Raw genomic sequence first — 56819 nt, forward strand, 5'->3', positions numbered from 1 at the left:
CAGCAATCACTCACCGACCTCTTGGAGATTATAATTTTTTTTTTCTAGTGACTGGAGGTTTCCAGAGAATTGCCAGCTGGTTTCTAGGCCTGTATGACTGAGGCCTTAGGCAATGAAACCCATGCACCACAGAAAGATATGCAGTACCACTGCACAGCCAGTACAGGTTGCAGAGGGCCATAACAAATGCAAGAGACATAAAAATAATGGTAATACTGTCTGCACCAGTTTCAAAATCATAAATATATGAGAATGAAAGCATAGCAGATAACTGATGGGATTTCATCCTGCTGTGTATAATGCCATTCAAGTACGCTCTGATGGTAGATATGCCCTTTCCTTAGTGAGTTACTTATTGAGAGGATGAATCACAGATGCTGGGAGGAATCCTTGCATTTCCCTTTTTATTATTTATTCGGCAGCATGGCACAAGGAAAGCATGCGGTGCTGGAGCAACAGGGGGAAAAAAACTGCTTGGAGAGCGGGACTAATCATGCCAGTTTCACAGCATAACAAGACAACAGTTAGAATTGGATGACGACTGGAAACCTTAAAAGCAATGCTAGCTCTGGTCCCATTACTGCACAGCCTAACGAACACCAGCCGGGCTGTAGAGTGTATTTATGATCTGCAGGACATCTGCAAATACAGACTGATTGGTATAAAAGAAAAAGACCAAAAAAAAAAATCAATTTCACTGTCAGAGTGGACATTTAATTGCTGAGTTTCAGGAGGTCATGAATAAAGTGTGTGGCCCAGATTGTGCTGGCTGTATTCCACTCACGTTGCTCTTTGAGGGGTTGAGTGACTGCTCCCCTCTGCCAGAAGCGCCATCCTTGTCCCAGTGGCGTTCCACCTTAAAAAGAGGAATATGTGTGCCCAACTGGCTCCCTGACATTGACACACCGTGAGTCACGCTGCTGTGCTATTTCAGTATGGCTGCTGGCAAGCCAAGCCTTTCTGTAGCCTCTCCCCTCCCTGCTTTGGTCATTTGTTTGCCTCCCCTGCTATGCTGTTTTCTTGTAATTTGGACATCTGTCAAGGTGGTTTGTTTGCAACCCTGTGGTGTGATTAGGCTACCTGTGCCAAATCTGGTAAGAGAGATGTGGGTTGAAGCGAGCCTTGGCTCTAAAGACAGAGCCACAGCATGGCTGCTCCACATCTACCAAGTTTAGCGGGATAATTACAAAAGCACTGGGCGATCAAGATGCTGTGAAAGAGATGCAACAAGTCGAGAACATTCAGGTCAGTGATCACAAATGTATTCATCATGCTTGTCTACACGCTCTCCTGCAGTGTTAATGGTGGTCTTGTCAGTGTCCTAGTACTGTCTGTTCAGTCCCGCCTCGCCCTGTCACACAGCTTGCTCAACTCAGAGCCAGTGCCAGAACCTCCTCTTACACCAGGGGGAGGAAGTGGGGCAATTAACCACCTGCTGATAAAGGAGCCATACCGCACAGCCTCACACATACCCCGATATTTGGTGGATCACTCATGGACACATTCAAACCCAGACTTATGGGTGTGGTGTCACTCAGGCGCACTGCGTGAAGCTCTAGCAGAAAGCTTGCAAACATACAGTGAGCACCAAATGAGAACAGGGTTGTGCTGATTTCAGATTTGCTTTCTGATCATGTTTCATACTGAGCGTTACTAATTTGTTCATCTCTTTAATGAACATTATTGGCAGGATCACATTAACCCAGCACTTAAGTTTCCTAATGGTTAAGGTCACGCTCCGCGCTCACATCATACTGTACGATGTCATTCAGTCAGTACTGAATGATTCCAACGGCACATCTCACTTCATTGAAAAGATCTTTTTTTTTATTTTTACATCATTAGCCAGACAGATATATTGCATGTTAAAACAAAGTAAATAAACCATAATGAGCCTCCATTATGCTTTTTCCTTTTTTTCTGTGATATATTTGCTCTGTTACTCATCCATGCTCATACACTATATTGCCAGAAGTGTTCGCTCATCTGCCTTCACAGGAATGCTCATCTTAATCCATAGGGTTTAATGTGTCGTCGGACCACCCTTTGCAGCTATAATAGCTTCAACTCTCCTGTGGAGGCTGTCCTCAAGGTTTAGGAGTGTTTATGAGAATTTTTGACCATTCTTCCAGGTCAGACACTGACGTTGGATGAAAAGGTCTAGCTCACAGTCTCCACTCTAATTCATCCCAAAGCTGTTCTGTCAGGTTGAAATCAGGACTCTATGCATGCCAGTCTAGTTATTCCACATTGACCTCGCTCATCCATGTCTTTATGGACCTTCCTTTGTGCACTGGTGTGCAGTCAGTGACCCATTCTTTCACAAATTCTTGTAGAAGTAGTCTGCATGCCCCGGTTGATTTCCTACACTTGTGGGCAGGGAAGTGATTTGAACACCTGAATTCAATTATTTGAATAGGTGAGTGAATACTTTTGGTAATATAGTGTATTAAACACGTGCAAACTTTCAAATAATGAGATCAGCTTGTGTATAAGGAACTTAGTGTGAGCCAACAGCTCAAGCTTTAGTCTAGAACATTTGGTTTCAGAAGGATTTTTTCGGTCTTAGAAGTCACTGAGGGTGGAAATTCCTAATATGGTCATTGCAGGCTGTGAGCACAGGACTGTGTACCTGCTGCTCAAACTTTCTGTTTACTAAGAGCATGCAATCAGAAGTAAGATGGCTCAAAGAAATGGGGAAAAAGCTAAAATAGCATTTTTCAGATGGTGGATGAACTGAGGAGCACCAGGATAAGAAAAATAACACATTTATGAACTGAAAATCATAAAAGATGCCACAGTTGAGACAGAAAAATAAAAGGAATTGATTTCTGGCCTAAATCAAAACTTTGTGTTTTGGTAAATCATTCATAGCTGATAAGCCATTTCAACCTCACTAACAGCATGAACGGCAGTGGCAGCTGCCGCACTGCGCTTTGCCGCTCTGTCACGTTAAGTTGTCTTTTAGTCCCAAATCAGCATGGATCTCACTATGTGCCCTGTGTGGCAGAGCAACAAAAACCAGTCAGTGTATGTTCATGGGAGTGTCAGGAAGACGGGTTACACAAGGGCTGGCAACATTTTTTTCTGGCCCATTCGGTCTTAAACAAGTATCATAACTTTCCTCTTACCTTAAAAATAAGCATACCACAAAGAACTCTACAGCATGCAGCAGACTTATCATACCGTAGTTTTAGGAAGAGAGAGAATTTGCATTGTTATGAAATAACAGATGATAGATGTGATAAATAGATGATAGATAAAACTGTGAAAAAAGCAAGATGTAGGTGTTTATTAAACTGTTTTCAGCCAAGACACACACAGAGACTGGAAACCTAAACTAGCAAAAGTCTCTTTTCACATTTTTTGATTATCTTTTATTCAAACAAGAAAAAATAAAAACAAGTATGAAGGGGGCTTGGCGTGTTTCCAATTCTAGGAGTGGCCAACAGGTGCACTATGGACAGAGAGGGTGTGGCCATAGTTACTGCTCCTGAGTTTCACCCGAGGACAAAATAAGCCTGCTACACCTGTACTGTCACACCGGTTAGCCTTCAAGGACACACTTTTGTTGTGGATTGTGTCTTCACTTTAAGGTATGTCGGAGCTGTTATTTTTATTCTTCCCTTTATAGCGTTTATCGATCAACATTTGATTTTCTTGGTAGTTTGTACAGACAAACACACACACACACACACACACACAAAATAAACCGTCACGACTGAGTTCTCAGGTGATGTAAGTTTATAGATAAACAACTAAGCAAAAGTGATAAAGGCTCTGGGGGAGAGGTAAATGACGCCAGACATCTTTGCTTTTTGATGCCAAATACAAGCCTTTAGATTAAAACTCTTATTTTCCTGATAGTGTGTTTGCTCTCAGGTTGAAAATGGAGCCAGCATTCACGAGCGTCAGGCTAAAGGTGGCTGTGCTGTTTCTGGTGACAATTCAGCTGAGAACAGGTGAGTGTGGGGTTTTTCTTTCTTTTTGATTACATCTAAGGAGTTTGTTTCAGGTTTCTGAGCATGTTGAATCAGGGAACACAACGATCACCAGCAGAAGAGTTGTTTTTCTTAGGAATTCTGAACCTGAATCTGATTTGTGATCCACACAGCAGATACAGTTCACTGTAACTCAGCTGATGATCTGACCATTTCACGTACTCACTGAAGGGTGCGTTTGTAGTGGGGATGGCTGAGAAGTACCCTGCATATCATTCATACCTTAAATTATTGTGGCTGAGGGTCAAACAGCTATGTGCATTTGCAAAGCGCGACCCTGATGGATTTTATTGTGACCAGGGGAGTAATTAGCCTCGGGCCCCCATCCAAGCTGTCTGTATTAAATATAAGAGCAGCATAAAAATGCAAAAAAAAAAATTACATCAAATACGCCCAGAAAAAACCCTCAAACCTCAACGTCCCCTTCATTATTCAGATAATGCTTCCTAATTAGACCAAAAGTTCACCGCCTTATATAAAGAGCCACGACTGATTCTTTCGGCTCTATCGTGACTATTTGAGGAAAGCACCTGGGCGTGTGCATTTCCATTCACAGGAGAAATAAACAACATTAATGATGGCAGTATTCCAACCATCATTTTATTTACGATGAGCGACATCCAGGGTTTAGCATTGTACGTGGCAATTCCTTTAAATTCCTCTGCATCATTGATGTAAACACTTCTACGTCTGCTTCTGCTGTTATGACGAGTCAAAAAATTATTCCAGAGAAGAAGTAGGGGTGAGCAGGAGGAAACACACACAAAACAAAACAAAAACAAAAACTGTGAGGCACCTTTGTATTTGCCAATGAGGGGAGGGCACAGGGATGTGCATGTTTGTACTGAGCTCAGTGGCTGAACCTACTGGCAAGTTAGCTCAGTGGCCTCTTCACGTGGAAATCGCATCTTCTTTAGATCCCAGTGTTTTGCCCTTGGGGGGTGCTGGGAGTTGGGGAGGGCGGCTTTCACAGTGTAAACATTTGACTGACTAATTTGTTTTTTTCCACACTCACTTCATCACATCTGCCATTGTGTACGCTTTCATAAATACCCCTGACATCCTCTGCTTTGTTGTGGTGCCACTAAAGTGCATTCTGAGTGCTTTCAGAGGGTTATAGTGGATTTAATGATGAGCGATGTCAAAACAGAGGCTGATTTGATTTGAGCTCCATTTAGATATTTTCTGAAGGTTGGACACCCGAACGAAGGGGGAGGGATGGCGAGAAGATAGAGTCGAACATTATCGAGATAAATAACTCTGATCTGTTGAAATGTGTCACCACGCTATCAGTGTTGACTCTGGCAACAGTTGAATAAAAATCTAAGGCCAAAAAGAGTGAGTTAGCGGGGAGTGTGTGTCAACTCAGAGACGGCTCGTAACTAGCTCATGTGTTCAGCTTTCATCATTATTTGCCGATATATTTCAGACAATTAATAAGCCTCCAGAGTTTAATAAGTTAAATTGAATATGCAACCCCAACCCAAAAATCAAAATAAACTTTTACTTTAATTCATGTCCAAGCCCTCAAAATCTTCAGTTTGACTTAAAAGGCCTATTAGTCTCACATCAGCACTTCTTCTCCTCCCTGAGACAGCACAGGAGCGCAGGCCCAGAGCTTGAATGCCATTAAGTGGGAGAAATATTAATACGTTTGAGAGCGAAATTCATTTTATTCTGTCTTCTTTCTGTCTCTTAACTTGGGTACACGACTGTAAGAATCCAATGGAGAAAGAAAGCATTGTTCTAAGTTAGACGGAGCTTAATAGAATTTTTGGTTTCATCCCATGTTAACAGAGGCGATGCAGATAACATCCACGGGGCCGCAGACCATTCAGTATGCAACGGGAACGACTGTTAAACTGGGATGCACCTATACTCCAGCCGCAGCAGACACAGGACCGCTGGATATTGAGTGGTCCAACGTCAGTCCGGACATGACACAGAAGGACACAGTGGTATGTTGCATGTGTGATGACAGAGAGGAATTATAGAAAGACAGAGAAAATATTGCATTTAGGCTCAGTTAGCTGGAAAACCTGAATCAAAAAATAAGACATTACTCAGTGCAAATCTTGCCTCTCAGATCTTATCATATTCAGGTGGCCAGACCCACTACACGGACAACAGCGTCTCCAAAAGGTTCAGTTTCACAGGGAACCCCGACCAGGGAGATGCTTCGATCTCTATCACTGGTGTGACAGTCTCAGACACCGCCACATACCAGTGTAAAGTCAAGAAGCTCCCAGGCATTGACATGAGAAAAATCACACTGGTTGTGTTGGGTGAGGACAAATTGCTTTTTTTGTTTTGCTTCTTTTTTTTTTTAACCGGTCTAACTTGTTTCATTTCTCAGCCGTCTGCTTTTAAATGTGCTCATTCACATGGAATGCAAAGGCTCCTCCATTCTTTCTGTCTCAGTAGATTACCTCACTGCAGCCATACCCAGATGCTTCAGTGTTGAATCAGAGCATTGCACTAAAATAGTTTTTGTGCCATATGGGTTGTTTCTTTCTTTTTTTTCATTAGTTCCCCCATCAACGCCAAAGTGTTGGGTTGAAGGTGGTGAGGAGAAAGGAAGCACAGTCTCCCTCCGCTGCGTATCCCGTCAAGGATCCTCTCCCATCAGCTATGTGTGGACGAGAGAAAACGGAGCTGCAATTCCATCCACTGCTACTCAAAGTAAGCAACTTAGCACCAGGATGCCTTTTTCTAAGAATGCTCTTCTCTAAACACTAATGCGGCTGTGTTTGTGTAGGTAATGTGCTTGTACTCAGTGCTGTCTTCTTTCATTAAGACCAACAGAGTGGGGAGCTTCTGATAAAGAACCATACAGACAGCAACACTGGAACTTATGTCTGCGAGGCAGCAAACGCTGTGGGCAAAGGGCAGTGTAAATACGTACTGCGTGCATACAACCGTAAGTCTACAATATCATCATCTTATTTTCAGTTTAACAGCTCTGAACACTCATATCCTGAAGGTACCTTTTTTGACTTGCTTTTATGCAAAATCACATATAATCCTCTTGTTGGATTTGGAATTCAAGAAGGTGAGCTGCACACGTTTGATTTCTAAGCAATACATTGCCTCTTCCAGCTACCAATAAAGCAGGTGTGATAGCTGGCGCTGTGATAGGCGCTCTGCTGCTTCTGCTGCTCCTCCTGCTTCTCATCTGGCTTCTCATCTGCTGCTGCCACAAGCGTCGCTACCAGAAGGAGGTCGCGAATGAAATAAGGTATTTTATGGCCGTTTGAGGCATCTGTCAAACGATCTCAGATTGGTGCAGCAGCTTAACTGAGAACCTGCATGGCTCTACTTCCCAGGGAGGATGCGCAGGCCCCGGAGAGCAGGCCCCCGAGCAGGAACTCCAGTATGCACTCCAGCCGGCACTCCAGCCTCCGCTCAGTGATGGGATACCGCACTCACCACGGCGTCATCTACAGTTCCGTAAGGGGCAATCTGCCTACGGTCAATGAATCGGGCCCAATCTTCACAAATGGAAGCAATGGGTCGACCACAGGCGGGGAGATACCCGCTCACCTCACATATGACCCTAAATATGGATACGCCGTGTGACCACAAACCTCAAGCCTAACAGGCTCTTAATTTTATCTTTAGTGCTCAACTACACTTTATGATAAAAAAAAAAAGACTCAACACCTTTTAAATAATATTCTGTGTCTGAAGTATATAAGGGCCAAGAGTTGCAATAATATATACATGTTTTTTAAACCAGGGAACAATGGGAGTGTTTGCATAGCTACTGACTCATAAAATCCTACCCTCATGTGACATATTATATGTATCAGCTGACTTTCATGAAGCACTTTAGCACATCACTGCTAGTGTAAAGCAAACAGAAGAACAGGTTTTCATAATCACAAATAAGATTTGCTTTGTTTTTTTTTAAACTGTATGTAAAATGTATATAGCAAAGCAATTATTTTTTATTATGGTGCTTTTTTTCCTTCTTGTTATTTTTTTATTTTGTACAGTTTAATGTTTTAATTGGCAAGTCAAGGCGAACAACAAATGTAAATGGCATTCGGGTGTTTGTGTTGTCGGTCCACATGGGTCACATGTGTACAAATGTAACTTAATTAGAGAGATTAACGAATGAAGAATCCATTAAAATAAATATCTAGTGCAAAGTTCTTGTTTAAAAAAAAAAACTCAAAATCTTGGTCATTTAATATGCTCGATGTGTTCTCACAGCTTTCACAGTTGCTGCTATTTTCAGGGGTGTAAGTGGCTCGATAATTGGGGACACTTTAGAATAGTTAGCTTTACCTCTGACCCTCTTTATGGCAGTTTGCTTTCTGGTAAAAAAAAAAATATATAATAATTTGTAGAGCAAAACGAAGCAGAATTGCCTCGTTCATGTCCTGTGCAGGGATGCATGTCTGATCTTTTTGGGGAGGGGGTAGGAAGAAGGTAAACTAGCTCTTAAACTAGCGGTACTGACCTGCAGCTGACACCTTCAGTAAGCAGAGTCAGCACTGTGCCTGCAGCCCCACCTCTCTTCAAAAGATCCCATCTTCAAAAGGTGCGTATATTGAATGAATACGAGCTGCTGGTAGTGGTGTGGCTTGGTCAGTAATTCTGTTTCCAGTCCCCTTCAGGGCAAGGGGCACCCCATCCCAACCCACCACACAGCTACACCAACAGACTGGCATAACACAGTGTTTAATGTGCCTCTGCTGTGCTTGACTTTGTCGTTTGTTTGCTTCCCAAGAAGACAAACACATCCTCTGTGGGTCCGTGTTAATGTCTGTGACTTTCTGTTTGCTCTAACCAGTATTTTTTCCCCCTTTCTTTCCCAGTAAATGCACATCCGTCAAGCTTTCTCATGTGCTCACACGTTAGCCTGTCCTTTGATCCATGCAAGAAGCAGGAAAACGGATACAATAATTAATTACAAATACTGTTCTGGAAGCCTCGTTGGAAAATCGCAGTCTTGCTTTGGAGGGCAGAAGTTTTAACAGGGTTGGCATAGTAAAAGAAATTGTATTATTATTATTTTTAGAAAAAAGAAAAGGCTACCACCGCAGTCTGCTTTCAAAGAGCTTTTGTATGGAAAACTGCTTTTTAATGCTCTTGTGCAACAAAAAGGCAGAATCTGTCCCTGAAATTTGGCTTAAGGTGATTTTTTTTTTTTTTTTTTTTTATAAAGAAAAGTGTGACTGCAGACTGTTGGGAAAGCCATACTGTGTGCTTATGAAATCAGCATCTTGCTTGTTTTGACTGGATAAATGGAGTAAACAAGAAATCTAAATAGAGTTGAACTATAATTTTAAGTCAGCACCTCATTAAAAAGAAAGTTGGGGTGCTCCACAGCACAAGCTAAAGTGATAAGGTGCTGCATGAGCACGGCTTGTGAAGGTGACTTAAAGGTGATTTGCTGTTCTTATCAGGTAAATGGGCGTGTGGGCGGTTTGGTGTTTGTAAATATGTGGCGGACAGCAGGAATAAGTATTTGCATGCGGCGCGTGTTGGATTGTGGTTTGTGGATTGGCTGAGCTGCTGTGCTGCACTGACAGACGTACAGTAAAGTCATTGGATATCAATATGCACTGCTCAAAAAAAAATGGAAGGACTTTTTAATCAGAGTGCAGCCTCAAGTCAATTAAACTTGTGGGATATTGATCTGGTCAGTTAAGTCGCAGAGGGGGTTGTTAATCAGTTTCAGCTGCTTTGTTGGTCATGAAATGAAACAAGAGGGGCAACAATGAGACAATACCCAAAACAGGAATTTTTCCCAGAACCAGTTTTACAGGTGGAGGCCACTGACATTTTTCCTTCCTCGTCTTTTCTGACTGTTTTTTTCACTAGTTTTGAATTTGAAGTCAGTGTTATTATTGGCAGCATGAGGTGCCAAGGTTTGCTGTGTCTCCCAGCACAGTCTCAAGAGGAGACTCTTTGAGACAGCCAGTTACTTAAGGAGAGCTGGACAGGGTCATAAAAGGTTCTTCCCGTATCAGTAGGACTGGTATCTGGAGGAATAGCATGGGCACTGCCAGAGCTAAAAAAAAAATGGCCTCCAGCAGGCTGCTGGTGTGAATGTCTCTTACCAAACAACCAGAAATAGGCTTCATGATGCCCAGTACTGTGCAGCTCGATTAGAATTTCCCATAGAATCCCAGAATTGGCAGGTCCACCGCTGGCACCCTGTGCTTTTCACGAATGAAAGTAGGTTCACCCTGAGTACTTGTGACAGACGTGAAAAAGTCTTGATAAGCTGTGGAGAATGTTATGCTGCCTGTAACATCATTCAGCATCATAGGTTTAGTGATGGTTCAGTGATGGTTTGGGAAGGCATTTCAATCAGGGACACACAGACCTCTACAAGCTTGACAACAGCGCCCTAACTGCCTTTAGGTATCTGGATTAAAGTTCCTTCGGGTGATGTGATGACAGTATGCAGGCAGTTCTATGACAATGAAAGAATTGATACCCCTGAATGGATGCAAATCTCTGGGACATTGTGTTTTGGTCCATACAATGCTGCCAGGTTGCAGCTCAGACTGTCCAGAAGCTCATCGATTCCCATTGAGATCTGATGTTTTCAAATTGTCCCTTTATTTATTTATTTATTTTTTTGATCCGTGTATAATGAGCACATATCCTGTCCACCTCATGTCAATGCAAACCAGCTGTCGCCACTACCTGTGGTCAGGGATGATGCAAATCGTACCCAATGTGAAAATATAAATCCCCATGAAAAGAAAACTTAGATCCAAGACTTTCACCTTGCGTGTGCATCCTGCAGACAACTCCAGGCAAGGATTAATGCTTGAATAAACAAAACAAAACAAAGGATTCCTCAGCTGCTACCAAAGTTATTGAGCCAGACCGGGTATTGTCACGACTAACAGGCAAAGAGAACGTAAGCAGAAACCTTCAGTTGGATTCACGGCAATAAAAAACACAATATCTGACCCAGGTGAGCTTCGCTAGTGTAGGAATTTCCTACGCTAATTACTCTAACCTTCTTACCTCACTTGTTCGCTTTGCATGTGACCACCTTAAATTTCAGAATTGGCATAAAATTCGAACATTGACCAAAGATTTTAATTGGGCCTGTTTGTATCTGTTTAATGAATTTCAAATGCTAAATGTGTGAATCTTTTCCTCGGGCCCTTCTGACAAGCTATGACTGATTCAATTCTGTGACAGAAATGAAGAATCATCTGATTTTTGAGTGTGTGTGTATATAATTTATTATTCCTCTTCCCCCCCTTCTTGTCATCTCTTTGAACGCAGCAAAACCAAAGCACTTCAGAAGCCCACACAGACTGCTGAGTGTTGCACGGAGACTTAAAGACTACGGTATCCTTGTTAAAGTTTACGGCACAGAAGAGTTTGGGGTTATGCTTGTGTTAATTAAATATCCCCTCTGGGTAATGACGGGTGTGCTGGGCATCACCACTGTCTTTTTTAATTCCTATATCTCTTTGATGAGTGTGTTGAACTACAAGGAGAAAAAGCAGTGGACGCCTTGTGAAACTATCACCATGGCTCTGTCGGTGGCCAGTATTGCTCACCAGATGACTTGCTACTTCTGGATGACCATGGATGAGGTGGACAGTAACTGCCAGATTGCCCAGATAGGCTACGCTATCCTGCTGGTGCTTACCTTCAGCTTCAAGTTCATCATCATGTGGAACAGCAGCTTTCTCACTTTCTACTACAGCACCAAACTGGTTCACGAACCCAACCACTGCTACACACACGCCCAAGATGTCATCGTCAAGCACGTGACCATAGCTGTGATTCTCATCCCTCTGTTTGGTTTTGGCACCTGTTTGCCAATGCTTGTGTTGTTTAACGCTGGCAACCCAGCAGCTGCTGGAAACGCGGTTGGCAACATCACCTACAAAGCAAATGGAGACTGTGGACTTGTATTCTCTGACACCACTTCTGTGAAGGTTTATCAAGTCATGTACTTGCTCCTCTCTGATGTATTTCCAGGGGTGGTCATGGTGAAATGCTGCATCTCCATCTCTGTTCACCTGGCCATCCATCTCCAGCACATGAAAGCTAGCACCAATGGAACCCACCCTCCAAAGCTGGGCACTCAGATAAGGGTCATCGAAATGGCTCTTGGTCTAGTGGCCAACTTCCTTGTCCTGCTCGTGGTAGACCTGTATGTCAACTACAAAATTGTGGCGCACCAAGAGAGCACCCTCTCTCTCACAATCTTTTTCACATCGCTCTACACGACCGTTGCTGCCGTGGTGCTCATCTACGGCAAGAGGACTCTTTGGAAAACGCTGATACATGATTTTAACTTCTGGCTTAGTGAATAACTGTATTTGTCTTGTCTGAAGGTGCCCGAACAAAAGACTCAAGCCAGCCTTCCTTCAAAAGTTAAAAACTGGGGGACAAAAAAAAGCCAATTTGCTTTCTGCTGGAGGTCTTTGTGCTGAAATCAATTGGTCATTGTCTGAACTTATTAAAAAACTTTGAAGTATTCTTTTATCTTTTGTGCTAGCAATTTCAGTAATGACTACTGTCCTGCTGCATCACCATTAATTACAGTTTCTTGCATCAGAATGGGATTTTAGCTGTGCTGGCCACTTAGAGCTCTGCAAGTGAACGCACACCGGGGCCATATAACCAGCTGACCAGGCCAGTACCTATGAATATTAATATTTCAGTAGTACAAATAATAAGTTAGGCCTGTAAAACAGATCCCAAAGCATGCGTGCTTAGACGTGATGTAACTCGGGGCCCATCTGAAAACGTTAAAAAATACATGTGACTGAGGTAAGAGTACAGAGCATATTAATAAAACAGGAACGTATGCAGAACCTGGCTTTAAGAGTTTTTCCCCCCTCACTCAGGTTGCAGATAGTTTAAGCTGCACACAGGGACTGGAGTAACCTGCACGTTAGCTGGAAGGATGCCAGGCCAAATCCCTGCACCATATGAGGGGGAAAAAACACAAACCCGATGAAGAGAAGCCCCCCCCCCCCAACATCCTCCTTTTTAGTATATGTGTTCGCTGGCCCTCGACAGAATCGTGTATACCTGCACTCGACAGCTCCCAGGTGTGACTTTATGTAGCTGTTGCTGAGAGTGTGGATATGAAGCTGGTGTTCCTGAAAAGTGCACTCATGCCCAGCAAACCTACTCTGAGTAAATAGAGGGGCTTTTTTATAAAAAGGAAAAAATGAAAAAAAAAATGCAGCAGACCTCCTTGCAATGCTACATTAGTTCACACCCTCTGGCACCACCTAGTGAGGTTCAAAGCAGAGATACAATAGTGCAGCTAATCCCACTACACACAGAGACTCGGGATCCCTCCAGCTGTTAAACGGACAAAGTAAGAAAGGGCGTATTATCCTTTGATGCAGGGGAGTTAAGTCGTACCAAGGCCTCCGCTTCCATTCCTGTCGTCTTCCCCTCTCCCTGTTGGAGGGAGCTGGATTCAACATAACAGGGGCAAGTTAGGTTAAAGATGAGGCCAAGAACAGCTCAATACAATAAAAGGAACCAAAAAATAAAAGCGCTAATATGGCTACAAATGGCCATTTCTTCAGTGATTAACTGAAAGAAATGGCTACAGTTGTAGCTGCTCAAACTGGACCCAGTCTTAACTACCATATGCACATACGGTAGACTAAAGCTGTTTTATTGATCACTTTTGGACTTTTTCCTTTGACAGTTAAAGCAATAAATAAATAAATAAATAAATAAATAAATAAATACTTGTGTTTTTTAAAACTACACTGCATTTAGTGGAAGATAAAAAAAAGATGCAAATTAAGACTTAAAAGACAAAAGGCAATAAATGCGATAATTATCATTTTAAATGAGTGAAATTATAACAAACAGGGGTGGCATGGTGGTGCAGTGGCTAGCACAGAAGGTGCTGGGTTTGAATCCAGGCTGGGACCTTTCCATATGGAGTTTACATGATCCCTCTCTGCAGGTACTCAGTCTGCAGTCCAAACATATGCATGGGGTTGAGTTAACTGGTGATTCCTAAATTGGCCACAAGTGTGAATGTGTGCAACAGATCGATGACCTGTTCCAGGGTGTACCCTGTGTCCTGCCCTGTGGATAGGCTCCAGCAACCCCAAATCAGATGGATGGATGAAAAATAAATATTCCACCTGGAACTTATGTTGTCTACGAACTAAGGAGGACAGTATGTCTTATTTTGTATTCACAGCTTGTTTCTGCTGACCCCAAGTGACCAAAAAAATCCTGCAGGTTGAAAAATAAAATAAATTATTGAATTTTATATCGAATTTTATACCGGAAATTAATTTATAAAATTAATTAAAGGTTGAAAAATAAAATAAATTATTGAATTTTATATCGAATTTTATACCGGAAATTAATTTATAATGACTTGTAAATATTCTGAAAAGCAGCCGCCCAAGCTTCCGCAGTAAGATCTAAATTAAAATACAGTGGACTGGAATAAAAGAATTAAAGTAGCAGAAATATCTAAGAGAAGTATCTCAGAATTGTACTTAAGTACTTTGTTATGTCTGATAAATGAAGTGTAAGAGTTTGCAACTGTGTTGTGGAAAAAATGTTTCAAACTTCGACTGAGTGCTGTCTCAAGGAAATGGAAATTGTGTGTGTGACCTCAGACTGTGGAATGACTCAGACACTCCGATGTGCCACTGGCTTGTAAGTCAGCTGAGAGGAGACTGGAAAGACGTCTGCAACAGAAAGGAACAATGCTGTTGTGATTTCTGCCCTTGGAATTGTTACAGCATTAAGCCGCAAACCTCTTACACTATGAGGTTGTTTCCATGGAGATGTTCCCGAGTATCCAGCTAAAGTTGGCAGTTATTACGTTGCTTCCTTTGCATGAGTGAACATCCCTTTAAATGTCCACTGCCCATGAGACTTGAAGGGAGAAAGATACCCCCGCACCTCACTATCCAACAGGAAGGAAGAGGCCATTAACAATACAGATTAGCAACACCAGCACCATCCCACAATTCCTAGAAGAATTGCGTAAAGTCCTCCCTGCTTTCACACGAAAAGCCTCTCCAGCCTATGCACCAGTGAGCTAAAGCAAAGTATCGTTTACCTACACCAACTCTAATTGTGTTTGAAATGCATAGGTCACCACTTCTGTGTCTAGTTTGTTGATGTTTTGAGCTTGAGTGGGTAATTTTTTTTCACGCCATCAACAGCATCCCGATAACTGTCTGTGTGAGTGCTGCGTTTCCACCGAGGGTACAGAGGGTAATCTGTATTCTGTATGGAGGCAAGATTGCAGCTAAAAGGCTTTTTTTTTTTTTTTCAAATAATCATAGTCATCAAAAAAAGGGAAAAAAATAGGGAGTCTGCAGGCATTTCAGAAACTGCTTTATTTCTGTTAAGTCAACAACAGCTTGTTCATAAAAAAAGATCATCATATATCTCTTGAGGCATTGTTTGTATAAAATGTCTTTGATGCACGTTAAGGAATTTCCACTGTACAAAAGAAGTTAATCCCTTGTAAAAACAATGTAAATTTAATAAAACACTGGCAAATTAACAAAAGATTCAACTCTATCATTCTTAAAGCACTTTTACATGCAGAGATTTTGCACATACTGTTTCTTTTAGAACATTTTGACAGCGCACAGGAAAAAGTGTATATTGAAATCATACTAAAAATTACACTGCACTCAAAATAAACAATCTCTGTACACACTGGGTGTGCAAAACTAAGGAAATACTCAATTCAACGAATAGCAATAATTTACTTGAAAATTAATTGATAAAAAAGAAAATCTACCCACACCTGAAATATCAAACTAAAGTGAACTCCAGAGGTATTTATGCTTGTAGCACATAGCGTTTAGGGTTCTTTAAAGGACCAGTTAGAAAGTTTGGAAAATTTACTCTCTCGACAAGAGAAAGAGACTATACCACTTACATCATTGTCTAAATGATGACTCCATAACCTACAGTTAGCTTAGCATTAGGACTGAAAACAGCTGCCGACTGGAAACAATTCAGATCTCATGATTTCCTCTGGGATTAATAAAATATCCTAATTTGTTCACAAAAGAGGGAAACGTTGTGTTTTACATGTGGCAGAATGAGTATCTCTTGGCCAAGAGCAGTAACTTTCTGATCTTATTTCTGATTGCCACACAATGTCATCTTTAAACTAAAGGTTTCTTATAGTTTCGTGATTTGATTTATTAAGTGAGCTTTGCAGATGGCAGGTGTATTTTTGTGTCTTCTATGTCTAATGCTAAGCTAAGCTAACCTTTTGGCTTAAATTCAAGCAACAACCTGGAAGTGCAAAAAACACAGATCACCTGAAGCTGGCTCCAAAAGTGAGTCAGTCCCCATAGACTCTTGTGTAAAAATACCCAGAGATGAAGTGAATGTTTATAGCCAGGTACAATACTTGTTTTGGGATTGTATGTATAATTAGCTTCAGTCATGGTTCAAAGTTAAGGTCATTTGAACTGTTACAAAAATGAAACCATCTGATCCAAGAAGAGTTGGCCAAAACTGAAACAAACAAATCTGTTTATGTCAGCTGATCTATTAGAATATAAGATCACCAAATGTTGCCATTAGTCTATATCTGCTGGGCACCAATGCAAACATGGACCTGCTGTTGCTGTTTTTTTTGTTTTTTTTTACTGGAATTTCCTGGAATAGTTTCATCTTACCCATGGATGCAGCTTAGCTGAAAACTTAGCACTACACTCAGTGGCCTAAATATGGTCACTTCCTGTTCCAGAAATGCAAGCTGTCATGATTTTAGCTAAATTGGAGCCTTCAAAAATACAGAAATCACAAACCAATCAGTGATGTCATTCGTCTTTTATACACAGTCTGTGCTCCATGCTACATGCCCACTAAAAAGGTACAAGAGTGGCATCTATGATCTTGTCTCCTAACCAATGCAAATATGCAGATTTTCCAAAACGTCCTTTCACTGAACCTCACCATCAACATGATGTAGTTTAGTTTGGATGCACGGGTTACAGTATTCAGTTCATCATCAACATCAAAACAAACGCATAATCTGCAGCACATTCAATAATGCCATCCAGTGTCTCTGAAACATTGTGGTTTAGACACCGTCAACAAACAATAACTACATTCTGTACATTGTTTTCCCTGCTCTCAATCAAGTTCGAAATGAATCTAATGCAGCTTTTTACTGTTCAAAAATGGAATGCTGGTAAACAGCTAGAGGGGAAATGAGTCATCCAGTGTCACTCTATAAGCACACACACTGTTCAGCCACAACATTAAAACCACCAGCTCTGAGTAGGTTCCCCTCATGACACTCGGACACAGGCCACTGATAGGGGACCACACAGAATGTCTTGTGCTGTCTGGGACTGGGACATCGGGAGCAGATCCTTTGTCCCCTGAGGGTTTGGTGCATTTTGTGGAAGCATCATAGGACTGAAATCTGGGAAGTTTGGAGGCCAGGTCAATGCTTTGGGCTGTTTTGGATGCTTTCAAGTAGGTCTTGAGCAGTTTTTTATGGTGTAGGAAAAGAGCCCATTGCTACCAGCTGCTTTTCCCATGGGTAGCTGTGCTTGGTCTGCAGCAGCTTTAGCAGGTGTTTGTGGTTAAATTAACATCCACACGAAAGACCAAACTTCCCAGGACGATGCTGGATTATAATGAGATGATCAGTGTTCGTTTCTCCTGTGTGTGGTTTAAATGTTGTGGCTGATTAGTCTACAAATAAAATATAACATTACAACATTGATCATTCCTTGTTCACCACATTTGCTTTGTGTTAAGAAAAAAAAAAGTATCTTTTCTAAAAAGAGAATTAAAATCTGTACCTGAAAATCATATATCCATTTTTTGCACGTTAGTACCCTTATTGACAGTCTATTGACAGAAATCCCAAACCTAAACTTCCTCGCAGCTTAACAACAAAATTAAAAGGACTGCTTGGAACTATAATCAACTTGCATCAGAAATATGCTTCCCATTGAAAATCTGATGGTCCTGCAATCTGTACCTTGCTGTGGGGTTTCCACTCTGCCACAAATGAAGCTATGTTTATAAATCACAGCCAAATCATAGAATTAGGGGGGTAATAATCTTACTGGGGGGGGTGCTCATAGGACGGGAACATTGACTTCCGTGCCTTTGGAGGCGGTGGAGGAGGCTTGCTCTCAATTTTCATCGGGAGTGGAGGCGAAAACTTCAGGGAAAAAGAGAAGAGTGCTCGTGTTAGGACTTCAAATAAAAATAAAAACAGAATATTTTAGCGTTTACATGACATTAAATATGTATTTGTAAGGGGGTGTGTGAGATTTTCTCTGAGCAGACATACCTCTGTAGAAAATCTGGAGTTGTCAATCTCATGCGGGTGTTTCTTTGGTGGCATAGGTGGAGGAGTCCCTGGAGTGTCAATGGTTCTGACATCATTGTCAGTGAGAAGTGATGAATAACCTATGACAGGAGAGAGGAAATAAAAGCTTTTCAGGCCACATGTATCAGTGAATACGAGGTGTGTGTGTGACCTGATTAGGGCTTCAGACCAGAATGTGCTTACACAACGGAGCCCTCCTGTTTCTGCGTGTGTAAGGCATAACTTTAAGAGAAAATAAAACGATGACATGCAGTGTTTGACTTTTTTTGGAGGTGGGGGGGTAACATACTGGAGCTGCGTGGTGTTTGCGGTGTGTGTGGAGAGGCAGGTAGAGGGCTGAGCGGGTTAGACAAGCTGAGCTGAGATGAAACCCCCTGAAACAGGGAGAGGGTAAGCCGGCGATCTCCCAGCTGTAAACTCTTGGGCCTCTGCTGCTTCTCTGGAGGAGTCTAGAATGAAAGTGGAAAACACAACAATGCAAAACCATTTAAGCACAACGGGACTGCTCCCAATTCACAGTTAAAACACTTGACACAATAACAACACGGCCTTTTTAAGTACCTTTGTTTAGTGCATGTTACAGGGGAATAAGAATAACAGAAGAAATATGAAGTGTGTAAACAGTTCTTGGGCATAAGGCCTTACCTCATCTCCATCTGACTGCCTCTCAAGGAGGTTCTGGGATTTGCTCACACTCCACTCCTTTCTGTTCTTTCTAGCAATCCTATTGTCTTCATCTGAGCGGGACAGAACAGACGCCCTGCGATCTCTGGGACGGGACAACAAGGAACTGTTTGTGAATGAAGCAGATATAGAATCAGATGCATAGACGGTGCATTTTTTTTTTCCCAAACAAGGAAAACAAAAGTCTTTTTTTTAAAGTAAGCAATGTCTAGACAGGATGGAAAGGTAGATAAAATAAGCAGCACAAGGATGCTGGGACTAACTCTTGGGAGGAAAGGCAGGAGGGCCCGTCTGAGGAAGCAGAGCCGCTGGAGAGGCCCGAGGAGGCGTTGGAGATGGTTGAGATAGTGGACATGCGACGCAGGGTGGAGGGCAGGATGTAGGGCATCACCACCGAGCCCACGCGACTCTTCTTCTGCTCAGTGAGAGAGCAGGGCTGGGACACACAAATGGGATTAAGCGTCACTGGGGGGAGGAGAGGAGATCTTGGCAGGGGAGGAGCACAATGACAGGCAAAACACAGGTCGCAATAGATTGGTTAAAGGAAGATTTATGGTCCTGCACTAATATAATGTACACTCTGCTTTGAATGAGAACCATTTGATAGGAAGGCAAGTGGGCCAATAGCTTAAGTTGGCACCCTCTTACATTAAATTGAGTTTTTGAGCTGGCAACACACCAAAGTTATGACGCCATATTGCTTCTCCACTTTCTCCCGAAGGTCTTGGAAGCAAGTGACCAGGCGGTTGTGCAAGGGTTTCAGCTGCTCCGTTGTCCTCTCCTCGTGGACGCGAATTCCGTCTGCCAGGAGGGGGATCTGGAGGGGGGAGAGGAGTACCTAAGTGTTTTAGAAGGCTGCTGTCATGGATACCGTGGCAATGACAAGCGAAGGATTTACCTGCAGGGCGATGAGGCGTTTAAGTTCCTCAATGCGTTGACGGTCCTCTGGGTGTGCTTGGATGTAGGCGTTTGTGAAGAAAGCCTGCAGAGAATGGAACCAGAATGAAAATTGGACAACTTGGGGTCTTTTTGTGTTGTTAAAGCCTTGTCACTTAAAATACAGCTACTGGCTACATTGAATAGAGCTCCAAAGAGTGGCAAAGAGGCCACAGTGGTATACTTATGAATACAATCAAGTAGCTCATAACAAGCAACAGGCCAGCCAGAAGTTTTGAGTGGGGGAGAAAGAAAAAGGATTTAGAAATTATAATTCACCATTATTGTTTGGAGTTGAATTAATTATGTTTTATTAGAGGGCTTTGGCAGTAGTTGGTCGATTGAATGCTTTATATTCTGGCTCAAAAAAAAAGTTAAGAGCTGTGCAAGCGACATGAAACCAATTCAGCAAACAATGCAGTCTGCAAGGAGAAGCAGTGAGACACTGTTCTACTATAGTTTAATAGATGTAAAGGGTGGCTTCTAGTGTGCACTGTACATATTCAATTTGAAAAAGAAAAAAAGGAGCCTTTTTTCCCATTTGTACAATTTACATTGCTGTTGTCGCAGTAAATGATCAATTCATACAGCCTGCCAAACACTTGGCATGTCCACATGTCCATATGCAGTATTTCTACACCACCACCTACACCAGAAATACAAAAAACGCAGGTGAATTCAAAAGATCATTTTTGGTATGAAGTTCTGTTCGCTGTCATCTGGGTCACGGATGACTTTGTTGTTCTTTGTTCTTTTTTTGTTCCCATGGTGAAAATCTTCAAGAGTTCTTATGCGACTAAAGCCACAATGACAAAGCTTATTTCCATCTACTGACTTCTCATTTGATGATGTGATATCAGGAATGCTCAAAAACACACAGAAATAATTACCCTTTCATGCAGAGATGAGCCTAACAATGAGAAGTATTGTAACAAGGTGAAATGCATCAAAATCCATGTTTTCTCAGAGGACAGTATGTTCTCTGTGATCTCTGTGTGCTCCATGAGCACTGCTGTTCCTTTAATTCAATCATCAGATTAGAGTTTGAATCTGTCCGTTACTTTAGTTAATGACCGTATAACTGCATTCACAGTACTGCACGAGCAGTGTTGGTCAAGTTACTTGAAAAAAGTAATCAGTAACTAATTACTGATTACTTCCCCAAAAAAGTAATCCCGTTACTTTACTGATTACTTATTTTCAAAAGTAATTAATTACTTAGTTACTTAGTTACTTTTTAAAATCACAATTTACAACCTGAAGAGGTGATAAAGCGATAGATCTTTCAGCCCAATTCTACTTTTTCTACATAATCCATCATACAAAATGTAATCAAATGGAAAAGTCTCTCTTTTTTAACTTGTTTTATCAGTTTTAATCTTTTAACTTTATGCATCAAACAAAAATTTAATTACATGCAACATTCTCTGACTGGAAGAAATTTGTTTAATATTTAAACCTATTTTCTGCACATTCCAGCACATAAAATAATTTTTGTGTGTTTACACTCACTCTTTCAAATAGATGCAAGTAAAACACAGCAGAAAATAAATAAAGTCAAAGACTAGCGGTCCTTTTGCTCTATTTTCACCTGTAAAGCGGGAGTGCGGTAGGCGGAGGTCAGTTGAAGAATCCGCGAGTTTCTCTGTGAGCTTCCCATTACGTCGTTGCGCACTCGATGCTTGCTTGGAAGTTTAGGGGTTTTTTTCGCTGTAAAAAGAAGTTTTCTTCCCACGCACGATGGACGCTAATGTTTTTGTCACTTTTTATGGAATCAAACTCAAAGTAAGGTCAGTACTTCCACGCTTTAAACGCTGCACGCTCATACTCTCTCCCACAATCGATATGTGATCCATTGTTGATCTGCACACAGCTGTTGTCACTAACGGCGCACTCGCTTACGTCACTGTCGTGAGACATTCTCGCAAAAAATCACAGTTTTAGTAACGCAGTAACGCAGCGTTCCTACGGGAAAGTAACGGTAATCTAATTACCGTTTTTGCAATAGTAATCCCTTACTTTACTCGTTACTTGAAAAAAGTAATCAGATTACAGTAATGCGTTACAAGTAATGCGTTACTGCCCATCTCTGTGCACGAGCTGTTCTTTGAAATCCATGCCAAAAGTTACTATCCCTATACACACTGGTATAATTGAAACAAAAATGAGTGAATGTGTGTTGAGGACGTCTTTGTCGGGAATCAGCATTTCACTGTGAAGCGTGAGATTTTTTTTTTTATCTGCTTGTTGTCCAGAAACCATTTTTGTTTGCTTTGAGAACTTCCACAAAGCTTCCAGCCTAATAAGATGACCCAATTACAAAAAAAATCCCTTTTAAATTATTTGTCTGTTAAAAAAAAAAAAAAAAGCAATCTGAAGAGAAAATGTCATATTAGTTTTTTTTTTAAATGACCTTTTCATAGTTGGAGAAGCCACCCATGACTGCGGGGTCAACTATGCCATTGAGCATCATGGACAGTGGGTTGACGGACAGTGAGCGATCACATGCTTGCTGTTGCACAAGGTTACTCAGCTTTTCGTTGGTTTTCTCCATGGTTTCTACGGCGTTTTTCAAAGGACTGATTTCCTCCTGCACATTAAAAAGACACACATTAAAAATAAAGTGTATTTTAGGACAGATTTTAGTGAACCAAACGATGCGACGTAAGAAAACACAGAGTGTGAGCATCAAGGCTTAGTCCAGTGTTCTTACCATTGAGACAGATTTGACTTCAAACCATTTGAGAATCCCTGGGAAGTGATAGGCTGTAATGTATGTTGTTCTCTCGATCCACATGGTCTATAGGGCAGAATAAATAACAATAAAATATAAAGGCTGACGTTTTCATGTCTTCATCAATCTTTGAGGTGCGGCATGTGCCTACACAGGGTTTTTTTCTGCCTTCTTTTAATTTATGAGTGTATGCTTACATATGAGTCATTGCTTTAAAGTAAATTTAAAAAGTCCTAACCGCAAATTCATTGTCTGGGTCCTTTTCACCTTTCCTGAAGGGCCTGGAATACTGGAATTGGTCCACTTCATTGGTTCTGTAATAGCTGGAAAAGAACAGGGAAGGACACCATTGAGTTAGCGCTTTGCCCAGGGAACCATAAATCCCAGGATAGCCACGGGAAAATAAATCAGCCTTTAAGTGTTCTGTTACGCACTTTAATATCTGCTCTGGAACCCCCTTGTCTTTAAACTGCTTCGGCAAAGTGAGAACAGGCTTGACAGTAAAGCACTGGATGTCTGAAGTTCAGCTAAGGATAAGACGAGGGACAATATGAAAAAGCAGAGACAACAAACACAAGTCAAACTCAGTATGGTTTTAAGAGTTTCCTTAATTGGCAAATAAAAGCAAGTGCCTTCTTATTTTTTAAAATTGTACTCCTGAGGTAAGAAAAGAACTCTCACAGTGCTGGTGCTAACATACTCTCTTAGCATGCTAATATGTGCTAACTAGCCATGGACCAAAGCTAAAGCTAAAGCTTTAATGAAGGTATCAGACATACACAATGGTTCTTACATCTGCATTGGTCTGTGAATCTTCAGCTAGACCTGCTTTGATCTTTTGGGGGGTTGGGGTTTTTTGTTACAGAAATACAGAATAGATACAGTGAGGCAAAAAATTGTTTGCACATTCACTCTCTTAGACAAGCTTTCGTAAAATAGTTCTCCTTTTCTTTGGATTTTACTGCCTTTTGTTCTCTGTCAAAACGATCCCACACTGCTTCACTAATATTGGGATATTGAGGCTGGGACTCTGAGGAGGCCAATCTATGAAGATTTTTGCACTTACTTAATTGATAGTTTATTTTAGATCATTTCCATGCTAAAAAATGATGCCGTTCCTGTTCTGATGAAACTTTTCTGCATTCATAATTTCATCAATGTTAACTAGATCCTCACAACCAAGGGCTGAAATCAAGCCCCGCAATAATGGTTCATGAGTTAGGTGGCATTTTTTTTATGCCTAAATAATTCATAGGTTAAGTAGCTTAACTAGCATTCCTCTGAAAAGGGTCAGATACAAGAACTGGACTGTAATGGGTGAAAAAGCAGCCAATTTCCAAAGAAAAAACTTTGAAAGACATCTATAAGGCCTGCAGAACTATGGCTGAAGACCACATAAAAGAAAGGAAAAGAAAAGAGAAAAAGAAAATCACAAGCAAGTCTGGCTTCTTGGAAGCAAAATATGAAGAAATAAGGGGTGGGTCACAATACTCCATGTCCAAAAATGCTGACATATGATTTAAAAGCATTTTCTTATCATTAAAGGATACACTGTCCTGGGGAGTTGCTAATGTTTTCTTCGGGGGGTGCTGTGCTGGTCATCCGCACGGCATTTGGAAACCGAGAGAGCAGCTTTAAGCTGAAGTCCTCGAGCCACTCATACTCTTTGCCTCTGTAGATGAACATTTTATTCTGCAGCAGAAAGTGTAATTGTGTAACACATCAAATGAAAGTCAATAAGCAGCAAGAATTATGATCAACCTCATTTTCCATGATATACGAGAGGTGTGCATGTGTGATGCTGTATTTGTGCTGACATTCGCTCGTGTCATCAGAAAGCTAATAACCTTTATCGGCATTATTGCACATTGCCCCGAGACATTTTTCAAAAAGCCAGCTCACTGCATAAGCAACGGGTACATAAGGGTTTTTCCTAAGTCTCTATTTATTGAGATAGGTGTTCATTTTCTTACCCTGAGGAAGGACGGGAATCCAAGGCCATAATATCCAACAGCAAAATACTCGGGCTGCGGCCGCATCGCATGCATTATTTTCTCATAGAACTCAGCTTGCTTTTTCTGTAACACAAGCCAAACAAGATTGTAAATACAGTTCAAAGACAGTATTTTGAAATTAAACTAACAGCAGTTACAAAAATAAAACCATTTATAACAGTATTCAAAAAAAGAAATCACTGCAACAAAACTTTCATTATCTTTTACCTAATTTCAAGAAAAGACTTCTGAAGCACAAATATACAAAATGACTAACGCTGAGAGACTTTATAACTAGACTGCACATAATCAAATTAAACTCCACACTATCAGCAGACGCTGTCGGAGTGAAAATGAGCTCAGCAAAAGGTTACCGCACACACTCTCTTCTCTCCTTCCCAGAGAACCGGCTGCAGCCTCGAACGAGCTGGCACATAATTCTTGTCATCACGCTCATTTAAATTAGTATTAATGAGGCCATAAACAATGAGAGTCTGCACTTTATATCAGTTGTTTTCCCTATCTGTTTATGAAGGTGACTTTCTCTGAGGTTTCAGTAATCACAGTGCTTTATTTGCAGTACTCAATTCTAAAGCATCTCTTCTTACCAGTAGCTGGCTCAGCTCCATGAAGTCAAACATGTGGCTCTCGTGCATCTTGGCCAGCTGTTTGCCCAGCTCAATGGCCTTTTCCCACATCTGAGAAGACACATGCACCACTCGGTCATAAGAGGGACTACTGTAAACATAACACAAGGTATACTTCGCCATCTGGTTCCCCCTGCTGTTCTCGGTAAAAACCCCTACCTCACAGCTTCGGGGGATAACAGTTAATGCTTCATGCGCTAACTACTGAGAAGCCTAAACGCTGTCACAACTCAAGAGTCTTGTGGCTGGGTCTGTGTTTTTGTTGCTTTTGCAACTTCCTGAGAAGTTTGCCAATGTTGACTTACAGAACAGACATTCTCTGGAGTGGTTTAAGCCTCATGCTAAGACAACAGCTCACATGTAGAGCAGCTAATAATCACCTTGCCCTTGTCCAAGTAACATATAATATCCTGGAAGAGCCTCTCTTTCAGCTCCTGCTGGGTCCACACATGCTCCCCGTCTCCCCGAGGTATCAGATGAGCTGCGCAAGGTTTGTCGGACCACTGCGTTAAAGCAAATAACCATAAATAAGCATTCAGTTCACCATTTAGAAGCACACTTGAAAAAGATTAAACAGCTCAGACTTTAAAAAAAAGATCTCTCTGTCAAAAAAAAAAAACCAAAAAAAAAAAAAAAAAAGGCTTTGATGTGTCAGAGACCTCCAGTAATTCGGCATGCAGCAGCAGAGTATAGGCTGCCTCTGTGTAGTTCTCACAGTCCAGGTGCAAATCTCGCAGCTTGTACAAGTACCTGTTACAAGAGCACAGCGGTTAGACACAGCTCGCCCATTAGCCTGCAAACCAATAGGCTTTACGTCTCAATCTGACACACCTAATGTAAATGTCCTCCCTCTTCTTCTCTTTGTAGAAATTCTGCAGGAAGGAAAAAAAAAAAAAAAAAAAGAGGGAAAATTTGATGCTTTTTCTTTAAACATTTTCTTTCAAGCTATTTGCATAGGTGATTGCTTTATATTGCAAATAGCATTACACCTTTGGTTAATATAGGCAGAGGGCATACCAGCACATTGACGGTGCAGCTCATGCGGTGCTCGGGGCTCTCATCGTGTGTGATGGTGCGGTACGCCAGTAGATTCTCCAGCAGGCTGCTCAGCAGCAGAGCCAGCTCTTCTCCTGACTGGGACAGGTATCTGTGGCGTCTGCAGTGCTCCAATAATCTACACATACCCAACAAAACAAAAGTCATTTATAGACCACTCTTCAATTGTAAAGGTAAATTTCTAGTTCATCACTTTGCTAAAGCCCGACTTTCTTTCTGACAAACACAATAAAATTTGCTTTATTATTCCAGAATGGTACATTCTGTCCCTGAGAGACATCGCTTTATTAGACACTGCTTACAATTCTAACAGACTACCTCGCTCTTCTGGCTCCTTGAGAGCCGAATCAAAATACAATCAGAAAGGCCTTTGTATTATTTTTTGAAGCAATCCTATGCGAATCCCTTTTTGAGAAAGAATCAGTGCTTTTCATCAGTGCGGTGTACTCCTTAAACAGATTCGGGTAAAAGAAATCTTTGCTGTTTGATCTGCTCCTCTGGCTTACGTTTTCTCCAGCAGGACTTTGTACTGCTCATCCCCTCGGCCTCCCTCTACCTCTTGATCCAATTTTGTTATCAATTCATTTTCAAACTGCAAAGATGAAAAGAAAATTTAAAAAATAAATAAAGTAACCAAGGCCACCATCACACAAGCATCACAAATGTCATATTTAGCCAGGAGCAGCTTTTGCAGAATTCAAACAAAAACCACCAAAGTGGCAAACTTCTGAGGCAGATTTTCACCGTTTCAAACGTGTGTCCAGGGCTGAAGTTGTGCTCGCACTGCATCATATCAAAGAAGATTGGGATGGTGGCTTTCCTCAGTTCGGGCTCAGGCACTAATGTGACCTCCAGAATGGGTCCGACCATAGCTGGGATGAACTTCATTTTGTGGGGGCCTGAGGGACAACGAACATTATCACACAGAAACATCATAGTGTTATTTGAGGAGGCAATAAACCACATCTTCATTCTCAACAAAGAGAGGACAAATCTAATAATGTGGCAAACAAAACAACAACAAAATATGAAGCCGGACAATAAAAAATATTGTCTTGTTATTCCCCTTGCATTACTTGCAGGGAATGAATACACAGTTCCACAAACTCTGTGATAACAGAAGCATTACCAGATGGTCCAGCACACTCACCGAGATTATACCACATATCTCTGATCTTAAATCCAATAGTCTTCCTCATGTCTCCGTATCTGCAGCAAAATTCAATCAAAGCGTTGTTAAAATATGCTCTACAACCACAACAAAAGTGGCATAAGAGGTGTGCAAATGGGAAATGATGACAAAATGCAGTCATTTGCATATGATTTAAATCTTATATTTAACTGCAGAAAGGAAAACAAAAAATAGAACAAATAATTATCAGACCACATCCTACCTCGTAGTACCATATCACCCATATAGAGCAGCTCACTTGCTTGCTAGAGTATTTAAAAGTAAAATGGGAGGCAGAGCCTTCAGCTTTCAGCCACCTCTTCAGCTTCCAGTTTGGATTCGGTAGATCATAAAGGGCCATCTGATTGCTGGGTCTGTATTACTGTATGGTCTGTACAATGTAAAGCACCTTTAGGCCACTGTTGCTATTATTTGCGCTATATCAATAAAATTGAATCAAAAACTCTCTTGTTCTTTTAGTTTGAGAAGCTGGCAGATAAGGACCTGTGAGGTATCTGTCAAACTCCTGTAGGTACTCTGGCTTCCCACTAAAACCAGTTTGTTTAAATGGAGTGGTACATACTGTTGAATTACCAGGATACCCTTTATTTCTTAGAACTTGAGAAGAACATTAGATTTCAATTTTTTTGGTCCATTTTAACACTATAATTTGACCCGCAGAGCCTGATTCTCCACCCGCTCCACTAACCAAATTTACCACTTCTTTAATCAATGCAACAGCGGACGTAATAGGAATGGGGTTTTCAAATGATTAATCAGTCTTTTAATGTGATGAACTTGAGTTCGGTAGCACAATGTGCCACAGGAGAACAGAAGTAATGGTTGCTAACGAGGCCCAATGTATGCCTTTGTAGATACTCCATTAAAAAATTCATAAATGATTTATGATGAATTATTCCATTAATCATTATTTGCCATTTACAAGATTTCCAATCAATTTCAGGTTACATTAGAAGAAAACAAATGTGCTTTCAAAAATAAGGACTTTTCAAAACAAAAGTGATGCCAGTCTTTTTTTTCTTGTATTGTGTATTAAAAATAAAAATGAAAACACATTTATTCTTCAGCATTTAATATGCTTTTCTTCCATATTTAGCCAATTATAAAACGCACTCTATTTTTGTTTACATTCTACACAACGCACAATCTGTTTGTTATCTTTAATAACCTGTCTGATGAATAGTAAATGGTCTCACTTGTTCAGTATCTTGTTTCGTTTTTCTTGAGAGAAGGACTCCAGCTGCAGCGTCTTGTGAGTGAGAAACGCCACGGTCAAATGAAAGTAGTTATTCCACAGCTGCGAGGGGAAGCAGGGTTTTCAAATATTAATACCATAATTAAGAGATTTCAAGTTTGTGTTTAATAAAGAATGTAACCTCTACTGAAGCAGGAGGAGGACGAGACTAACCTGGAGTTCAAAATGCGCCTTGTCCAGGAAAAACTTGTTAAGGACGTCTGAGTACAGGTTAATGGCCCTGAGGAAGACTCCCATCTGCACCAGGTTCATGACCATCCAGTCAGCGGGGAAGACATTTCCCATGAGGTCTTTAAACATGATGAATGTCTCCATGAGGAAGTCCTTGGGTCAAAAGTACAATAAAATCATTACTGCATGGGTTTACTCTCCAGCCCTTTAAAGAAATATAATAAAACCTGCCAAAAATTCACAGCACTGCAACTACACGTCAGTCAGGCATAATGGTCCCACGGCTTAATTAAGGCCCACGGACATCCTCATCATGCGTGCTTAATCCACTGCATGAAATGTCTAGAATCAATATTCTCTTAAGGAGCAGTAAGTGGCCTGGGTGGTTTAAAGCCCATTATTGATGAAATGCTTCAGGACAAGCTGTAGCCAAGAGGGGAGGAACCAAGACACTTACAATGATATCCTGTCTCGTCTTGAAGGTGCTGATGTAGTGGGAGTAATGCATGTCGTCCATTTGTTTGAGGATCGCCGTCATGCAGGCGAGATAGTGACCCTGCCACAAGAGAGAGACAGTCAAATATCTTTAAAGTAAAAAAAAAAAAAAGACACTTTCAGCACATATTTTACATATTCAGCTATATATATAGCCATTGTTCATGTCAGTGCCATTAATATTAAAACCAATGCTGACAATGTGGTTGTCAAGGACACATTTCAGCTGTAATATGAGTGTGTCTTACAATGAGAGGAGATGATCGGTCCATGCTGATGACAGTGCGATTAACCCTGCGAAGAAGCCTCTCCATTATCAGCTGAACGTGCCCCCTGGTTGGACCCTGCGCAGACAGAACAGCTTCAGGCACCGTTACCAGCGACGTAGACGTGCTGTCACAGACTGACAGAATCCCTTTTTGTTAAACTGTTAACAGGGGCGCTTTCATTATTTTTGAAATACTCAGCTTTGACAGTATTTGTCCCCGTGGAGATGAATGAAATTCCCTTTGCGGTGCCCACAGTATTTAATTTTAAAATAGACACACACGCGCACATACACACATAAAATATAATAACTCAATCAATTAGTGGATTGATTCACTAATTCCAGTTGTCAAGCATTTCTGTATCAGAAACTGTCATGTCTGGATTTTAGTCATATTAGAGTAAAAATTCAAGAGAAAAATTGTGGTCGTCCATCCCCCCCCCCATTTCTGACTAACAAGTAGTTGTGGCAACTAACTGCTCCTCAGGTGGTTGAGAGTGCAACAACCTCAACCTCTGTGTGACCTCTGGTTTCCTGGTGGAATCCGTCTCTAAACCATCACGGCCTGATTCGTGCTGACTGCAATCACTCTCAGACAAACTGGCGAAGGCTTGTAAATAATAGCAGACTGCTGCCGCACGTTCCAGCTAATCACAGTCATTCTGTTCCAATGAGTTCAGAGTTGGAACTCAACTCAACTGGTTGCCATCGGGTTGTATTCTGGTTATAATCCTTTATATAAGAGAGGCTACGTCATTTTGCAGTTGAATTGCTGTCCTGCAGCAATTATGTCCCTGTTTGTGGGGGAATGTCTGAAATCCTGTTACAAATCCACGTGGTTCTGGCTGGATTATGAATATGAATAGTTATTGTACATTTTGTGTACATGCAGAAGGCTCCAGATTTGTGATTTTTACCAGATTGCATGAAATTGACCACATTCAGTTGCAAACTAAATTAATCAGGATTAATTTATGCTTTCTGGCAATGGAAAGAAAACTTAGAAACAATTCAAAAATACAAACAAATGTGTACAACCTATAAGAGACTGCCAGCTCTAAGGTTTTTAGCGTTTTAATGGATTCAGCTCTAAATTTACTGACACCACGTTGTCAGCTTGGCTACATTTTTGACCACAAAGCTGAGTGTAAACTCAGCAGCAGTTTGCATATCACCAAGCTACACACGAAGCCTGCTCTCTCATCTAAACAGTAAAAAGATACTGCAGTGGGATTTGTTGAATTTATTGCTTTCTACTTTATTACTCTGTCATGCTTGTGCTGAATCATCCTTTGACATAGCTCTATTTTTGGAACTCGTGAATATGGGCAGGTCGCTGGTCTGTTGTGGTCTGCTGTTTTTCTTTAGGTATAAAATAAAAGGATGAAATAATTTAATGTGTATTTTTCATATTTATCAACGTTAGAAGGTAGGCTTCACACTAGTAAATGTAGGTTTGTGGATTATCCAGACAACCTATGTGGGAAGTGATGTGACTGCCATTTTTCTTCTCACTGGAGCATCAAAGAAGGTAATTCCATTCATCTCCGGTATAATAGGGTGGGGGGGGGGGGGGGGGGGGGGGGGGAGAGAGAGAGAGAGAGAGAGAGAGGAAAAGTCACTAGAGAGCAATATTTCAAAACCTAGGCAAGTAAAAGTCAAACTGGGATAACTAGATGTTCCACTTAACCATCCATCCATCCATTTTGAACAGCTTATCTTGGATAAGCACAACAGTGGCAGCAGGGTAAGCAGAGCAGCCAAGACATTCCTATCCTTAACTACATCCTCCAGCTTCTCCAGAGGATCGCAGACTCCTCCAGGTTAGATGAGATCTATAATCCCTCCAGCATGCTATGGGTCTGCCTAAGGCTTTTTTCTCCAGTTAAAAGTACTAAGATAAAATCTAAAAATAGGCTCAATTCAATCCAACTGGCTCCTTGTGATGGTAAAGAGTAGCAGTTTTTCTTTGTGATCCCCATGGATACCTAAGCTCTTTACGCTCTCTGTGGATAAATTGAATTTTGGCAGCTCGTATCGACCACCTCATTTCTGACGAGATAATTCCTACGGTAATTTGGACGTGAACCAGTAATTGCCTCACCACGTCTTTGCGGTCCAGGTTGTCCAGCACTGTGCTGAGCAGCTGGACGCAGGCCTCGTAGTCTGGTTTAGTCGAGTGGTCGTCCAGCTGCCCACTCAGCTGATCGGTAACAAGCGGCAGAAGCACATCTCGACACTCTGAGGGAACACGGCACATTTCCCGTTAATGGATCTAACCTAATAAACTTGTACGCAAGTGTAAAAGTTGTTTTTCCTCTTTCATCTCGTACGAAATGTCATCACAGGCTTTTTTTTTTGAGCCTCAAGGACTCCTACCTGGCTGCCTGAAAAGGTCACTCTCCACCATTTTACACATGCAACCAAGCTTCTGACGCACGAGCTGAGAGTCGGGAATGCTCTCGATGAACTTCGCGAGGAGAACGCTGAAAGAAAAAGAGGCAAAAGAGCAGCTGTGACAATTTTAATGCTATTCACATTTCACATCCAGTAATTATAGTCACAGAGGACTAATGAGCCGCACACACGACGGGTTGATTTTACTGCGGCAAGAATTGAGGAAAAACGCCTCCTTTGCTCAGAAGTAAATATGACAATTTGCACGTAGACAGGCAATTATCATTTCCCGCTGTGCAAACTCTCTGGAGAGTTACCTGAGCTCCACAGGATCAAACACAGTCTGGATGTCATTAATGATGCTGGGGAGGTATTTCAATATAGCCCCCTGAAAAAAAGAAAAGAATCAGGTCTCATCAGGCTGAAGACTATTTTTATTCTCTAGTCAAACAAGCTTTTTAACTGAGCTTGTTCCTCACCTCATCGAGCCCGCCAGCAAAGAGCTCACATTATTTTGCAGTTAATTTGTACAGCTTCCTCCATAACTTGTGTACAACAGTGTAACACATTTTTCACAGCTGGATTGCTGCAGTTATTGAACAGCAGCAGCAGAAAAACAGAGACCAAAAACCAAAATAATATCTTCATAAAGTCTGACCAGCTGCATTTTAGTTCCATTGTAAAGCTAGACAAATGGCTTTTTGGTTAAAAATAAATAAATAAATACAATTATAAAATGCTTCCACATGATATATTTAGTTCCTAAACACACAAACACCTTCAATGTACCTTTATCTTTACTCCCTCATCCAGCGGTCTGTCCATGAGAGAGTTGAAAGAGAGGAAGAGGGTGCGGATGGAGTTGAAGAAAGCGTCTCCGTCCTCGCTGTTCCCATAGAACCTGCAGTAAAAACACCACCATTAAAACACAAGAAGTCACCCTCCGAATGATGGAAATGCTGAGTGGATTCTTGTGTTGCAGTGCTTCTCACACCTGAGATAGAGGACTCGGGACTGTACAATAAACCTGAACAGGTACTTGAGAGCTTTGAGTGCAGCATAGAGTCTCTCAGTCAGGCCAGGCTCTTCAGCATGGCCCACATAGTAGTTAAGCACCCCGGTTAGCTTCCTGAGAAAGTGAATCAGTTAGACATTAAGGTCTAAGGGGGTAATTATGGTGTGGGAGGAGAAGAAGAGCTGAAAGAATTAAGAATAAACAGCACAAGCTATTAAAAGTATAAATATAGAACGGGGACTCACACGTAAGCCAAGGTGGCGCTGAAGTGCTTGTTGATGTAGGTTTCCAAGACGGGGTTAAAGTGCTGGAATTTGATGTCGCCAATAAGAGTAATTATAAATACCTGGATAAAAGCAAAAGGAACAAGGAGGAAATAAAACTAAAGTCTGTGCAGATTAAAACAGTTCATAAAGGTTATCATTTTATGTAAATGAAAAGTTGTTCACTCCTCTAACGTTATAGAAAGGCTGTATCAAGTAGGCGCTAATGCAAACAGAGCATCACACAGTCACTACTTCACACGAAGTGCCAGGTTTTGGTAAAAAAGTATTAGTTCAAACAATCGGAAAAACATCAAGAGGCAAATGCGCTCAAAGCTGCTATGAATGGCCATATTTCATAAAGTCTGCCATCACAGACAAGAGGGAGGCATGATATGATTTAAATATAGAGATGACAACACACATTTTCATACAGCGCGTCCTAGAAGGCATTCACAGCGTTCCACTTAGCTGTTTGCACGAGAAGTGCCAGATTCAGTTATGTTACAAACGGAAGAAAACAGAGAGACGAGAAAGTTTTAACCCCGATTACTCTGTCACCATCGCACAGCCTGGGTGTGAAAGTCAGATTGCTGCTTTCAGGAGTCATAGTAATAATAAACAGTGGGATCTTGCCAACCTTGGCATAAAAAAAAGAAAGTGTGTGTGTGTTTGCGGGGGTAGGGATCAATCATCTCACAAGCAGTTCTGATGGACTACGCTGGAGCATTAAACGTGTTCAAAAGCCAAAAACACTGGGTGGCTTTTAAGAAGCAGGCACAGGAACTGCATTTATCATCAAGGCTGGTGATCGCAGCAACTTTCGCACAATTTTTGTAAATTTCAGAATGAATTTAAATTTGGGAAGGAAAAAAAATTCTAAACTTGTGAAATCAGTTCAGTTTTATTATTATGACTCATTTTCATCCCTGTGAACTGATTCAGCCTGAGAGAACCCAAACTGAAACTCAACAGTAGGATTTAACACATACTGACACTGGCTGCTGTTGCATGTAAACTTTTTTTTTTTTGTCAGCTGTCTTTGATGTGTTTTGATCAGCTGACTGAAAATGGGCATATATACTGTACAGTTTGTTCACTGCAACAACAACAGTGCCTGTCATTGGGTAGCCAGAGGACATTGACAGGAAGAGCTCAGCAAGACACTAATCAGGTTAAATCATTTACATTTGATTTGTTGTTTATACTGATGGGATTATGAAAAGGTTTGTTCCACACCCCTGCAATTAAGCAATGGGTTGATCCCAATTATGGAGTGTTTTAATTGTGTTTGGGCTTTTAAACTGATGAGAATCCTAATATTAGGCTATATGCAATTGTAGCTCCTGTGACTAACCAAGGCATTAAACACCGGAGTGTCAAAGGTGTCCTTTTCTGAGGTTTCCATCATGATGTTGAACAGGGCATCGAGAGTGTCCTGGAGGAACTGTGGATTAAACAAAAACCTGTTACAACAATGCCATTAAATACAGTGTTCTAAAACACTCTAGATAATTTTTGTGCATACTTTAACTATCTCGCTTCCTTCCACCTCCATGAGTCTTTGCAAAATCTGGTCAAGATCCTCAGTGTTAGACCTCCAGTTCAAAAGGCCGAGTAGATCCACTAAAGGAGAAAGGGGAGAAAACAAATGAACACACAAAAAGCAGCAGGAGCAACGTCTCCTCTGTTGCCACATCACTTAATGTAATCCACATTAAAAGGCAGAAATTTCAGCATTAATTGAATCAGAAATGCATCAGACAGCATCAACACATCAGCAAAATATTGGCAACACGGATCACTTTAATTAATTTCAAAGCCATCAGCAGGGAGGTCAAATGACAGTATGCTTAGCTATCCATCAACAAAGCTGTTTCATTTCTTAAAACACCACTTGTGACAAGACATCTTTTCATTATGACAGGCTGGAAGGGTGGCAGAAAAAATAAGAGATGAGCCAGATGGTACCATTCTGAGTGAGTTTAGTGGAGCAGGTGAGTGTGGCAAGCTGGAAGCTGTCCTTAGTCACAGGAATGACTCCTGAATGGTGGAACGGCTTTCCCGTTTGCTTCTCCTTCTCCTCCACTTCCGCCCAGGTTGCTGGCAAGGTGAGATAAACCTTAGCATCCTCTGCTTTTTTCACGTCAACCTAGGAAAAGTCAGAAACTAGGGAATGAATCATGAGGTTTCACTGATCAATGGAAATCTAATTTCATATTTATTGACTCTGGAGAGATTCATGAATAATCCATCTACCCATTGTCAGCTATTCAAGACAGGCTTTTTGCATAATTAGATAAAAGCAATAAACATTCTCTTGCTTATCTTAAAGCTCAATGAATTACCTTTAACACAGCATAAATATGTGAAAAGCATCCTGTCCTATACATCATTCCGCAACAATACCTTATAGACGATAAGATCGTGTCTGCCATCTCTCAGCGTGGTTCCGTCTCCTCTCATAAGCCGGACGAAGGCCATGCCAAAGGGCTTCTCTGACTTGTCCCTAGCTGAAGGGCACATAGGAGCATAAAGATGGGAACTCATCCAAGAACACTCACACTAGCTGTGTTTAACATGGTGGCAGCATTACACGTGGGTGTTTGTCATACAAATAAGGCACAGTCACTCACAGTCCTGGGAGGATCTGTGTCTAAACATCACCCTCAAGTGGCAGCGGCACACGTCTTCAATGGGAATCGTCACCTTGCAAGGACAAGGAAAAAAAAGGTACTGGAATTAGGAAATGTGCTAATACAGGATTATGCATATGGAACAAATGCAGTTGGGAGATTTACATATAGCGCATTCAACCAATGCAGTCCCAACAGATTATTGTATAAATTGAGCCACAGCAAATCCATTTTGAAAAGAAATCTCATTAGATAACATGACGGCACAGAGCTGCTCATGTGGGTGCTTGCTGTGAGCTTACCTTCGCTGTTTCATTCCAACAAGGCTGCTTCACCTGGTAGTAAATGACAGACTTGTACTCCGTTATGCCATCATAACCGGCTCCAGGGAATATGGCTTTCTAAAGACATTAAAGGAAGAGATTAGTTTACATGACAGGAACATCTTCAATGTTCTTTCTGCTGTTTTCAATTGTCTCTAACTTTTTTCTTTTTTGGTTAAAGTACAGCAAAGCACATAAATTGCTACATGTAATCAATACAGAGTTACAAAATGTCAGTTATCAGTTAGATAATGATGCAGCAATACGGATGGTCTCCCACCAAAGGATTTTAAGAAACAATTTAGCTTGAATAATTTGGTAGATCCCTCCTTCACATCATCCACTGCCGCTTATCTGAGTTTGGGTCATAGTTGAAGCCCCAACTTCCCTCACCCAAGCCACCTCTTCCAGCTCATCTCAAGGGACACAGAGTTGTTTCCAATCCAGCTGAGAGATATAATTTCTCTGTTGAGTCCTAGCTCTGCCCTGGGGCCTCCTCCTATTAGGACTTGCCCGAAACTAGTTGGTTTCCAAGAGGCATCCTAATCAGATGCCTAATCCACCTCAACTGGCTCCTTTCAATGTCAAGGAGCAGCAGTTCTACTCCAAGTCCCTCTCAAATGACTGAACTCTAACCCTATCACTTCAGGGAGAACCCTGCTACCCTTTGAAGCAAACTCATTTATCTGCAACCTAATTTTTTCAGTCACTACCCAGAGCTCATGACCAGAGGTGAGGGTAGCAACTTAGATTGGCCAATAAGTCGTCTGCTTTGCTTTAACAACAGATTATTACAATGTCTGCTTCACTGAGGACGTGGCGCCAATCTGTTTGTCAATCTCATGCTACACTCTCCCATCACTTTTGAACAAGACAGCAAGTGACTCAAATCCTCCATTTGGGGTAGTAATTCATCCTGGTCTAGGAGTGAGCACTCCACCCTATTTTGAGTGGCCTCAGACTTTGAAGGTGTTGATTCTCATTCCAACAGTCCCACACTTTGCTGCTAGTTATGAAGTTATCATGGATATCATTGGATTGGAAAGACAAGTCTCATTCTGGAGACACTCATATGGATCTTAAAAAGCTGCAGGTATTTATTAAACCAATGGGAAGAATTCTGCAAATAGCTGGAAGCAACAAAACAAGCTTCAACTCCAAATTATGTTTTACAAAATCCACAATAGGGCATATTTATTGGTGAATCTCATCAATAATCTCTAACAGAGAGGTATGGGGCAACTTGAGTAAGTGAACTGTGCTTTCCAGTTTTTATAGACTAGTGTTTACTAAACAGAAAAAAAACAGAACTTCTGATTGTTGATAAGTGAAATAGAACACTTTTCTATCTTTAGGGCTGTCCACAACCACATGTATACTGTCACAATTATATGACTTATATAAAGATGCCATTCAGTAAGCTGCATTAAGATCAAATTAAATTACATTTTTTTTAAATGTCATTCACTGGTCTATTTTACCTCCATGGGATTGCCTTCATCATCGTGCACACTCAGTATGACCTCTACATTTTTGGGGGTCTTCTTTTTACCACGGTCAAATTCTCCTTGTAGCAAGGTTACATAAATATCATTCCTCACGTTTCCTGGATGAGGGATAACAGACGATCAGAAGGTTGTGTTGAGAAATTTTAAAAAAGCCCCTCACAGCTTCGTGAGCAATTAAAATGAGCATGACCGTCGTGAGAACTGCCCATCAACAAAGGCTTTAATTCACCAGGGAGGATGATTTCTGGAAAGCCCATTTTCCTGACGATAGCGGTGCTGCGGTCCACAAAGTGGGGGTAGTCCTTTCTGACTTGGGCAAGGTCCCCTGGGAGAAGCTTCATGGTCACAAACAGCCCTGCCAGCAAACATGTAAAGAAATTCAATGAGGCAGACTGCACCTTGCAGACCCCTCACACATCAATTATTTTCCTCAAAGCAAAAAAAAGGTCAATTTAGAGCAACCCTCTAAAATCACAGGGGAACACACGGTCTGTGAGCACTTCATTTTACCCTGGCCTTTGTGATTGACCTCCCGCGTGGCAATGACTTTGTTGAAGACAGCTGTGAGGGGCTCATTCTCTCCTATGACTCGAGAAGGGATGCGCGGAGACATGATGAGCTGCCTCTGACGGATGTAGGTTTCCATAGCTATCCTAAGAAGGAAATATAGAGGTGACAATACAATGAAAGTAAAAAAAAAAAAAAGAATCAACTGCCAGCATCTTTGACAGGTGACAAACAAATGGACGGAAGAGCTGCGAAGGCACTGTGAGGCTTTCTGGAGTTTTTGACAACACGCACCATCTCTCCCAGATCCCTGCTGCTCTGCTCGAGTTACTACAGCAGAGAAAATCTGCTTAAAATACTAACACTACTCTAACTTTTAATAAGACAAACACCAATGTGTATAAATTTGAAATCTCTTTATAGATTTCCAAAAAAAGAATCGATCAGTTTTGATCTTTAAAGTACTTTAAAGCCCTTGACCACATTTTTAGTTTACAGTTACACTACTATGGAAGTACTCAGCGAGGTTAGCCAAACATCTTTGTATCAGAAAACAGAATTACACAGTGCCGACGCTGTAATTACACAGAAGGGAATAATCACAAAACTCTATTGTAGTGGTTTAGTAACAAGGAACAAGGAAAGCAGAAACGTGTCAGCTAAGGTTTCACTGTCAGGTTTCTGTGTGCTGCAAAAGCATATATCACATTAAATCAATGAAATGTTGTGTTTTTACTCTTCTACAATGTTGGATTAGCTTTCAGTTCTCCAACACCATGCTATGGCTAGTCTGCTCTACCTGTGACTGCAGGTTAACACAGCAGATCGGGGTGTTAATCAAGGGCCAAAATAGGCCCAGCAAAAGGTCCCAGCTGGTCCACTGGATGGCTTTTTAAGGTGTAAAATTAGCAGAGAAAGAAAATCAATGGGGTTTTTTTGTTTTTTTGGAGGGGTTACTTTATTTTGCACCACAAAGCATGGTGTTACAGGCTGTTAAGGACGAGTCGCATCACGAGAGCTGTTGTCCAAACCATTAATTTAATCTGAGACAGAGGTCTGAATCATCATCACTTTTACAGCCTTCTTGCCGACAAAGACATCACCCAAGGCTTTTACATAATGATATTAGACTAAGACAGTTAAGCCGACACACTGTGCTGACAGCAAACTGAATGTAGAAAAACTGAGACGTGTTGTTGTAACTGCATTTTTCTTGCAGCATCTCATGCTGTTTTGTAAATGGAAAGTTTATTAAATATGAACGTTTATGTATCTATGAACGTTTTTTTTTTATATGTTAGGTTATTATTTAGTTATTCTACTTCACCAGACCAGCTCAGATTAAACTGGGCAATGTGTGTCCCAAGATGTAAGGTGAACTCTAGAGTTTGCTACAGACAGCTTGCCAAAACTGGTGATCTCAATCGGTTCCATCTCACAGCCTTTCACCACGTTCAATGCTCAGGAGAAAAATGTAACAGTGTCTCGTTGTAGTTATTTATTTATTTATTTTTATCTTGTGTTCAATTAAAAATTTACTTACCCTGGTCTATTTATATTTACCTAATTGTTCGTACAGTGCGAAAACATTTACTCTGTTAATGAAATGAAAAAAAAAAAATCATTAACCTGTCAAGGCTGGAAAGCTTAAAACGCTCAGCGGTGCAATCTTTCCTTTGTATATGTCCAAACAAAAACTAATATTTATCTGAAGGCTTGCATATTTCCTGTCAGATACAAAGCACATAGGGCCAAAGTCTTTCAAGATAAGAAGGATGCCACGAATTGAAAATTTAAATCAGTATTATTTTTTGGTCTCTACCTTCTCAAAAAGACAGAGTGATCTGTTCTAGAGTGAAAAGAAAAGAAAAACTGAGGTTAAAACTTGGTAAAATTTGTACAGAAGCCAGAAATGAGTCGAGATATTTTTGGCTCTCTTCCATCTACGATCCCTGTGAACATATGACTGTCATTGTTTATCTCCCCCCTCCCCCTCCAGTTTGTAGGTGCCCTAAAAACATGATCTTGAAGCTTCTCTTTCATTTAGAACTGCAAAAAGTGTTTTGTCCTTGAAATACAGTGTAGGAAAAGTCGAACTGCAGCCTTGGAAAAAGAAAAAAAAGCAAACGTAATGGAACACAGTTGGCAGTAAGTATAACTCGAGAGCTATTCATGTTCTTATGAATTATTTGTGCTCAATTGAGTTGCGTTACAAAACAAGACCGAGCCTGTAAACAGCAAAAATATGACAACATTAGAGGACTCACTGCTGAAAGGGGATGAAATGCTGTTTGTCCTCGTCATCTATTTTGCCGTGGGCAATGTCTGTTATGTCCATAACTGCAATGACAAACACATTGACACATTCACAGTAAGGATGCAGACTGAAAAAGACGAGCTAATTAACTAGATTTGACAGCGTTTTCTAGTAAATGCCAAAACGACAGCAAAATGGGAATCACCTTTTTTCTGTTTTATTTTTTAAAGAGCTCGGAAAGTTAATTAACTTATAAGTCTGGAAAGTGTATTTTCCATGTCTGAAAAAGAAGCCGAGCCAGGTGTTGGATCTCGCTCACCTGTTGCCTGGCGCAGCAGAAAGCCAGCTTAGTAAGATATATTGAGCGGTCTTGATCTTGCCTTTGAATTGTTCATTTCACCCGGATCTTTTCCTAGAATGCTTTTTTTTTTTTTAAACGCTTTTTCCCTGGCTAAGAATAATATGACTTCTGAGTTGAATGTTCATTCTGACTCCGGTTTCAGTCCATTTGCTGGAACACCAGAGGAAAACCATTTCCCATCAAATCCACTAATCATCTGGCCGAAAACAAAAAGACAGTTGCTAAACCAATTTTCCTCCGACTGCCTTGCCAAGGCAGAGTGAAGGCATTTTCTAGGTCAGGAAGCAGGTGTTCCCATTTCGTTTCGACACATGGATCTTTCATTTCTCCACCTCAACAAAACTATTCATGCATCTGTACCACGAGAGAGGGCTAGCTTTTTCTTTTTTTCCTTCTTAAATTGAACTTTTATACTGCTCTTACAAATATTAGGACATAAAAAAGTCCCTCACCGGCCACACCAAACGGTCTCCTAAGTCCGCCTGTTTGTTTCTTGCCCTCTTTCAGCTCCATGCTGCCCACTCTGATGATCTGGCACACCAGGAAGAGTCGCTGCCTCATCAAGTCAGTGCTGCTCAGGTCCTGGACACAGAAGACACACAAAAGATTATTTATTATGGCACTGCGAGAGATAAGGTGCATTAGGTACAAAAGGCAGTGACTCTACTTGCCAGTCATTGTGTACACACACAGGGCTGGAGCTGAGGACCAGATGGAAAATATTTCCATGATAAAGGAGTGGAGTAAAAGCTTTAAACACATCGCCTTCCCAGCATGTTTATATGCTTATTTTTCTCAAGGTTTTTACTTTTCAAAGGACCATCCACTTGTGTGCTTTGCTATAATCTTAAACTGTACACCTTGATTAATGTGGCTTTATCACACTCCAAACCACTAGCTCCTGATGGCACACATGGAGGTTAACACAGTGACTTGATTACAGAGCACCGCTTATTAACTTAAGCAGAAGCAACATAATGGAGGCGAATGCATTCAAATTTTCAATGATGTGCTGTGAGTGAGCCATTCAGTGAAACTTTTAGTAAATTAGGAGCAATCCAGACGCTAATTGTCTTCTTTGTCACAGACTTCAGGCGGCGCTTGGATTGTTTAAATCTGAAAGAGAGGGAACGCACTGTGGTGGGTAGGGATTTGGTTACCGTGAATAGCGCTGGCAGGTTGTTGAGTTTTTCAATTTCTTTAGGCATTCCCGTACTGTCCCAGCGCACCAGGAAGTTCTCACTGCAAGAATTTAAATAAAAGTCACAGTTAGAGACGGCGTTATCTGAAACCAAAGCCAGTGATGTAAAAGCAGCATTATTTTATGTCTCACCCAATAAAATCCAAAAGTTTCCAGAAAAAAATTTCAAGTGTCTGCATATTTTAAATGCCATAATTATAAGAGCCTAGATATCCCTGTAGGCCTTACCAAACATAGGAGGATGCAGCCATCCTAAAAGAATCATCACCAGCCGGTCATTATTGGTATTTCTGTCAGGACCATTTTAGTCAAAACAAGACTGATTCCATCTGCAGTAAATTATATTTGGCGGTACATCCCTGTTCTGGGACCTCCCCGAGAGCACACATCCCTGCATTTCCATGCACAAATATGGAAAAATGCAGGTTGGACAGCAGCGAGACACCCCCACAGAACAGAGCATCCCATAACAATGCACATGACATCAAAGCTGCATCTACACAGGAAGTGATTTGCAGCAACGTGGTGACCATAGAAAGCCAATGTCATTCAGGGTGGCTTTAAGCAATGCTGTCAACACGAAGCAGGTGGGTCATCTCCGTGGCAAGCCAGTGAAGTGAATACTAATAAGAATGCAGAATAACAGAATAGACCAGCATCACGGAACATGACATCCGAGCGGCATTGAGGAGAGTTAACACAAGGAAAGCGGCGGGACCAGACGGCATCACCGGCCGTCTGCTACGCTGCTGTGCTGACCAGCTAGCAGGTGTGTTCACTTACATCTTCAACGAGTCCCTGGCGAAGTCTGTGGTCCCCACATGCTTCAAAAGATCCACCATCATCCCTGTGCCCAAGAACAGCAAACCCTCATCCCTGAACGATTACCGGCCAGTTGCACTGACCTCGGTAGTAATGAAGGTGTTTGAGAGGCTGCTGAAGAACATCATCTCCTCCTCCATCCCAAACACCACAGATCCGATGCAGTTCGCCTACAGATCCAACAGATCCACAGAGGATGCCATCGCCCACGTCCTACACACCACTCTCAGCCACGTGGACAAGAAACAGGGTAACTATGTGCGAATGCTGTTTGTTGATTATAGTTCAGCGTTTAACACAATAGTGCCCTGCAGACTGTTCACAAAGCTGAGGGATCTGGGACTTAACAGCCGTCTGTGTGCATGGGTGTTGGACTTCCTCACTGGCAGAACTCAGGTGGTGAGGGTGGGTAGATGCGTCTCTAACAGCATCACCATCAACACAGGAGCACCTCAGGGATGTGTCCTCTCGCCACTGCTCTACTCCCTCTACACTTCAGACTGTGTGGCCACCCATGGCTCCAACACCATTGTGAACTTTGCTGATGACACAGTGGTGTTGGGTGCCATCTCCAACAACGATGAGGCGGCCTACATGGATGAAGTGAAGAATCTGGCATCATGGTGCCAGGACAACCACCTCCAGCTGAACGTCAGCAAGACCAAGGAGCTGGTGGTGGACTTCAGAAGGGGTCAGCACAGAGACTACAAGCCCATTATCATCAATAGAGCTCCAGTGGAGAGGGTGCAGTCCTTCAAGTGTCTTGGTGTCCACATCTCCTCAGACCTGACATGGGCTGCCCACATTCAGGTCCAGGCTAGGCAGCGCCTGTATCACCTACGACAACTGAGGAAGTTCAGGGTCTCTCCAAAGATCCTCAGGATTTTCTATACAGGTGCTGTGGAGAGCATCCTCACACAGAACATGACATCGTGGTTTGGGAACAGCTGTGTGAAGGACCAAAAAGCTCTCCAGAGAGTGATCCGTACAGCAGAACACTGCTGCAGGATTGCTCTCCCCCCGCTTCAGGACACCTACACCAGGAGATGCCGGACTAGAGCAGCGCAGATACTGAAGGACCCGCCCCATCCTGGCAACAAACTGTTCCAACTTCTGCAATCTGGTAGAAGGTGAACCTTGAATACTGAAGAGTGATGCATGACAGGCTACATTTTAGGACTATCTAGGCAACCGGAATTTCAACTAGCAACCAACTGTGAAGTTCAATGTGATGCTTAACATTCAAATCACTCCATGTGTGACGGCAGCTTCAGTGAGACAAAGCACGAGTAGCATGAAACGATGGAGGTGGGTTGTAAAGCAACTTGCAGAAACAGCAATAAGAGCTTGCAGGCCAGCAGCTTAAACAGCAAACCACGAATAATATCTGCCAGCCATCTGCTGATGTAGTGAGGCACTGAGGTCAGCTGGTCAGCCTGGGTTTTCTCGCCAAGTCTGACTTCTTTCAGCTTTAGCCCTGCCAGATCTAAAGCTATTTGTTGCACTTAAAATGTTCCATCTACAAGATCTCAACGTCTGAGCGTAAAGTGAAAACAGTGTCATTTCCACTCGTTGCGTTTGTATGTGGTGGGTCAGATATGAGCATCGGCAGTATGACTGTTTCGAGGTTTTGCACCACTAATTTGTCTAACATTCAGTTAGCAAAATGTTTACTTTTTAAAGGTTGCTTTAATCACTTCCATTATTTATGCGGGTATAATGTCTAACAGCAAATAGAGACGGTAGTTTTCTACACCAGCAAGCAGATGAATGCCTAACAACGATCAGCCTTGAGTGCTAATTTAAAGCAGAGCTGTGCTGAGTTATTTGACGATAATGCACAACCTCCAGCCATTATTACATTTGTTTTCCCCATTGCATTACATAAATAATTGCAATTCCTAATTTTTCACTTTAGCAGTTGTAGTATTGCGAGCCATTAATACTTCTTTAAAAGTTTTCTGATCAATTATATAAACATTGTGAACATTTCTATAGACTTTTAGAGGCATAGACGAGCGCAAACTATCGAACGGCAAACTTGTTTAGTTGTCGAGTTAAGAGAAAAAAACAAAAAACAAAAAAAACAAGCTAACCTGATGAATTCAGACTGATCCGGGTCATACAGAGACATTAGCAGCTCGGCATCTTCTCCAATGTTACACACAAAGTTTTTCAAGTTCATGAACAAGCTGTAGGTGTGCACTGTACTGAAAAGAGTCTGACGCCTCATTTCCAGGTTCTGTAGCCGTGTCTGGATGAAAACAAGGCCGGAAACAGTGAGTGGACAACAACATTAAATGAAACTGACAGCCAGTGATAGTATCAACAAATCGGAACTGTGCCTTCTCCTCTTGTATCCTGTCATCAACGCTGCGGGAGGCGGTCTCATGGGCCCGGAACAGGCTGACCGTACTAGTCCTGTCAGGATTCAGCATGTTTCCCGCTTCATCCCGCACCACCAGGTCCAGACCCAGAATCCTGAGCAAGCCAGAGGATCAACACAGCATCAAATAAGTTTACAGAAGCAATTTTAAAAGGCTCACCCATACAACCTGAGGAGATTTTACAACAATAATAGTTCCTAAAGGAAAAAAAAAAAAAAAGGATTCATACCGGTTTCCATAATCAATCTTTGCTGTGACTTTCTTTTTGAGCTCTACAAGGTCATCCTTGGGCAGCGTTCCTGACACTATCTGAGATCGATATTCGATGAGGCTGTAGGCCATCTGCTGCACAGTCCTGAACAAAATTGTCTTGTTCTCCTGCCAGTTAAACAGGTTTTATTATAAGTAATACCTTTCTTCAGAGGAATGAAGAGCAATGAAACTTTATAACAAAAGTGTGTCAAAGGGGTGAAAAACAGAGGTGCACGGAACTGTGTGTACAAAAGTCAAAGTGGCAGATAAAAGAAAAAAGTCTCCACATACCACATACAGCTTCTGCCATATCTGGGCCCATTCCCTCAGAGTAGCTCCGAGCTCTTGTACCAGGGGTAAATCGGCCGGAATAATTATTTCCTGCTGGCTACCAGCCACAAAAAGAGAATAGAAAGACATTGGAAAAGTGGCTCATCACTCATAGATCATGTCATATAATTTGGATAGATTCAAGTGCTTTTCTATACATGATAAATAGGTGGATGGTTTCCTTACACAGCCAAGAAAAGCATTACTGAGTCCTCACTTATGATAATTGTAAGTGCACTGCTATGTTGCTGGCAAAACACAAGGCTGGACAGCAAACCAAAAGCAGAGCAGATTATCATCAAAATGATCTGTTTACTGATATGTGATCTCACCCTATTCCCTCAACCGTAGCCTCCTTTAAGTGGATGTAGGAAGCAGGGAAAATGCCCTGAAGAAAAAGAAAAATTTCATAGTGATCAGTAAATTACACACACACATACACACCAAGACAATGATGATAATATAGCACTATTGCCCATACCTTTTGTGATTTCCTGCGTAGAGCATAGCCCCTATACCAGCCTAAGAAGACATAAATTACCCAACAAAAACGTTACACTGAGGGATAGAGCGAGATAGGAGTGATGTCAGGAGGACAATGTAATAGACTCATTTACATTACTATGCATAACACACTGAGTGCCAGTTAGTTCAACATCTCATTTAAGTTCCTGTGTCAGCTTGCTTTAGATTAGGGGAAAGAGGGATGTGTCGGGGCCTGCTGTGTGCTTATGCTTGCTCACCTTCAAATTTCTCAAGTATGTGCACCGTGTCCCCCACTTGTAGACACAGCTCCTGTTCGCCACTGGCATCATAATTGTAGATCACTGAAGGACAAAGCAGGACTGTCTCATAATGTGAATCTTACACACACACACACACACACACACACACACACACACACACACACACACACACACACACACACAACAAAAACTGTTAACCAAAAAAAATTAAATAAAAAGGTTCGGGCAGACAGATTGATTGACGAGTTTTGTTCCTCCTCAAGGTCCGGTGAATTACTGCAAAAACCCCAAATCCCTTTTCAATCACTTATTGCACAGAGGAGCAAGTCTGTTTTAAAAGAAGTTCTGGATCAGAGGTTTGCAGTTTCTCACTGGAAAAAAGAAACCAATTCAACCTCCATGTCACAGAGCACGCACGCGCAGCAGAGAGGATCTTGATCTTTGATTTATTCCTCATCTTATTGCGTTTTCTAAAAGCAGGCAGTGTGTTTGTGCAGCACGCCTGTGTGACTCAAACCTCTAAAGCGTTTGTGCTATTTTTAATTGAATTGGATGCCTTCGGGCTGTGATTAACGTTCCAGTAAATAGACCGCGCCGGAGCAGGTAGTTGCAGTGTCAAACGTGAGGAGTACCGCTAAAAAAGCAATAGCATCAGACTCTCCCTATATCCGATAACATGCGTGCTGTGACCTTTGGTCGGCAGTTACACTTGCAGCCTGTGTTTCTGCCAAGTGACTCACCTGCAAGCGCTGCCCCTCCCTGTGCTCATTTTTAACCTTGCAGCTTTCCTGGAGGCAGCTCCTATCTTTTCCTTTTTAGCCGTTTACCAGGACAGACATTGGAGGGGTTAATACAAGAAAATGCTTGTGCGTAAAAACATATGTACACTCACTCATATACACACACATGCGCGCGCGCATAAAACTGCAAAAGAGAAACCTTGGCAAACACTACTGTAGCAAAGGTCTTATTCACGACTTGAGGGAGCTGCAATAACGCGCAGCCACTCATTCTCACAGTAAGATGGAGGAACTATGAGCAGAGCTCTGCCCTGACTTGCATGGTGATAATGCTTGTTGCTGGAGGCCAGATTTCACTGCACGCTCCAACTGGCTCAGCTTATCACACCTCAGTCTGAATACCAAAACTTGACAAATCACTGAATGTGACTGCTTTTCCTTCTCTTTGACTTCCTCCTCATCGGCTTTCCATAAAACACATTTTTGCTTGAGACTTTGTTTGCATTTCTGCGCAAAAAAAACTCCTGGAATATCACGTTGGCTTTTGACGGCTGTTTTGTTAGGAGCACCTGGACAGGTGTGAGGTTCTTCCTTGTGTCAACAAAATAGACAGCTAGTGCAACCTAATAATAGTTCAACTTTTCCTGCTTTTGAACATGAACATGAACAGAAGCCACAGATGTTGTTTTCCAATCCCAAATCTAAAAAAAAAAAAAAAAGATGGTGTGCAAAATGTAAATAATAACAGATTCCAATGTTTTGTAGAGCTCAGAAACACAATTCTATTTACAACAGAACAAAGTCTCAAATGTTTAAAGTGAGAAAATGTATCACTGTAAGAAAAGAAGTTGGGATGCAGAAACAAAAGGATGAAGATGTAAGGGGAAGAAAAAAAATAGCTGCTAAAACTGCAGCTAAAGAGGTTAATGGGGAGAAATCTCTGTGTGCAAGGACAATGGAAGTTAGTATTGCATGCCCATGCTCTTTGGGCCCTCAGGCAGCACTGCATTAAAAACAGACATGATTCTGTCATGCAAATCACTGCATGGGCTCAGGAATACTTCCACAAGTGGCATAGACAAATGCAGGGTAAAGCTCTATTGTGCAAAGAAGAAGCTGTATGTGAACATGATCCAGAAACACTGCTGTTTACTCTGAGCCAAGTTCATTTAAAATGGACAAACTGGAAAACTGTGGTGAGACTAATCCAAATTTTAAATTCTTCTTGTAAGTCCTCCCGACTAAAAAAAAAAAAGAGAGGGACGATCTGTTGCTCAGCAAAAAAGCCTGTATCTCTGACGGTCTGGGGATCCATTAGTGTCTATGGAATTGGGAGCTTTGATTATGTCTTTTGAGCCTAGGGCTTCCATTTTTCAGCAAGACAATGCAAAAACCACATACTGCATCTATTACAATAGCATGACTTAATAATAGAAGAATCCGGTTGCTGAACTGGCCTGTCTGTCGCCGAAACCTTTCACCAACTGAAAACATTTGGCCCATCATGAAATGAGAAATGGGGGACTGCTGAGCAGCTATAATCCTGTCAGACAAGAACGGGACAACATTCCTCTCCCAAAAGTCCAATAAATGGTCTCCTCAGCGCCCAGATATTTTTGACTTTTGTTAATAGAAGAGGGGACGCTATACAGTAGTAAACATGGCCCCCCTGACCCAACTTTTTTGAGACATGTTGCTGTCATCAAATTCAAATGTAACTTATTTGTTTTTCCTGAAATGGTAGATTTTCTCATTTTAAACAACTGATGTGGTTTCTATGTTCGATTGCGAATAAAATGTGTGTTTATGAGATTTGCAAATCATTGCATTCACTTTTCATTTACAGTTTACACAGTCTGAACTTTTTTGGAATCGTCTTTGTATTTAAAAAGAAGTTACAGGCATACTATGAATCACCAGGAAATTAATTATATATGCAGCCAGAATATGTGCACTGAAGAAAATGACATCTGCCTCTAGTCAAGCCAAGAGTGACAATGGGCCATTCACCAACTTGACAGTGTCCGGGCCTGGCAAGAGCCACACTGTCTAAAGCAAAAGCATCAGTCTGGGCTCTGGCAGCAAAGCTAATCTGTGCCACTCTGAGGCACCCTGTCTTCCTCTTAAACTTCAAATGCTGAGCCTGTAGCTACTGTTGTAAAGTCCAATAAAGCTCTATCGGCACAAGTTCAAGTTAATGAGCATGCTAATGTTAAATCAGAGTCAGCCTGATTCCCCCTAAATGATTTACCATAGAGGTGCACTAGCCAACAATTAAAGAACACCCCAGTCGAAGAGTTTGGGCAGCCGCTGGCAGCTCATCAAAGTTAACACAATACAATGAGAATCTATTGTTCTTAGTGCTGACTGGGCATGAAAGGACCATTGCATGACCAAGATAAAACAACACAGCATTAAAAGAAAAAAGAAAAAAAACAGCTTTAAATGATGAAAGAATCAATTTCTGAAAGAAATCCTTGAAAATGTTACTATACAAATCCTCTGCATTCAATGTAGAAAAGCCTTCAGTGCAGTAAAAAAAAAATAACATAAAGTCCATAATGGGATAGAAATACTAAGTGCCACGCTGCACGGGGTTTGATGCACAGGCAGCATATTCATTTATACAAAATCAAATCACTTTTCAGATGCAACTACTAAAATATTATTATTTCCTCCTATAAACTACCACTCAGTGATGTATCACATCCAGTATCTCTTGTGGCATACAAATGTCATACACTACCAAAAGCAGGGACAGGTTCAGTTAGTATCTCTCCAAAAAGCCATTAGATAAGTAAGTCTATTAAGGTTTGCTTTTGAGCCAATTCTCCCCCGGCAGCATTTCTCAAAAGGTAAAGGCCTCACAAGAAAAGCCTCGAGCCTCCCATCTCCTTGTCTAGACAGCCAGAAATGATCTTAAAACTGTGCTCCAGCTAATAAGTCTTTTTATGTTATCCATAAATCAGAAAGTTAATTCTCAAGTTCAAAGCAAAAAGTGCAAAAAAGGATAAAATTAGAGCAGCTTGGGTTCATCTTTTTATTTGGGTAGGGAAAAAAAACCTGCTGCAACATTAAACAGAAAAAGAAAATTAAAAAAACCTTAGAAGTACAGACTTCTTTCACCAGGTTGTAAAAGAAGAAGGAGATTCATCTGCTATTACGTTTTAAAAGCAAACAGGTATTGGTTCAGTCTGTCCGAACTGAGAACGAAGGCAGCACTTATCTCCAAATCACCGGCTGCAGTTAGGTTTGACATGGCAAGATTGGCAAACTGGGGGATGTAATGACTGTGATGTATTTACGCTGCAAAGCCAGTGGATTTTGTTAATAACAACCTCCACCCCCCAACCCCGCCTGCCCCAGGCAAGCAGAGAGAACAAAAGTAAGCGGTTCATCATTTTAAAGAAAATGCTACATGCTATTTATTGCCTAATTTCATCAAGTGGAAGTTGTGGTGGCTAGAATGGCAGCTCTCTGAGGAAAACTTCAGGTAATAACAGGAGGCAGAAGTGTTGCTTGTAAGAAACTGTAAGACAGCTTTTACAATTATGACTCAATTATCACACAAGCCGCTTATTGTTACTCAGAAATGTTTATTGTTACTTCACTGGAACTGTCTCGACTTCCCTGCACTAAAGGGTGTTCATCAGCTTAAATTTGTATGTATGTGAACAAGCATAACTGTGACACAGCTATTTTCACAGTCATTGTGGGCCAACAAACTGCTTACACAAGACTGATTTGGACACCTGATGCACCCAGGGCACGTAAAACGATAGCGCACCACTCAGTTTATCGGGAGACATCACGGTTCTAATGAAACTAACTTTCACATTGTGCTTTTAAGAATTTTTAGATGGTCTATTACATTTTCTTGAAGAGTGTAAGCCCTTCTCAGACACACATTATTATTCAAGGCGATATTTTTAGGCCTCTTCAAACATTTCTGAAGGGGCCCTTTTAATGAGTACCGCCAGCGAGTAAGTGTTGTTATCAAATAATACTGTGAGCGTCGCAATGGACAGTTCTTAAAAGGGATAAGGTTCGATTTAGCACAGCCAGAAAATTCATGTTCTTATTCCAGACGACTAGTGGGAGAGGTCTGCTTTGACAAGGGTGGAGGCGCACTGATGCAGCGGTTTTGTTCTCCCCGTAGTGGTTCCTCTGTATGTATGCACGGCTAACAGGAGATACATCAGAATTTAATTGTGCAACATTTTGCAGAGGCAATAAAGGCATGCTATTCTAAATCTAAAGGAGCCTTGTGTAGACTGGCAACCAATCTACCTCCAAGCAGAGATGAGCTACAGTTTCAGAAGTCGAAGAAACTTCTTTCATGCTGCACACTATATTAGTGGATTTACCAGCCAGTGCTGATAAGACTTTGATGGATTTCATGGAAAATTCCATTATCAACATAGCTGCCTATATTCTTTAACTATGCATAGAGTAGGTATGGGGAAACAACAGATACACTCACAATACTTCACTCAAGATACAATATTATTGAGAATTTTTACCTTTTTCTTAACATTTTAACAGAATATTGCAAAGATATATGCAAATTAACAACTGCAAATTAAGCCCTCACGGTTAAACTTGGTTTTATCCAATAAGATAAAGTTATCTCACCCCAGTCTTTTTATTGTTGTAAAATGAGTCAAACGTGCCAACACTGTCACTAAAACCTGCCATAAATGTTGCCATAAGCTAGACTTCATAGACGTAAGGAGGCTAGTGTCCTATTTTCATTTGTGTGACTGAGCCATTAGCGTGCTCTGAATTAGGCGGTTGCTCTGTAAGTGTGTCCAGTGATAGATAATTTTTCACTTGAGTCAATTTAGTGTACGTCAGCTCCACTAACATTCTCTCAGTGTGGTGGTGCATTAGATGAGCCCTCTTGTTTGTAGTATTCCATGAGTATTTCCATTTACTTTATAAAACATAGATCTTTCGTGTCCCTGCATCGATAAAATATCTCCATGCAAACTATCACAGTACTACGCTGTACTGAACACACAGCATTTATACTGAAACAGGAAGAAAAAAATTATAATAGAGTCATTGTAACAACAGGGTCCCTTCAAAAACTGGTCACAGTTTACAATAAAAAGGCAGGCACCAGCTGCGATGTGTCATTAGCATAAAAACAATGAAGTCAACGCTGCTCTACTGGATAAACTGTGTGAATTTCATTCGTAAAATACCCCAAGCATCTTCTCCTGCATTATATTTCCTTGTCGGCGCACATAATACACAGCATACACACCAACAGTGGCATATCTGAAGCAGGCCAATATTAGCTGGGAATTTAAATGTATTGGTCGTTCTGTATTCCGTACCTCCAGGTTTTTTTCTTCTTCCTCAGACGTGAAGTCCCGACTGATGCTGACTCAACTGACATCACCTGAGGTAATTTACCGGATTTTCCAGAGCTCCCTCTGGAGCCACACATGTGTCATCACTCCCCAAGACCTGGTGATTTCAATGCCTTTGAGCCTCCAGGGCAGCGTTTCTCTTCTGGATATAAAAAATATGAAGCTATCCTATTATGACAGTGTCACAAATTCACCATTACAGCTCTTAAGCTCCTTATTATTCACATTTCCCCATTAACTAGTGTGATATAACTGATATGATCAGAACCCTTACAATCTCTTCTTTCATCCAAAAAAGTGTAGTTGCCCGTATTTGAGCACAGCCTTGGTTAACTAATCGGATTAAAAATGTAAGCCCTTGTACGGGGGTCCGATGGCATTTTAAGGATTACGTACAACGTTAGTGACTCCTGCCTTGTTTCTGGGGCAAGAAAAATAATGTCAGGAGAATGGCACCATCTACACAATATATATATATATATTCCTCGATATCAGCTGCTAAAACAAGGTCACATGCAAACCAAAAGGCAGAGTTTGTGTGCAGAGAAACACATGCGGCCTTAGAATTGTGGCTTAGAAATATTTTTAGTCACAACAGCAAATCGAGCACAGAACATTTTATTTAAAGCCAAAATAAAGTCATGGGCGGGGGATCCAGGTTAGAGAACACAGCCAAGGTATTTCAGTCCTAAGCTGTGATTCATCCAGAGAAGAAGAAAAAAAAGACACCAGATATATTCACTCTCATGTGTGTAGTACACCAGGAAGCGATATTGGTAAGTGTCTGTAGCTTAAACCAAAAGATCCAGCAGTGACTCAGGGAAGAAACCGATGACCAGACAACCTGTGTAGGCTATAAAATCTTTACAGTAAACATCAAAGGGATTCCTAACAGAGACAACAGTTGTGCTGATTTGCCTTGAGGGCGTGGATAACTGGTACCTGATAGCACGAGCATACGTGTATGCATTCATACATGCAAAGTAAACTGCAAGCTCACACACACACACACAGGTGGAAGGGCCACACCTTAGTTTAACAAACTTAAGTGTAAAATACAGTCGTGAGGACCACAAACATATGCTACGTGGTCATGGTCCACTGCATTGACACATTACAGTCTTATGTAAATGTAGCCAAATGCCACTTGTCCACAAAGTTCCTCTCGTGCCTATGCAAATAACATTCCTCCACTATCTCACATGAGGCATGCAGTCACAGCAGCGGATCCCATGTGGGGGCCCGACAGGAGTCCTTGAAGGAAAGGACCTTTCAGCAAAATGACGATTCATTCAAGTTCACCTTAACTACAGCACAGCTTCAGCTCGGCGGGATTATAAACTCAAGAATGGCTGATACGTTCACTGAACTCCCGGCTCTTCCCCCATTTCTCCTCGCACATTGTAGTAACTGAACTGTAAATAATTTCTCACTTAAAACCAAACTGCACAGAGGGACAAACGGGAGAACAAGCCCCCACAGGGAAGCTTGTGAAACCCAGTTGGGCAACAGTGTGGTAACAATCACTTCAGGTCACAAACAACAACAGCAACAAAGTCGCCAGTAACTTAAGTTTCCCAACTTCCCGACTCTTGTCCCTCTTGAAGTTGGTGGAGTTTCTGGGAGTTAACGCGGAGAGTTGTTCACTAGCAAAAGAAAATAATAAAGAGGGGTGGTGGGCACGTAGTTAAATACAAACACTTACCCACTCCGTACTTCTCTTTTTTAGTAGGAATCCAGCGGGTCATAGCTGAGGGGGAAGACGTGAAGTTGGGTGGATAAATAAATAAGTATATACACTTGCTAACCGAGGGCGGGCGGTGCACTCCTGCTCGTCCCGAGATCTACAGTTCCGCCATCATAACTTGTTCACGGGGAGGGGAGAGGAGGGCACAACACGGCCGAGAGAGGAGAGAGCGGGATAGGCGTGAACCATTCACTTGACGAGCTAACCCCCAACCCCCAGCGCAATACAACGCAGGGCAGTCCCACAATACACCGCAGGGACTTATTTCATCAAGGGGAGGTAGTTGTCCCAGGCAACCTTAGTCCCAGCAGCTATTTTGCTCTCGCCATCAGTCAATCGATAACTTTAACAGTTCCTCATAAATCCTCAAATGAGCTTCAAATTGAATTCGGGGAAATTAGAGAAGACTGAACTATCTCTCGCTTTGCTCCAGTGACTCCCGATAGTGTCGGTTTCAGGAGGCCACTGCCTCACAAGTTGACAATCTTACAGAGGAATAATTAATTGAAGACAGAATTATAAATCACTGATGAGCAATAAATAAATGATAGCCAGGTTATTGTTTTTTAATTCAAAATGAGATTGAACTGCAGAGTCCCTGCTGCAGCTGGTGGTGCTCAGCACTGTGTGATACTGCAAATGTTGGTACCAGTATCGGTATACCAATACCGAGAATGATAGTTATACCTTAAAGGCAGCTTACATGAGGGAGATCACTGTGTCATGACTTATCATCCAATTACAAGTTCTTCACACATTTGAACAATTTTATTGATTACACTTTGCTTTTTATTTTCCACAACAATTAGCACAACAAAACACACCTTTCAAATGTTCATTTATTTTTGAAACTATGTTTTTTTGGAGACGTGGAATATAAATGAGCCTGTCTTTAAAGCACTTAGGGCCAAGTTCTGTTGTTTAAATGTGTTATAGGCTATAGACATTTTAATAGTATATTTAGCATATTTTTTCATTTTCAAAAAACAAATATTTATTTATCACAATCCTGTGGGCTGACTTTGGGAAAGAAACAAAATATCGATCCTGTCATGCTAGTATCAATACCAATATCAGCGTTGGTATTGGTACTACTGATATTTGGATTGTTCGGCCCCTCTCTAGGTATGCTCTCATAGTCAAGACTATATCTGATTTAACTGTGGCCCATTCCATGCAAGCCACAAAATTAGGAGACGCCTATGGAGGCAATGCCAGAAAACACAACTGCTGATTTGTCCATCAGTGAGATGAGACTTCACCCTTTCCCCTCCCTTTGCCTTCCCATCCCCTACCCACTGAAGTAATTTACAGCTGTTGGCTCTGAGATCTGGTAGCCCATTCAGCCTTTTGTTTGCCCGTCATATGTGTTTATTTTTCTACTGCCACTGGTCAACCAAATGGTGCTGTCAGTAATGTTCAGCCGTGGTGCTTTTGTTGTACCAGGACAATTTCCATTATTCTGTCCCCCATCTATTGTGATGTGTCTCTTTTTTGAACACAGCTTGTAATGAATTATTACTAATGCAGAGCAGTCTGATTAGAAGCTGTTATTTAAAAAAGGGTGGTGGTGGTGTGGGGGACTATTAAACATATGGGAACTACAAAATAGCACTTTATAAGCCTATAGAGAAAACTGTAATTAATTAAAGCCGGAAAGCATTTCTGCTCTTAGTTGATAGGATTTTGAGTGACTGTGCATGTTTTCTTTCTGCTCTAAGTTTAACCAGTTTTACAGAGCTAAATGGTTTAAGTACACTGACTGAGGCCATCCAGAATACTGGGGACCAGGGATGTATTTTGTAACTGAATTTTCAAGGTTATGACTTGAGCCGTTACAGATGATTATTGTGACCTATTTCTGGCTGAGCCGTAGGTGCTCGCTGAGTTCATTGTAGGAGGGTGTTCGCATCTGCTCGTGCCCTTTTTGCCTCTGATTCTTCTTGTGCTTTGGGCAAAATCTCTCATATGAAATGTAAAGAGTTGCTTTTGGGAAGTTATAAAGAAAACACTCAAGCTTGCAAAAAGGAATGCAACAGTGCCATCACCTGACTGCTGTCTGCTATTGCAGTACTATAGATAAGCCTCATTCTTGAGTCACATTTATGGTCTGCCATGGTATTTTTTTAATATCTACTTCTGCTCTTCCTCCATAAGGAGAAATCATGAAATTTAGATGGG

General features: G+C 41.5%; 3 protein-coding genes across 8 annotated transcripts; 2 read left to right on the plus strand and 1 right to left on the minus strand.

Moving 5' to 3' along the window:
- Nucleotides 1-3472: 3472 nt before the first annotated feature.
- Nucleotides 3473-8169, plus strand: vsig8b (V-set and immunoglobulin domain containing 8b). Of its 2 annotated transcripts, none has more exons than XM_085425002.1 (8): nt 3473-3596; nt 3868-3962; nt 5799-5959; nt 6088-6286; nt 6531-6683; nt 6799-6921; nt 7101-7239; nt 7328-8169. In XM_085425002.1, the coding sequence occupies exons 2-8, from the start codon at nt 3890-3892 to the stop codon at nt 7578-7580; spliced, it is 1101 nt and encodes a 366-aa protein (XP_085281128.1). In that variant the 5' UTR covers nt 3473-3596; nt 3868-3889; the 3' UTR covers nt 7581-8169. The 2 variants fall into 2 exon arrangements, with proteins under 2 accessions (XP_085281128.1, XP_085281129.1); XM_085425003.1 differs by having other exon boundaries at nt 3491-3596; nt 3883-3962.
- Nucleotides 8170-11374: 3205 nt separating this feature from the next.
- tas2r202 (taste receptor, type 2, member 202) lies at nt 11375-12384 on the plus strand. Its single transcript, XM_085426938.1, has one exon. It carries the CDS (start codon nt 11375-11377, stop codon nt 12311-12313), a length of 939 nt encoding a protein of 312 aa, XP_085283064.1. The 3' UTR covers nt 12314-12384.
- A 2943-nt stretch (nt 12385-15327) lies between these two features.
- Nucleotides 15328-54830, minus strand: dock5 (dedicator of cytokinesis 5). Of its 5 annotated transcripts, none has more exons than XM_085425006.1 (51): nt 54597-54828; nt 46768-46851; nt 46506-46546; nt 46357-46412; nt 45986-46082; nt 45672-45820; nt 45401-45536; nt 45152-45309; nt 42193-42274; nt 41485-41614; nt 40682-40754; nt 38418-38560; nt 38137-38262; nt 37881-38005; nt 36379-36477; nt 36077-36149; nt 35850-35953; nt 35412-35592; nt 34969-35066; nt 34798-34887; nt 33423-33523; nt 33157-33291; nt 32952-33063; nt 32480-32550; nt 32145-32251; nt 31870-32006; nt 29746-29841; nt 29460-29558; nt 28985-29155; nt 28773-28873; nt 27535-27593; nt 27129-27283; nt 26891-26976; nt 26346-26502; nt 26160-26200; nt 25988-26078; nt 25709-25831; nt 25290-25379; nt 24661-24765; nt 24238-24379; nt 23122-23203; nt 22926-23010; nt 22667-22753; nt 22367-22543; nt 19916-19999; nt 19697-19834; nt 19281-19453; nt 18979-19102; nt 18623-18782; nt 18295-18413; nt 15328-18162 (listed from the first exon to the last, which is right to left on the minus strand). In XM_085425006.1, exons 1-51 carry the CDS (start codon nt 54637-54639, stop codon nt 18061-18063), a joined length of 5598 nt encoding a protein of 1865 aa, XP_085281132.1. In that variant the 5' UTR covers nt 54640-54828; the 3' UTR covers nt 15328-18060. The 5 variants fall into 5 exon arrangements, with proteins under 5 accessions (XP_085281132.1, XP_085281131.1, XP_085281130.1 ...); XM_085425005.1 differs by having other exon boundaries at nt 18979-19123; nt 54597-54827; XM_085425004.1 differs by having other exon boundaries at nt 18979-19123; nt 22926-23203; nt 54597-54829.
- Between the last annotated feature and the right edge of the window lie 1989 nt (nt 54831-56819).

Source organism: Rhamphochromis longiceps, linkage group LG12 (genome assembly GCF_057381845.1).
Source record: "Rhamphochromis longiceps isolate RC_006_pf linkage group LG12, R_longiceps_female_GT1.1, whole genome shotgun sequence".
In the NCBI taxonomy this organism is placed as follows: Eukaryota; Metazoa; Chordata; class Actinopteri; order Cichliformes; family Cichlidae; genus Rhamphochromis; species Rhamphochromis longiceps.

What these genes read in the sequence shown, in the direction of transcription:
- dock5 (XM_085425004.1), bottom strand. Translation starts at nt 54,639, where the DNA reads ATGACCCGCTGGATTCCTACTAAAAAAGAGAAGTACGGAGTGG. An exon ending in AGGCGCATTTTGAACTCCAG is followed by an intron (nt 28,874 to 28,984) that starts GTTAGTCTCGTC and finishes TTCCCCTCGCAG; the next exon opens with CTGTGGAATAACTACTTTCA. An exon ending in ACTCCAGATTTTCTACAGAG is followed by an intron (nt 18,163 to 18,294) that starts GTATGTCTGCTC and finishes TTTTCCCTGAAG; the next exon opens with TTTTCGCCTCCACTCCCGAT.
- vsig8b (XM_085425002.1), top strand. Translation starts at nt 3,890, where the DNA reads ATGGAGCCAGCATTCACGAGCGTCAGGCTAAAGGTGGCTGTGCTGTTT. An exon ending in TCCATCCACTGCTACTCAAA is followed by an intron (nt 6,684 to 6,798) that starts GTAAGCAACTTA and finishes TCTTTCATTAAG; the next exon opens with ACCAACAGAGTGGGGAGCTT. An exon ending in CGTACTGCGTGCATACAACC is followed by an intron (nt 6,922 to 7,100) that starts GTAAGTCTACAA and finishes TGCCTCTTCCAG; the next exon opens with CTACCAATAAAGCAGGTGTG.
- tas2r202 (XM_085426938.1), top strand. Translation starts at nt 11,375, where the DNA reads ATGCTTGTGTTAATTAAATATCCCCTCTGGGTAATGACGGGTGTGCTG.